Genomic DNA, 72089 nt, shown 5'->3' with positions numbered 1-72089 from the left:
TCCCCTGATTCATAACTTGGGTCTCAAACCCACACAGTTTTACGAAGCTCATAGATACAAAAGAATGGGTTGCACCCATGTCAAATAAAAGAACAACTCTATTTGAAAGCATTAACAAGGTACCTATCACTACATTCCCTACACAGTCCGTATCCACTGAAGTAAGAGAATATACCCTCACCGGAGCTGTGTTCGCCTGGATGATTCCCCGAGGTATCTGATTGCTACCCTAGTTCACACTGGATGCAAGCGTGTCTCTCTTCGATGCACGGAAGTCACGAGCCATGTGGCCTGATTTGCCATAACTGTAACAATTACCCCCAAATGACTGGCACTCACCTTCATGCCATCTATGGCACCTGATACAACGATCGCGCGGCCAATCCCCCTGAGAACCCAGACGCTCGGTATTCTGGTGGTAACCTGAGCCCTTGTTCTTCTTCTTCCATGATCCCTGATGAGAACCTGATGGCACTGGCCTCTTCTTCAGTTCCTAATCCACCTCATCCTCCCAGATGTCGGTCTTGATCACAGTGGCCTTATCCACCAAAACTGAAAACTCACGGACCTGCAGCATGCCTACTAATCTACGGATGTCTTTCCTCAGGCCTTTCTCGAACCTCCGAGTCTTCTCGTACTCATTCAAGATAAAGCATGGCATGAAATGGGATAACTCTATATACTGAGCAATGTACCCCTCCACCGTCATATCTCCTTATGTCAAGACAAGGAACTCATCCGCCTTAGCATCACCTGTGGAGGCCAAGAAGTATCTCTTAAAGAACACTTCCTTGAAACGACTTCATGTAATGACTCAAAGAATAATGGTATTTAAATAATAGAGAGAGAGAGAGAGAGAGAGAGAGGAAAATGGGAATAGAAAGCGTTCGTCGACGATGTGGCAGTATAGGCTCGTCGATGAAGGCATGCTTTGTCGACGAGAAGATATCGAGAGGATGTTTTGGGCGACTCTAAATTTCATCGACAAAGGGGAGAGTTCATCGACGAATTTTCTTTTGACCTCATCGACAAGGTGACATGGTTTGTCAACGAAGCCCATAGTATAAATAGCCCAAACCTCAGATTTTTACACAAAAAATCAGAAAAACAAAAAAAAAAATCCTCACTCTCTCTCCTCTATGGTTTCTCTCTCTTCTCTCTTCGATTTCGACCTTGTTTCTTACCGGATCGACGATCTGAGGCCACCACGACGCTCCTGGGGAAGTTTTCTCCAAGTCTGCCGAAGCGGATCGTTGGTGGGGCAAAGTTGGAATTCATCCCTGGGTTAAGGCAAGGCTTTTTAAGCAAAATTTGGTCTTCCTATAGTTATAGGAAATGTTATTCACGGAAAAATACTGAAGTTTAGTTCTGAGAGTTATCGTTTTCAAGGTGTTGAACGGGGAACCCTGCAGGTGCAGGACGAGTGTATTTTAGGGGGTTTCTTCTTAGGAATCAGGTAAGGGAATAAACTAAGGCAGTTATTTTTCATGCAAATTATTATTATTTATCAGCAAATTAATTTTCAGAAAGCATGTATTATATTTGTATATTATGGAGAAAATGCATATTTGGGAAAATACTACTATTATGTTAAGATGTATATATATGTATGAAATGCCAGAAATTATGATTTTAGAATAGAATGTATGGTTTTATATAGAATTGTGTGGCATGAATATTATTTTACGTGGAAAATACTATGATATGGCAATTTTATGAATATAGCATGTTTTTAGAGATTAGGAAATAATGCACTACATTATGATTTTAAAATACATGATAAATGAATTATTTATTCAGAATGATATGTATGAAATATTCGGCATAAGGCCATGATTGATAGCCGGCGCAAGGCCGTATTTATGAATGTTCGGCGCAAGGCCACAGATATGAAAGAAACAAGCGCAAGGCCATATGTATGTATGTTATTTCATAAAATGCTATCAGTTTATTTATGTTAGACAAGTATATTAACATGTATTATATGTTATCAGAACCCAAATAATAGTTCAGTTCAGTTACAGGAACACGGTACCGTAGCTATATAGATCATATTACTATGTTCAGACTTATGCTAACTGTGCCACAAGGGGGTGGGAGATGGATAGTTGATGTGGCTTTCAGTGTAGAGTTGTAGACGTCCACCTAGCAGTCTAGACCAGGGTGTGGCAGGCCCATTGTACTTACAGACATTTTTGACTCGGCAATGGTCGGCCAGCCATTGTTGGGTCTCGCCTTCGGTCTGCACAACCCGTCATAGGGGGTAATACATGACATCAGCTAGCTATACATCCTAGGTAAATTTCAATATTATCAGATATATCAAATATTTCATGATCAATATGAATTACTAGAAATTATGAAAGTTTATGATTATTCAGTATGTTATGATGAATATTTTTCCAACCTATGAAATGTATTGTATATGTACTATAGCATTATATATTTATGTTGTCACACAGCTATATTTAGTTTATTTTCCTTTACTGAGAAGTGTCTCACCCCTGAACTTAAATAATTTTTAGGAAACCCAGAAAGATCAGCGGATCGAGGCCGTTATTGAGTCTGTTGTGCTACCCCACTAGGAGCATAAGTTTTGATCAAGGGATAGGAAACTTATGTAATGGGTTCCTAGATATATATATATATATATATATATATATATATATATATATATATTTGTGTTTTGGAGATTGTATATAAACTCAGTGTTTTGGGGATGTAGTTGATTCTGGTATTATGTATTTTGTGGTTATGAGTATGTGATTTTTATTTACTGCTGCTTAGGTTTCCGCTATGAATGTCAGATGTGTCCTCGTTACCCACGAGTTCGGGTTGATTATTTTACTAATTATACTTTAATATATGATAAGATAAGCAGGTCATTACACTCCACATCATCTTTATTGCCAGCTCTCTGCTTCTCCAATAAACTCACCGTAGTCCACCATCGCCCAGCCTCCCCAGACAGCTGGAAGGTAGCGTAGAGGACTCTCTGCTTATCTGTGCAGTGTAGGACCTCTAGAATCCTTTCGGTCTTCTTGACCCAGTCCTCTGCTATCATCAGATCGGGTCCTCCTGAAAACGTCGGAGGGTGCATACGTATGAACCTCTTGATCTCACGCATAATCTGCCTCATCAACCCTCGAGGCACATAAGGAGACCCATCGTTCACAATTCCCTCGATGCCAATATCCAAGTTGTTATCCTTGGGCTCCATTCTGAAAATAGAATAGGAATCAGTTAGAATTCCTACGTCATATATAGTTTACACAATCATTGACATCTAATCATGTTAACTACCAGTATCACGGGTCCAGGTCTGTCCTATCGCACCGACACGAAACCATCAATGGTTTGTTGTGGTTTTACTGAAATTGTCATTCCAAGAAAAACACAGAATACCGTCCAAAAATCCTTGTCTGGCTACAAGACAACCCTCGACCTACTCTACCCATTCACAACATCATATGCTCTGGTATGTACACACATTAACGCTTAACTAAGTCTACAAGACCTAGCAACTTGGTTAACTCTAATACCAAACTGTCACACCCCGAACCCAAAAATAGGCTCCAGGGTGTGATGTAGTAACCTAACCTATCCCCGTATTACACAAAACCCACATAATACTATAATGAATGAGGGTCCGACCCCGTGGGGTTCCCGTGCACCCTATACACATTCACATACACAACATATACGCAGCAGAAAAGTTCATTCCATACATATAATGTACCGTTCCAGAGTCTATACAATCAGAGTCTAAGCTCCGTATTACAAAACATAACCCAGGGTGCCAGTAATACCCAGAATGACAATCCTACTACAGTCCTAGTACTTACACAACTACTCCACGTAGTAAACCGACCACCAAGCTTCCAACACTAGGACACTAGTTCCGGTTACTCGAAGGACTTGAAAACATTTACGTACGATAGGGGTGAGACACCTTTTAGTAAGGCAGAATCAGGTTATATCGGTGTGTGGCATATGAGTGTTATCATGACATAAAACATACCCAATTCAGTTCCAGTAGTTTCACAAAATAGCTCCAGTATAGTACTCAACACACACATGATCAATCAACCCAGTGTTGTCACACTGTTTAGCACAAAGTCGGCTCGCATTACACTGCGTCCCCGGCATATGACATAGCCCCAAGCGCCCATGGCATCATACCGATACATCTGGTGGATCCACACCCTTCAGTGATTAACCGGTAAAAGGCGATATTTCATGCCCTCGGACATAGAGTCGGACACTCTTGCCACTTGTAGGTTGTATTTCACACCCTCGGATATAGAGTCGGACACTCTTTCCACTAGTAGGTAGTATTTCACACCCTCGGATATAGAGCTGGACACTCTTTCACAACCTGGAACAATTTGAAACACACATTCCTATATCTCATTTCAGCAAATCACAACTCGATGCATATTCATATAACAATTCATTCAACACTTATTTGGTAATCACAAAATCATGATTTTCAAAATATAATTTATAATAAGTCAAGGCACGGCCATCTCCATAACACAATATACTCAACAATATGTCCACAATTTTCCAACGAAACTAAAATGCAACCCGACGCCCCCTTTTTCCCAAAACTATAACGTGAAAACCCCGCAATTTTTACCCATTACATTTCGCCAAATAAGTAGAAAAAAACATACACAAGATCATGAACCACAGTTCTACCAAATCCAATTTCGAAAATAACCGATATAAACAGAATCCCTTTACCTTTCCTTGAAAATCCAAACACAAACTCTACGGCTCCTAAACAGCGAACCGAGTTCCCAAAACCTATAAATCACAATACGATAATTACTTACAATCTTACTCTCTACAGCTCTACCAAAATGAAAATGAAAACCGAACCTTACCTCGATTTTTGGGTCAAAACCTAAAGATCTCAAAATGAAGATCCGTTTGACAGAACACATAGAGATTCCTTCCCTGATCCTCGCAGTAACATCGGATCATCGATTCTAATGACAAACGGCGAAGAAATCTAGAAAAAGAGAATGGAGCTTCAAGTTCTAGAGAGAGATAGAGAAATTTTGCTATCTTAGCCAAGAAGCAAAGAAATGGATATTTATAAAGCCTTTGACCCAGCCAACTTCATCGACGAGGCAACGAAGGAAATTTGTCGACGTAGTGGTGACTTCATTAACGAGCTTGTGATTTCAGGATTTCCTAAACCTCTAGGCTTCTCCTCATTGACGAACCTCTGCATTTCATCACCGAATAATAAAAGGGCCTTCGTCGATGAAAACATTGGCTTCGTCGACGAAGCCTGCTCAAATTACTATTTTACCCTTTTCTTATTTATTTATTTCATAGCTCATGGATCAGGTTCTTATAAACAATGCTCAATTGTTTATCCATTGTGTCATAGAATGAATTCCATTGTTTTTAACCTTTGAATAGGGACATAGGGTGGTTAACACTTACAACAAGAGACTTAAGGTGGCTAGCCCATACTACAAAGGACATAGGGTGGTCAACCCCTACTAAAAGGGGCCCAAGGTGGTCAACCTCTACAGAAAGCAACCAAGGGTGGTCAGCCCTACTACAAGAGACCTAGGGTGGTCAACCCCTGTTGGCCTTAAAAGGCTTAACATCTTATTTTGATACTAACAAACAAGTGGAACTTAACATATTTGGTTAAGTGATGACATTTCAAGACTTAACTATGAGAAAATAAGGTCAAGTGTTCAAAAAGATTCATGAAAGCTTATATTTCAAAGAAGGATGATCATATGAAACTAAGGGTGATCATATAAAGCTTAAAGCATGGATTCAAGGATGACTTATCAAAACTTGAAGAATATGAGAGCATGGATGTTAAAGAGCTTAAAGTATATCAACGCTTGAAGAAAAGCAAGAGAGCTCAAAGAAAAACAAGCATGAAAACTCAAGCACTTAGAATGTCTAAAGTCATAAGAAGTTTATATGTAAGTATTTCATATTTTAAATATCTTATGGAAATATGTTGAAGCTCATTAGGATGCAACAAAGACTTAGAGATCAGTTTTTAAAAACCCTGGAAATGCTTTTTGGAAAGTCACATTTAAGTTTTTCAAATAAAAAAAGGTTTAAAATCTAAAAAAAAAAAAAATAGAAGTTTTGAAAAAATTGACTAGTCAACCGACTGACCAAAATACTCTAAAATTTCTCAACCGACTAACAAATATAACATGTTGAATAACTACCCAATCAACTAACCATTTTGACCTATGATCAATCAGCCGACTAACAAGGCCAACCGATTGACACTTTTAAACTGTGTTCAGTTAGCCGATTGACAATTTAATGGAATTAATTTTTGGCAGACAGAAAGGTCTCAGCCGCCTGTCCAACCGACTGACCCTGTATAAAATACTTACCCAGTCGCCTGTCCAACCAACTGACCTTACAGGAATTTAAATTTTTAACTTCAACGGGAAAATTCTAAAAATTAGTTTTTCAAATGTGAACATTATAAAAACTTGGTGGACACTCCAAGTAACTTGGGAAACAAGGAAACTCACTCTAAAAACGTCTATAAATACTCCTTTAACCCAAGGAATCAAACCACCAAGCATACAATCAAGCAATCAAGCATCCTACTTTTAATCTCTCACAAACCTCACTCTTACTCACATCCTTGCTGGGAGAATTATACTAAATTGTTGGTTATCAAAAGCCACGGTTGCTATTGAGTTTTTCCAAATCCTAAGAAAGAACCGATGATATCTTATCTTGAGCTTTAATTCTATTTCATCTTGATATTTAAATTCTGAAGTACATAGTGCTGAATTTGTTCTAATCTGCCCTGTTTGAGAGTGTTCTTGTACGCAGCATTTATATCATATTTCTTTTATTTCTTAGATGATTTAAGGTGTTTGGATCATTGACCAAGCATGGGGTATCGCTTGGAGAGGTGATTACTCTAGCATATTGAAGGAGTGCCCAAGCGTAGGGTATCGCTTGGAGAGGTGCAGCTTTAGCCTACTTAAGCAGTGTTTGAGCGTGGGGTATCACTTGTAACGGTTTTGTTCCACCCTAATAAGAGCAGGTATAGTGGAATCATTATGTGGTTTGCCTAAGGCGAGGACGTAGGCTGGGGATAAGTCGAACCTCGTAAAAACCTTGGTCTCATTCTCTTTCCCTTACTCTCTTTAATTTTCAGCAAACATATAAGCTGCATGAATGATTTAATTTCTTAATCATAAATACTGCATAATTTGGAAATTAAATAAACTTAAGTTTAATTTGGTTTTGGGATTGCAAAAACCGAAAGGGAGTACGTTGGTTGATCAATATTTTGCGGAAACTTCAAAGGGAGTATGTTGATTGGTTAACACCCAAAGACAAATTAACTAAGAGTTTATTTAAATTCTGAGTTATTGGAAATTTGAGTTGTGGTTTGCATTGAAGAAACAAATTTTATTACTATAGGGCATAAATCAAATTTATATACACAGGGCTGTTAACAAAAGCTGAGAATTGTTATAAAGCTTTCTTGATTGAATATTTGATTGATTGGATATATTATAGTTGAATGGTTTAAAGTTTGGTTGATCAACTGGTTATTTTGTTGGTGAATGGTTGTGGATTGAATATTGTTTTTGAGAATTGAATAAAGACTTAAGTATTTGTTGTGTATTGGATAAATCAACAAGAAGTCAAGAATTTATTAAAAGAATTAAAAGAGGTTCAGAATTCATAAAAGGTTTAAAAGAAAATTTTAATAATCCAATTAACCCCCCCCCCCCCCCCCCTCCCCTCCCCTTGGGACTACACCTTAGTTTTCAACCCCTACTACAAGAGACCAAGGCAATCAATCCATATTGTGGAAGACCCAATCAAGACGCACATTTGGTAGAAGAAAAAACACAATGCCAGTATGTAAAGGTCAAAACAGGTATCATCGAGTTCATCGCACTGATATACAAATAATATTAGCAATATCATGCACAATAACTCAAACACCACATCATATTAAATAAAAAAGAAAAATATGCATGGGTATGGAAGATAACGTATCTCGAATGAAGTGTATAAAAAATAGTACATTAGAGAAGATATCAATGACGAAACCAGATGATGAAGATTAATTTTGTTGACATCAACTATGAATAAGTATGCAAATAAACCACTCTATGCTACAATGACATCAAATTAAGCATGCGAATAACCTGCATGGTTTCAAAGATTAATTTTTAATTGCAAAAATATTGGAACAAGTTCAAGAGTAGTACAAAGCTTGATACAAGATTAAGGGACCTTGAAAGAATAATCTGCAAAAAAAATTTATTAGGATGACAGTGCGCATGCATATTGAGAATTAAAGATTAATCAAAGTGGAGTACATGTACATATCTATTGGCAAAGATTGGACACATGAGGTATGTATCAAAATTCAAGTCGGTATGCAAAATATAATCAAGGTAGAAGGGCATGCATGTTAGATTAAAGGAATGAAAAAAGTGTTTATGTATATATATATATATGATTAATTTAGTCATAGTGGAATGAAAACAATATTAAAATTGTAAAATGGGGTGATGAATTAGTTTTTGGTTCAAATCTATTATGATCATATATATACGAGTGTAGATCAAGCCAACAAGTGGAACATTGCAACCAGTTACCATAAAGAACATCACAAATATGCAAAAGTGGAAGTAATAAATTAAGGTGAGCGTGCAATCAATTGTCATCAAGAACATTACAAATGATTTACTACAGACATGTTTGATCCTAAAAAGCAGGACGATGATGAAATCTATGCTATTGAAGGAATCAGAGATGAGGAAATCTATGCTATCGAAGGAATCCAAAGGTATGCTTGATACATATGGGTGAGCACTAATTTAACTTAAAAGCTTAAGTCTATTAGGTTTTGAACTACATCATGTATATAAGCAATCATCAAATACTCACTTTTTTTCAATGTGGGACGAACTTCACAAGCGTAATTCTCAACATATGCTTTTATTGAAAATCATTTACAAGAATCAGAAATCTCTTTGAGAAAAAAAATTATGAACACTATGTATCTTTAAATAAAGAAACTAAAAGTGATAAGGTCGGTTCAAGGAGAAATGAGTTCCCAAAAAAAAGGGTCGGTTGACCTTAGACATAATCCCTTTAAAGTCAATTGAAAACAGAAATTAGAAATTTTCATGATGAAGAGAAATATTGCTTTCTTTCACTAAGCATCCAGTAGTAGTTCGATTTTAGAAATTGAAAGCACAAAGGCCCAACTTATTGGACATAGCTTTGTTGTGGATGATCTGGGATTGAACTTGAACCCACAAATCTTGATAAAGGAAATGCTTTAACAGGAGAAACTCTTTTGTATCTTGAATAAAATATCAAGATTTTCGCAAATAAATTAATATTGATTGTGAAGAATTTTTCTAGTATACAAATTGAAATCCGGTAGCCTAAAGGAAATGAAAATTACCATATCTAATTTTCAGAAAGAGCTACAAGAGAGAGATACATATATATACATAAGAAGAAAGATTCAAGAATATAAGGAGAGCATTCAGACGCAGATTGTCTCAATTACCATAGTCCCACATGTGTGAAGCTTTTTGAATTGAAGTGTTGCTAATTGAACCAGCACCGAAAAATTCAACACAAGATGGAATAATTAGTTATTAATTAATGCAAATCTCGAATCAATGCGTGATTGATTTAGGACTACAAATATGAATTCGTGACTATTTACATGGAATATCGATATGAAATGCGATTGAAAAAAAAAAAAAAAAAGTGTTGAGATATGTGATCTTTGTGTTGTTAATCTTCATTTCGATAAAAGCAAAATAATAAATTAGACATACTAGATCAAGTAAAGCATTGTCGAGAAGAAGATAAGAGAAAATCTAAGCAACATACATAGCATACAGGGAGATTAAGCTAAAAGAATACATCAACATCGTGGAGAGATATATGAAAGCCTCACCTGATGCTACGAATTCTCCCTTGATGACATCACAGACTTCATCGACACCCACAACTAATTCATATCTCATTTTCTTAGCAAGAATATTTAACTCAGCTTGCGTGACTAGTGGAGTTGGCAATTCCTTAATGATTCACTGCAGCAGTCGCGACACTAAATATATTAGCAATGATTATGGCATTGGTTGCAAGTGCATCATCTACCATAACATGAATCTCATTGTCGATCATCGCCAATGATAATGTTTGGGAGTTTGTAGATCAGTTCCTAGAGAATATCTATTCATGTTGGATTTGTTCTTCTTACGAATGATTAAGTGTCTTAAAGTAATATGAAAAAAGGTAAAATCAAGATTTTATATAAGCCCTACTTGAGCACTTGTTCAGAGTCTTCGGCATATATATATATAAGGGAATAGTTCATGGTCTAATAATACAAATGGACTATCGGCTTTTTTAGCCTAATCCCTTTTTGATAAATCAAATCACAACATCTCATTGTACATAAAGCATTCAATCACACAACATTTGGTCAATTCCATGGAGTATTTGAAAAACAAGAGTTGGAGATAAGAAAATTTTTATGTATTGTATTTAGGATTGAATGTATGTTCACATTTTTTGAATTTGGAGTGAAGCCTTATCTAACCTTAGATGGACCTTAGGGACTTAATCTTTTCATGAAAAATCATTTTATTAAAATAATAAATTATTTCAAAAGGTCTAAAATGAGTTTGAAACATGAAAAAGCCCAAAACTTAAAAATTGCAAGGCAGTCGAGTGACCAAAGGTCGAGTCCGGGCGACCGAAGTTCATGCATTATGATCCGGGCAACCGAATATTGCTATTCTGGAAATCGCCTGCAGTTCGAGTGACCGAACCTCAATCCGGTCGACCAGAACTCTTAGGAAACGCCAAGAATTAGCTTTAAAACAGTCAAAACTTTTGAAATAAATTATATATTAAACCTCCAACGGTCATAAAACGGTCATATTTCAAGTTAGCCTATAAATACTAGGCTTGGAGTGTTAGAGAACTCTTTTGAACGTCTTTGAATCTTTGAGCAATATTGATAAACAATCTTTCACTTCATTTGCAAGTTCTCTTACCTTTATTTTTTTCAAATCGTGGTCTTGTTTTCTCTATCCCTATACTCTTTAAATTTCTACACTTGTATGTTTATGTTTATGCATTGTTTTTTATTGTTTTACATGTGCTAAACTCAAGTTCAATTTAGGTTGTTAATCGGTTAAATATTTGACTTAAAATTTTAAATATCTAATTCACCCCCTCCCCCCTCCTCTTGGGATATCACCAATTATAACAATTGGTGTCAAAGCACGGTTACAAAAAGCTTAACCATAATTGTATAAAGATCACTTGACTCAATTTGGTGTATCCTCTTTTGGTGAGGGACAATCATCTTCACGGCCTCCAATCTTCTGTGGTGTTAACTATATATTTTGGAAACAAAGAATGAGAATCTTCATTCAAACCATGGATTAGAGAGTGTGGAGAGTTGTTACCCAAGGAGAGACTATATACCTTTGAAAATGATTGAAAATAAACAAGTTCCTAAATCTGAAGAAGAAATGGACGAAGGCGAAATGAAACTAATGCAAGTAAACTCTATCGCTATGAATGCTTTATATTGTGTTTTAGATACAAATGAGTTTAATAGAATCATGGCTTGAAAGAACGCAAAAGAAATTTGGGATAAATTAGAGATTAAATATGAAGGAACTAATGATGTTAAGGATAGCCGTATTGACATGCTCACAAGTGAATACGAGGCTTTTAGAATGACTCATAATGAATCTATTTTATCTATGCACACTAGGTTCCCACACATCACTAATTCTCTTAATGCACATAGAAAAACTTACCCCACTTATAAGATGATTAGGAAGGTGCTCAGAGGATTACCATCCAAATGGGAGTCGAAAGCAACGGCCATTGCAGAAGGAAGAGACCTGAAGGCTATGACCTTGGATAAGCTAATTGGATCTCTCCTCACCTACGAAATGGCTATCAACGAAAGGATGAACGAACAAATTAAAACAAGGAAGGTCACTACTCTCAAGGCTTCTGCAAAGAGCTCTAGTGACGAAGGTGATAAGGATACCAACAAGGACATGGCCCTACTAACTAAAAGGTTCAGTGAGTTCTTTAAAAAGAATAGGAAATTCAAAGGATCTAGGACGGAAAAAGGAGAACCAAGCAAGAGAGAGCAAAAGTCAGACCCTCCTACTTGCTACAATTGCAAAAAGGTTGGCCACATCAAACCGGAGTGTCCATTGCTTACAAAAGACTCTAAGAAGAAAAAGAAGGCAATGAAGGACAAGTCAAGTTCTAGCAATTCATACGGATGACTCAAGTGGTCATGAGGTAGCAAACCTCTATTTAATGGCACTTGACGATCACGAGGTACAATCTTCTTCTTCTTTTACCTAATATTATGATTCTAGTGATGATTCATTTAATGATAGCATGCCCTCATATAAAGAATTGTAAAAGAAACTACTTCATGCGCACAAGGTTCTTGTTAAAATAACTAAAAGAAACACTATGTTGAAAAATTTTAAATAAAGAATTAACAAAGAGTTCACAAAATTAAAAGAGTCTTATTCCACCGAACTAAAATATAAGGATTTGAAAATTACAAACTTGGAAAGAAAACTGGAAGATGATTTCAAAATTATTTACTAGTTCAAAAATGGAAAAAGCAATTTTGAAAAACTCTTAGGTGCACAAAGAAAGTCTTTGGAAAAAAGAAGGAATCGGTTTTAATGGCAAGGAGAACAAGAAAAAGGAAAATTTATATATGGGTTATTTTGTGAAAAAATCAAAATCTTATACTCCTTCAAACAATTCCTATATGTATACTACATGTTATTTGTGCAAAAATAAAGGTCATACTAAATATGATTGCCCAATTTGAAAGTTAAGGAGTTGTCCCAAGAGTGGGGGTGAATTGGATTATTAAAATTTTCTTTTAATTCTTTTTATGAATTCTTTGACTTATTGTTGATTTAACAATCACAGCAAAGAACTTAGTTTCTTATTCAATCCACAATCCAAAACTTAACACAAGTAATTGAAACTTTAAACAATCATCCAAAAATCAATCAACAACTTTAAATTAAACAACCAAAGATACCAACTTAAGATATAACATGCAACTTCTTGGGAATTCTCAGCTTTTACAAGACTTCGAGATATTTGCTTGTTTGCAGCCTTGTGAATTTATGCAAGTCCTATGGTTAATGGATTTGATTTCTTAATTTGCTGCACAATCAACACTCTTTTCAAAAGTTTAGACTTTAAATAAACTTTCAGTTAATGAGTCTTGGGTGCTGAATCAATCAACGTACTCCCTTATAGTTTCTGCAAATTATTGATCAATCAACATACTCCCTTTTGGTTTCCGCAATCCCAAAAACAAATTAAACTTCAGTTTATTTAATTTCCAAACTACGTAGTATATATGATCATGAACTTTAAAACATCTACACAGTTTATAAGTATGCGGGAAAAGTAAAGAGAATAGGGATAGAGAGCGACACCACATTTTTTACGAGGTTCGGCTTATCTCCATCCTACATCCTCGCCCTAGGCAAACCACCTAAGGATTCCACTATGTCGTTCCTTTCTAGGCGGAACAAACCTTACACACTCCTTCAATAGGCTAGAGTTGTGCCTCTCCATGTGATATCCCACACTCGGTCGCTCCTTGAATAAGCTAAAGCGGTGCCTCTCCAAGTGATACCCCACACTCGGTCAACGATCCAATAACCTGGAATCGTCAAGAAACAAGAAACAAGTGCTACGTATAAGAACACTCTCACATAGAGCATATTAGTACAAATTCAAAACATTATGCACTTCAATATTTAAATATCAATATGAAATACAATTGAAGCTCAAGTTAGAATTCACCAATTCCTTATTTAAATGAATATCGGTAGTAGAAACTCAGAGTAGGATTGATCAGAAATTCAGCAAATCGGATTTTGCAATGAGTGAGCAAGAGAAAGCAACAAGATAGCTTTCAATTTAAACATTTAGCTATTTGAACCTATGCTTCAACCATTATTTGAATTTTAAAACATTTAAAAATTTTACCATTAATAGTGTTCAAACGACTGAACTTTCGGGTTCAGTCTTCTAATGTTCCTTAATACTTTGAAAAATTTGAACTAGACACAGGGTCAAACGTCTGAAGCCTAGGTTCAAACTTCTGAAGTTCCTGTTCAGACGACTGAACTGAGTATTCAAACATCTAAAAGTATTCTGCCTGTTCTGTGTTTCAAAAATAAAATTTTCAGTCTTCTGAATTAAATCTTCAAACTTCTGAAGAAATTCTTCAGACGTCTAAAGTAAAACTTCCATCATCTGAGGTGCTTCTTTAGACGTCTGAGGATTCTCCTCAATCATCTAGACAGACAACTTTCAGAAATTTTAGTTCTATTTTCAAAAGTCATTTGCTCTCTTTGCTTTGAGTATTTATAAAACTTTTTCCGAGGTTTTGAAATAAGATCTCTAAGTCCATAATCAACCCTAGAAAAGCTTCAAAAATATTTCACAAAGATATTTAAATACAAAGCACTTACATAAAGACTTCTTAGAACTTTTGACACTCTAAGCACTTAAGTCTTCATGGTTGGCCTTCATGCTTGTCTTTTTTTGACTCTCTTGCTTTGTCTTGCTTTGGTTCCATCTTGTCTTCAAGTTTCAACATACTTTAAGCTTTTAGCAAGTCATCCATGTTCTTATATTCTTCAAGCTTTATTAGATCATCTTTAAATCCATGCTTTGACTTTTTTAAGCTTCATTTGATAATCTTTCTTTGGAACATAAGCTTTGAATGATCTTTGTCAGCATTTGACCTTGTGTTCCCATACTTGAATCCTGAAATATCATCACTTAATAAAAGATGTTAAGTTCCTCTTGTTTGTTATCATCAAAACAAGATTTTAAGTCTTGTAAGGCCAACACATTCAAAAACAAAGATACTTAAACAAAAATGATCTTGGAAAGTGAAAAGTGAACACCTTGCTAACCTGAAAGGACCCAAGAAATTTTGGCTACCAAAAGTAGTCACCTAAATTCCTTTTGTAAGTATGCTTTAGGTCATCCTCCTCAAAAGATAAGTGGTACATGGATAGTGGATGCTTGAGGCACATGACAAGGGACAAATCAAAATTCACATCCATTATGCCAAAGGAAGGAGGATATGTCACCTTTGGAGATAACGCCAAAGTTAAAATTATTGGAGTCGAGAAGGTCAGTAAGGAACTCTCTCTTGTTATTGATAATGTATTATTTGTTAAAGGTTCAAAGCATAATTTATTGAGTATTAGTCAACTCTACGACAAAGGATTTAATGTTACCTTCAAACAAGATAGTTGTATTGTTGAAAAATCAAATGAACATAAAGTACTTTTTGTTGCAAACCGTTTTGAAAATGTATATACCATTAACATAAATTAGCTTCACAAAATGTAAAATGTTTCTCAGCAGTTAGTGAAGCTAGTTGGTTATGGCATAGGAGACAAGGTTACGTTAGCATGGATCTTCTTTCAAAACTAGTAAAGGATGACTTAGTTAAAGGCCTACCGAAAACTAAATTTGTAAAGGACAAAATTTGTGATGCTTGCTAACTTGGTAAACAAATCAAGTCAAAATTTAAAAAGAAATAGTTTATCTCCACAAGTAGGCCACTTTCACCTAGATTTATTTGGTCCAACTCAAACCCAGAGTCTAGGGGGAAACGCTTATGCTTTTGTTATTATAGATGGCTTCTTTAGGTTCACATGGGTTCTATTTCTAGCATCTAAGGATGAAGTGTGTGAAAGTTTTGCCAAATTATGTAGAAAACTCCATTTATTTATTTTTTATTTCCTTTATGCTTTCCTCCTCCGAAACAATAGAGGAGGCAAAGAGCTTAAGGCTCTCTGGCATTGGGATTTCATTCGAAGACCTGCAAAAATAGAAAACCCAAGAGAGGGGTGAGAAAGAGTGAGAGAACAAAATCATAAAGGTAAATAAAGAGGGAAAGAAACAGAAAGGGGGAGGAGAGAGACCCGAGAGAAAATGTGTGTGTGTGTGTGTGTGTGTGTGTGTGTGTGAGAGAGAGAGAGAGAGAGAGAGAGAGAGAGAGAGAGATGAGAGATGAGAAGAAGAGGTTGTAGAGTGCTTCCTCTCCAAAAGCTGCGCACGGCTCCCAATCGCCCACAAAAGAACACTCCACAAACCTACTTTCAAAAAGTAACCCTAAAGAAGAAAGAGGATGCAAAGAGTTTAAGGCTATCTGCCATTGGGATTTCATTCGAAGACCTACAAAAGTAGAAAACCCAAGAAAGGGGTGAGAAAGAGTGAGAGAATAGAATCATAAAGGAGAAGAGAGAGAGGGAAAGAAACGGAAAGGGGGAGGACAGAGACCCAAGAGTGTGTGTGTGTGTGTGTGTGTGTGTGTGTGTGTGAGAGAGAGAGAGAGAGAGAGAGAGAGAGAGAGTGAAGAGATGAGAGATGAGAAGAAGAGGCCATAGAGTGCTTTCTCTCCAAAAGTTGCGTACGGCTCCCAATCCCCCACAAAAGAACACTCCAAAAACCTACTTCCAAAAAGTAACCCTCATGAATCCAAATTTGATGATGTAGACGATTGACTATTGGTTTCTTGAATATTACACTAGGCATCATAGCCCATATTAGTGATGACTCCATTGTTTTCTTAAAGCTCATTTCTTAGTCAAATATATTACACCAGGCATCATATCCCATATTATCGAGTTTGTCACTCAATCGAAGTGATTTGGAGTTTCATTGACATCCGTTTCGTGGGGTTGACCCTTGGGGATGTTGTGACATTGGATGTTAGTTTTTTTGTGTAAAAATATGAATTCTAAATGAATGAAGAAAACTCAAATTAATATTAATTGGTTAACTATTATTGAAACAATTCATCCACTTTTCCTAATTTTATTTGAGTTGTTATGTTATTAAATATGATATTCAACAAAGACTCTAAAAGTAAGTCACAATTCAACAAACCATCCAATTCAAGCTAATTTTTAAAATAATATTTTATTTTTTAAAAATATATTTAGTAATTTAATTTTTATGATATATATATATATATATATATATATATATAAAGCAAAAATATTGTAACAATATAATTATTCAAGTGTTTTTTCTAAAGTATTTTTATTATCTATTATTTTAAAAATAATAATTTAACATGATGTCATGTTTATGCCAAATGATTGATTCAGCTTAATTGTCGGGTGCTTAATTCACTTGTAAGTTTAATTTTTAAAATATACTACAATTGAATGACCAATTTTTCTAACTAAATTTATTAAATTTATACTATTTTCTTAATTTTATCTTATCAAAATTGAGTGAAAGGGTAAGTTTATCATTTTACTATGGATATATTTTAATTTTTTTTCCTAAACTTAACGATTGACTAAACGATCAACTAACGGAAGGTTTCTTTGGTCAATAAAATTAAATTTGAGACGATTTTATGGTAATTTTCAAAAATACAAAGATGGAAATTCATATTTCGAAAAGTGGCAATGTGTTGCTAAATTTTACCAAATTTAAAATCAGAAGAAATGGCAGTATAACTGCTACTAATGTAATCACTAACCTATTGTGGATTGAGCGGAATACTGAGCATACGAACTGAGGATACTTCAGAAGGAGATCATAAAGCTAGATTCTCCAGCCACCCTTAGCATTTGCTCTACTACCAGGAAAACATTAGAATATGTTTTCTATAAGCGTTTTCTATTCTTTTACAGAAGCCGACAAGATAATTAACCTCCTTCAAACTCTCTCTAGATGAACCAGAACAAAAAATCACAGCTGACAAAACTTCAAAGAAATTGATCAATGAAGACAAACATTACCAAGAAAACTGAAAATTTTAAGATTACAACAGTGCAATCCCTTAAGCAGCAGACAAATTATACGCCCATAAGAGTAGCAAAATGTTGGAATGGTTAGAAAGAACAGTTGGATCTTCAAGCGCTTGGTGCTGGCAACTTGCATTCACAACTGAACGAAGATTCCTGAGAATCTAAATCAGGCATTCTATAAAAAATTTTCCTGCAAAATTGATTCTGCACCCCTATCATTCAGGCTTCTTCAGAGCAAGAAAAACCTCCCCAAGTTGAGATTTACAAGCATCATGAGCATCAGGGGGCAATTCTTTGAGGAAGGACTTGTTCAGGTTAAATGTTGACACAATCTGGAATATCCGGCTGCAGAACTTCCGGACGACAACCCGCCTTGCTGGCTTTTTAGGCATTTGCATCACCAACTCCTTTATCAGGTGACACAGTTTTGGCAGGTGGCTTTTCAAGATTTTCCTTGATCCATCCTGGCCACTTTCAGTGGTACCTAAAGAAACTTGTGACTTCAATATTTCAGTAACCAAATCAAGAGCTTCAACTCGCCGAAACTCTGATTTTGCACTGCCACATTTCTCCAAAAGCAAGCCAAAGAAATGGCGCCCAATCCACGGCCGCCTTCTAAATATTTCTTTTAAAAACTCTGACTTTAGTTGAGACTTTTTACTGTCAAAGTAGTCCACCAAAACACCATGGAAAGTATCATAAATCCTCTGCAGCTCAGATTCAGAAAAATTTCCCGTATCAACGATCTTTAAAATCCAATATGTTGAATTCTGAGCAAGGGAGACGATCATTTTGTGTCGGTTCCAGGAGGCTGACTGCTTTTTCTTGGATGGGGTATTGGCAGATTTCTTTTTTTTGAATGGTTTTGATGCCAACTTTAAGTTCTTTTCCAGCAGAGATTCAAGAGTGGGAAGTCGCACAGCTTCACACATTGGATATTCTTTTGCTTTAAATATTTTCTTCTGTAAAATCCCCCAAATACGTTGTTCAAGTTGCTCACTAGCTTCTGTTGTATGGGGGCTAACAAATGCCTGAGTCAAGTTTGAGTACACCGTTAAAACCTGGGGCTTGCCTGTGTTCAAAAACCACACAACAAATCAGGAAGCAGGGAAGAGTTGAAAAAACACTACCACAAGGTAGACTATAACGATAAGCCCTGCCAGAAATAATAATAATAATAATCAAGAAATACATCACAAACCTAAAGCCACTAATCCACACTTTCAGGTGTTTGTAGCAAGGATAGAAAGTCTGAAAGGTTGGTTTTTTTTATCCAATAGCTAAATTACTGCAATCTCCATTATGTCCCCTCGGAAACAACAGTTTGACATGAAACTTTCATATAGGAGATCTTAGGCTATTTAACCTTTGGTATAAGGAGGGATTTGCTAGCCCCTGTTGGGCATCTAAAAACAAATGGCCCTCCCAATGGACCAAGAAAAAAAGCGGGGAGAGGGGGCGGGGGGAGGGTTTTGGAAACTTCTAATCTAAAGTAGCTCAGTCATTCAATAAAACAACTTACCATTGTTCTACTTTTTCATCCTTCCAAACACAGGATCTGGCACATGCTACAATTCATCAAAAAAAGACAACATAACTAGCTCTATAACAGGAAAATTTTGCTTCAACAAACCCAACCCATAATAGTAACAAATTTTCCTCTATTATTTATCCCCAATTATCCCTTATTACTAATACAAATTAGATGTTTAGGGCATATTGCAATTCATACTCTACGGCATTTTAAACAAGACCACTGTCACTAACAAGGGCTGCAACTTCTGATCTAGACCAGCCCACCAACCCTAGCTTGCCCAGATAATGTGTTTGAGAAGGCGTTCTGATGAACAAGAGGCTATTGGTATCCTAATCACAACCAGTTTGCAAAAGGTTTTGCCTTAAGTCTCACTTGGCACCATTCAAACCTAAATTCAAGGCAATTACTATAAATAACCAAATCTTAAGCCTCACTAGGTGGGTCAGTTACATTAATCCTCTTCCAATATTCTACACAATCTAGGGCAATATCCTCCATGTTATCAAATCCTTTTTGTGTCGGCTCAAGTCACCCCCTCTTAATGCCACTAACAACCACTAACACACCCTTCCTCCCTAGTTATTTGGCTTAGGATTGCCCTATCTTCTATAGTTGCTAGGCCTAGCTTACCACACGTGTTTGTTCTTAACTTATCTATCATAGTTATATCACTCATCCATTTTTTCATTCCCATTTCTGCTACATCAATTTTTTGGATGTCATTTTTCTAGTCGTCTACATTTCTTGATTCATGGTCTTATTCATCATATAGAACTTACCTTTCAACTTTAAAAGATTTCTATGATCACACAACATTCCCAAATTACTTCTACATTTTACCAAATTTTCTTTAACTATGTATTACATTTCTTCAATGTCTTCATCTCACATAATAGATCCAAGGTACTAAAATCTACTAGTGCTAAGAATTAGTTCAATATTTTCTGCACAATTTCTCCTAAATGACAAAAAGTAAATTTCATCCATTTTATCTCACTTCTACTTCTCTTAAAACCTATAGACTCCTAAGCTTATCTCCATGATTCCAACTTATATTCTACTCTACCTTTAGTTTCATCGATCAAGATCACAAGAAGCAATATACACAATGAAATCTCATGTTGGATTACTCCAATTAAGCTCATCCATAACTAAATCGAAAATAATTAGGACTCAAAACAAACCCTTGACGTACCCATATTTAGATTTATAGTCCTAACACTGATCATTACCCTATTGCACATACCCTTAAATAACATTGATATATTTACTCCACACTCCTTATTTTTTCTAGAATTCACCATAAATTTCCATTAGTATCTATCTTCTCATGGTCAACAAAAAATATATGCAAATCCTTCTTCTTTTTCTTAAACCTTTCCACTAACCTTTAGAATAGATTTATAGCTTTCATGATTGATCACAGGCAAAAAACGTAATTGGTTTTCTATTAACCATTATTTCTAACCATAAGTTATGCTTGGTTCATAGAATGTCTGCTCTTACAAGTAGAACAATCATAATATAAGGAAATAGTTTATAAAGTAAATGGTAATGCAAAAATTTATTAATCCATGGAATAGGCAAGAAATAACCATGAGATCCCATCCTTCCCATATTTAAGAGAATATACAAGCTTTTACACAAGTGGTTTTTTTCTAAATTATTATTTCCGATATAATTTTTACTACCTTTTCAACTTATACCATCCTATTCTTAGGAATAGACATTCTGCAACCAAGTGTAACCTTAGTTTTTGCACAATCAACCCTTTCCAAAGTTTCATTGTGTGATTCAGAAGTCTAATTGCATAAAAATTACCAAAATTTTGAATATCTCTTTTATTTTAGCATATAAGTATTAAAGTTCTTTTACTTGATGGCATTTTCTTAGTCCTTATGATGTCATTAAACAAACTAGTTGACCATATTACTCTGCTATCTCCGAAGTGTTTCCAAACTTCTATGGAATGTGATCTGGTACTACAGCTTCCCTTTCTTATTTTTTTAATCCTTGCTTAACTTCAATGACACAAATTTATTGTCTGATGGTAAGCTGTATTAATTCTTAAACATTTAAGAAAGTTTAATATTTAGATTTTTAAAATATGTTATCACGACCATTTGCAAAAGGTGTTCCTGAGTCAAGCTTGTATCGACTAGTAAATTATGCCTCGTGTCACCCAAAATGACCCATAGTCAGCTCAAAAATTAACCAGACTACCAAACAAAATTCAGATAAGCAACATAGAGTCATAAACATGCCTGGGTTTTCATGTAGGTATATTTCCAGCAATGACAGGACACGGAGTTTGAAGAGCACGAGCTGGGAATGAGCAGTTTCACCCCCAGCCTGGTTTTTCCGCTCTTTAAAGATTCGAGCGAGATAAGAATCCATCCGAAACATTGCTTCATCATCCATTCCCCCATCAGATTCATCAGAAGCATCAGGAAGTTTGTTGCCAGCAGCCTCAACTCCCAATACAGCCTCAGAGTCATCTGTCTGCTCATCACTCTCACCACCTTCACCTGTCTCAGCTTCATCGCTTTCATCTGCTTCCTCAATATCAAGAAAATCTTCTTCATCGTCACCATCTTCACTCTCTGCATCCTGATGCCTAGCTGGTTTCAAATCCCTCTTAACGACTCGCAACATCCTCAGCAGACCGTCATCAGTGAGATCATCACAAAAATATCTGAAAACCTACACAAACCATTGGACACAAATGAAAAATCATATAAAATAATATCTACAACTAAAATAGAAGGCCATTGTCAAGATGCCAAAGTTGTCCACACGCTATATCAAACGTGCATAACAACTAAACCAAATCAATATATTTGTGTCCCTATCATGTAATAGCTTCTATTTTGATGAGTTATGTCCAACAACGTTTCTCTCTCAAGGAAACTAATGTTATAGAATCCAAAAGGTACCAAACAGAAATGGTTTATCCTACTACTGAGGTTCATAAAGCAGCTGTCACATGCCAAGAACAATTTTCATTCAAACTCACATAGTGATCAGAAAGATTAAGCCTGGTATAAAAGCCACACAAATGCAGCAACATTACCTAACAGATGCTATGAAGTGGGTACTTATAGCATTTACAGATAACACACATGTATTCTCCACTTGTCTTTACCCTCACACTGCGGGCCAGGGACTGGAGAATGTAGAACGGCTGTGTTTGCTGAAAGCAAACTAAAACCTTCAGTCAGCAGAACTTTCCCATGCTTGGAGAATTAAGAAACATGCCCAAACGCTTAGGATGCCAAAACTAATGAAATCAAATATGAATGCGTTCCATGAAAACTAGAAGCAGCACTAACTTCTAAATATCAACAATTCAGGACATTACAAATTTGAATGGGATAGATTCTGATTGTTAACTGAACCAATGAGGTTGGTTATTTAATCCAAGTTGAAGGAACCACAAGATTGAGGGAAAAATCACGGATGACATGGGCTACAGGAGTGAAGCAACCTGATGGGACATGCTTTACCCATAAGTATTGCCTTTGACAAAGCATGATGTGTTTAATTTCTATACAAGTTTTGTCATACTTTTATTTTTATGCTAGCTTGTGTTTAATTTTTTTATTTATTAGAGTTTTGATTTATTTTGTTTATTTTTTGTTTAGGAAAAAATCAATTAAAGGAGTCATAGAAATAAAGGAGGAAACTTTCCATTTGAAATTCAAATTCCCTTCATTAAGGAGGAAACTTTCTTTTTCAAATTTCCTGAAACACCCTTCAGTATTTGGAGCATAATTTTTGCCAAAGAACACCAAAAAGGGTGATCTGGGTATCTACGGAAATCTAAGAAAAAAACCTACTACTTTCGTGTTGAAGATTTCCAAAGATAAGAAGACCTCAACAAAGAGAATAGCACATGAAAGAGAAGGCAGAAAAAGAGCCAATTTGGGGGAAGAATCTTGTTTTGGGGAAGATAAGAGGGAGAACGACCAGAGCCTTGAAAAGGAGGATTTTCTTCACCATTAGATAGGAATTCGAAGCTTGAAAAAAGAAGAAGGCAAAGACCAAATTGGAATTGTTGACGATTGAGATTCTTGATCTACATACAGTTTCCTTCTTAACTCTTTCATCTTCTCTTTGTACAATTTTCATTATGAATTCTAGAATTATTATGGTTTGTTTTGATTCTATTATGAGCTAATTTCTATTGCTACGGCTACGATGTAGCTTCTCCAAGACAATTCCGAATCTTATTTCTATGTGATAATAATTTTATCATTCCTTTCGAGTATACATCATTGAGCTTAATGCTTTCAATTATCTGGCCAAAAGTTGAGTGATTTGCTGTGCATGTTAATTCGAGAGATGATGCATGTAGTTTAACTTCGTATGATGTATGCCATGAATTGAACGAAAGACATGAATGTGCCAATGTAATCTGTGCAGCTTTTATGTAATATATTATTAATCTTAATGTACTCAAATGTTTTTAAATTTGCATAAACATATCGCGGGTTATCATATGTTCGGTAGTTCTAATTCTACTTGAGAGAGGGTCTTAGATAAGTTCGAATATTTTGCCATCAAATAGGAGGATAATTGATTGATTGCATGATTAGGATTTGGGATTGGATTGGTTAGGTGAGTTGGATGACTTAGTGTTTTCTTCTTGCGTGAAATCTTCTTCTTTTTAAGTATTTGGTCAATTCTTCATTTGTTGATTTAATTTTATTTGTTTTTTTTGTTTTCTAGATTCAAAATCCACCACTTTTCTTGATTGTCAAATAATTTATAATTAGAACAATTTCAATAGTTAATAGGTAAATAGTCCTCATGGGTTCGACATCCTTCTTTATCACTATGGTACTTGTTACGATTTCGTGCACTTTCAAATTTTCACAAGAAGTGTTTGGCGCCGTTGTTGGGGACTATTTATTTTCTATTATTTTTTATACCAACTAGTTCCAGGTTAATTTGATTTTTCTTTATCTTAGTCCAAATTTTTTATTTTGTTTTTATTTATTCTTTTTATTTTCAGCCTTCCTGAGTTGTGCATGACGTACTCGAAGCTTGGATTTAGTACCTTTTGACACTGAAATTGAACGCGCCCTTCATCGTCTGAACAAGGAGAAGAAGAAGGATTCCACAACCACGAACGAAGCAATGGAAGATCAACTTGGAAACAAGACTTTGGGAGATTATGTTGTTCCCTTGGTCACTGGAGCTACTTCTAGCATTAGACGGTATGCCATTCAAACCAATAACTTTGAGATAAAGCTAGCTATTCTTCAAATGGTGGCCTCAACGGAGCAATTCAGTGGCATGCCACATGATGATCCAAATGCTCACTTAGCTAATTTTCTGGAGTTACGTGATACTTTTAAACATAACAAAGTTTCTGATGATATTATTAGATTGAGACTCTTTCCATTATCCCTCCGAGACAAGGCAAAGGCATAGTTAAACTCACTTCCACCGTTAAATATAACTACATGGGACGATTTGGCTAAAAAGTTTCTAGCAAAGTTCTTTCCCCCAACCAAAACTATGAATATGCGAAACGATATCACCACTTTTGTCCAATTTGATATGGAGTAGCTTTATGAAGCTTGGGAGAGGTATAAAGAATGTGCCCACATCATGGACTTCCTGTTTGGATTCAAGTGCAAACCTTCTACAATGGTTTGCAGCCTACAACACATAAAATGATTGATGTGGCAGCCGGACGGACTTTGATGAAGAAATCACCGGAAGAAGCATATGAGTTGGTAGAGGAGATGGCAACCAACAATTACCAATGGCCAGCGGAACGAGTGACATCTAAAAGAACCCAGGGAGTTCACGAAATTGATTCTTTTTCTGCTTTAGCTGCTCAAGTTGCAACTTTATCTAAGAAATTAGACAATACCAATGTGAATGTCATTCAATCTACTAATATAATTTGTGAACTTTTTGCAGGGAATCATATAGGGGTAGATTGTCAAGTGGGAAATCCATTCGCCAACAATAGTTCGGAGCAAGCAAGTTTTTTGTCGAATTACCAATGACAAAACAATCCTTATTCCAACACTTAGAATCCAGGATGGCAAAACCACCCAAATTTCTTATGGAGCAACTCCCAAAATGTTTCCAAGTCTCCACTGGATTTTCAAAATCAACAAGAGAAGAAGCCGAATATGGAGGTAATGGCACAATTTATGGCCAAGGTGGATGCTAGATTTCAAGACCATGACATTGCTCTAAAGAACAATGAGAACACTATGCGGAGCATTGAAAGGACGGTTGGTCAATTGCCAAAAATTAATGTCCGAAAGACCTCAAGGATCACTTCCAAGCACCACGGAAAACAACCCGAAAGAGCAAGTGAAGGCCATTACTTTAAGAAGTGGAAGAGAGCTTAATTTACAAGAGAAAGAGCAAAATTCCGGAAAAGAGGAGCAGACTATGAGATCCGCAGCACCCACATCCAAGGCTGCAGCACCCACCCCAATCCCGAGCCAAGCAGTGGAAAACTCGAGAAATCCTCCCGTTTCTTCTTCTCATACTTCTCCTTATGTTCCTCCTATACCTTTTCCTCAAAGACTTCAAAAAATAAGCTAGATAAACAATTTTCTAATTTCCTTGATTTTATAAAAAGTTACATATTAGCATTCCTTTTGCAGATGCCTTGAAACAAATGCCTAGCTATGTGAAGTTCATGAAGGAGATTCTATCAAACAAGAGGAAATTAAAAGAGTGTGAGACCGTGATGTTGACCGAAGAGTGCACCGCCATTTTGCAAAATAAGTTGCCACCAAAGCTTAAAGATCCAGGGAGCTTTACTATTCCTTGCACCATTGGAAACTCTTATTTTGAAAAAGCTTCGTGTGATTTAGGTGCTAGCATAAATTTAATGCCCTTTTCTATTTTCAGGCAATTGGGGCTAGGAGAAGGCTGCTACCGTTCCACGTCAATTGGCAGACCAATCCATTAAACGACCAAGAGGCATAGTAGAGGATGTTCTTGTTAAAGTTGATAAGTTTATTTTTCCTGCAGATTTTATTGTTTTAGATATGGAGGAAGATCGAGAAATCCCACTTCTTCTTGGTCGACCATTCTTTGCCACGGGAAGAACTCTCATAGATTTGCAACAAGGGAAACTAATACTACGGGTGCAAGATGAACAAGTTACATTTAATGTGTTTGAAGCAATGAAATATCCGTCAACAACCAATAAATGCTTCAACATACATGTGATTGATGAACTTGTGGTAGACACTTTTGAAGGGAGTTATCCTAAGGAACCACTTGAGGCATGTCTTGTTCAATCCGGCACTACCGATTCCGAGAATTTCAAGATAAGCAATTGTGCACACTACTTGGAAGCATCTCCACCTTACTTGCCTAAAGGAAAGCCGGAAAACATAACATTGGGCCAAAGCACTACTCCAAGAAAGCCATCCATTATTGAGGCCCCATCTTTAGAACTCAAACATCTTCCTTCTCATCTTAAATATGCATATTTACATGATTCTTCTTTACCCGTAATAATTTCTTCATCTTTGACAGGTCTTGAAGAAGAGAAGTTACAAGTTTTGAGAGCTTACAAGCAAGCTTTGGGTTGGACTATAGCCGAAATTAACGGAATACGCTCTTCACTTTGCATGCACAAGATTTTAATGGAAGAGTATTATAAGCCTACGGTGCAACCACAAAGGAGACTTAATCCGAACTTGCAAGAAGTCGTAAAAAACGAAGTTCTAAAATTGTTGGATGCTAGAATTATTTACCTTATTTCTAATAGCTCATGGGTAAGTCCGGTGCAAGTAGTGCCCAAGAAGAGAGGAGTGACGGTGGTAGAGAATGAAAATAATGAACTCATCCCAACAAGAACGGTCACGAGTTGGAGAGTGTGCATAGACTACCACAAGCTCAATGATGCCACATGAAAAGATTACTTTCCACTTCCTTTCATTGATCAAATGTTGGAACGGCTCGCCGGTCATGCTTATTATTGTTTTCTAGATGGATACTAGGGGTACAATCAAATCCAAATTTCACCAAAAGAAAAAGAAAAAACCACTTTTATTTCCCCATATGGAACATTTGCTTGCCGAAGGATGTCCTTTGGTTTGTGCAATGCTCCGGCCACATTTCAACGATGCATGATGGCCATTTTTTCGGATATGGAAGGAATTGTACTTGAGCATAAAGTTTCTTCCAAGGGCATTGAGGTAGATCGAGCCAAAGTAGAGGTCATCAAAAAATTACCTCCACCTAGCACGGTCAAGGGCGTGAGAACTGACAAGTTTCTTGGGACATGCGGGGTTTTATCGTCGTTTTATTCAAGATTTTTCTAAAATTACTAAACCCCTTTGTTCTCTTTTGGTTAAAGATACTCCATTTAACTTTTCCAATGATTGTTTGCAGACATTTGAACTATTGAAGAAAGAGCTAAGTTCAGCCCCAATAATATGTGCACCAGATTGGGCACTTCCATTTGAATTGATGTGTGATGCAAGTGATTACACACTAGGAGCTGTGCTTGGACAAAGGAAAAACAAGGTTCTCCATGTTGTCTACTATGCGAATCGTACCTTGACGGATGCCCAATTAAATTATGCTGCTACAGAAAAAGATTTGTTAGCGGTGATCTTTGCTTTTGATAAATTTATATCATATTTAATTGGGTCAAAAGTAATTGTTTACACCGATCATTATGCTCTTAAACACTCGTTAGCTAAAAAGAAAGCTAAACCACAGTTACTTAGGTGGATTTTACTCCTACAAGAATCGATTTGGAGATCAAAGACAAAAAAGGAACCAAGAATCAAGTAGCCGATCATCTCTCTAGACTTGAGCACACAACCGGAGAGGCAGCCCCACTTTCTCCAATAAATGAAGTCTTCCCAGATGAACAACTCTTTGTTTTATCTCTAACACAAGTTCCTTGGTATGCAGATTATGTAAACTACTTGGTAAGCAAGGTGATCGATCCGGATTTTACATACCAACAAAGGAAGAAATTCTTTTCAAAGGAGCACTACTATTGGGAGGTACCTTTTCACTACAAGCATTGTAGTGATCAAGTGATTAGGAGATGTGTACCCGAGGAAGAGATAGAGTCGATCCTAAGACATTGCCATTCATTAGAGGTTTGCAGGCACCATGGAGTGAACAAAATGGTAGCTAAAGTGCTACAAATAGGTTTTTCTTGGCCCGCCATTTTTAAGGATACTAATGCTTTTGTTTCTTCTTGTGATAAATGTCAAAGGAGTGGTAATATTTCCTGGAAAAATGAAATTCCATTAAATAATATACTTGTTGTAGAGCTATTTGATATTTGGGGCATAGATTTCATGGGGTCATTTCCCTCCTCCCCAAATGGGTAGAGGTCATGGCCCTCCCTACAAATGATTCTAAAGTTGTGATGATTTTTTTGAGAAAGCAGATATTCACTAGATTTGGAACTCCAAGAGCAACAATTAGCGATGGGAGAAAACATTTTTGCAACCGGCAATTTGAGGCACTCTTGAGCAAATATGGTGTTACACACAAGGTTGCAACTCCATACCATCCTCAAACTAATGGACAAGTAGAAATTTTCAACCAAGAGCTGAAACGAATATAGGAGAAAACTGTGAGCAACTCAAGGAAAGATTGGTCCAAAAAATTAGGCGATGCACTAATGGCATACTAGACAGCCTTCAAAACGCCAATTAGTATGCCCCCCTATCGTCTAGTTTTCGGGAATGCATGTCACTTACCGGTGGAGTTGAAACACAAAGCTTATTGGGACTATCAAGAATCTTAATATTGACATGGAGGCAATAGGTGAGAAGAGGATATTACAACTCAACAAGATGGATGAGTTTTGGCATGAAACCTACGAGAATGCTCACATATATAAGCAGAGAACCAAGAGATGGCATGATAAACACATTCTCAAGAGAAACTTTGAAGTTGGCCAAACAGTTCTACTTTATAATACCGGACTTCGCCTCTTTCTCAAAAAATTAAGTTCCCGATGGTCTGGACCATTCACAGTAATAAGAGTTTTCCTGTATGGTGTCATTGAGGTTTCTAACGACTCAAAAGGCACATTCAAAGTTAATGGTCAACGTCTAAAGCCCTACTTCAAGGGAGATTCTAACAAGAAAAAAGTCTCCATTAATTTGCTTGATCGGTGATTCAAATCATTGCACTCATGCAACATTTTTAGGGAAGTTTACTTTTATCTTTTCATTTTTTTTTTTTATCTCTTTTGATTCTTTACACTGGGGACAATGTGTTCTTTAAGTTTGGAAGTAGGGGTCATTTATTTTGGAGTATCCTTTTATTTTCATATATATATGTGCATATTTAAAAAATTTAAAAATCACAAATATATTTTCTTTTCGTTTTGTTTTGGTTTTGGGTTGATGATCACAAGCCTATAATGTTACCTGATTGAAATTGAGTTGGATTTGTGGAAAATGCTAAACTTGTCTTGTTTTGTGCTTAATTCTTGTGTTAGCTTGATTTATTTGAATTCCTTTGAACACTTTTGCACAATACCATGATCAATAAGTTGTTTTGTTGGCTTAGAGTATATTTATGTGAATTAAATACTTTCTAAGATCTCACTTAACTCTAGAACCTATTTGATAATCTCTCGAGGCGAAATCCTAGGCAGCACACCACTAAAGAAATGATCTAGGCCATCTTTGGAACACTTGAGTTTTTCTAGCCTACCCTAATTATCTATCTCTAGTCACCCCTTTCAGCCTTAAACACATTGGCCATTTTTCTTTCATTAACCCACATTAACCACACCTTTTAAGTTTTAACCCATAAACACACATACTACCTTTTCAAGAAAATATGTTATTTGCTTAGATTGGAGAAGAGAAAAAGTTTGTTAAAGAGTTAACAGAGCAAGAACAAGTTTCGTTATTCTTTTATAAATAAATAAATAATAATAATAATAAAAATACAAATAGTACAACCCGAATTACAAAAAAATAAGTTTAGGGGTTGTGGAATTGAAAAAAAAATAGATGAATAAATTGCTCATAAGTTGCTCTAGGAAGTAAATGTAAATTTTTTTTCTTTTTTCTCTCTCTTCATTGGTGAAGCTTGTGTTGAATTTTGTTGCTTTGAATTTCATACCATTTTTTTCTTTTGCCATTACCCTAAGCCGAACATTACAAGCTTTTATTAAGACCTTTTGATCTTTTGTGGTGTGTTTGTACTACATTAGTGGAGATTTGATTTGAAAAATAGCCATATGAAGTTCGAGAAGCTCATTCTCATAGAGATTAATAATAATTCAATCAAGTTTGCATAAATAGATCCGAGTTAATAGAGTAGCAAGTTGAGATTGGTTACTCACACACACACTGAAAGGTTTCCTTGTAAACCTAAGCATGCTCTTGAATTAATCTAAAAAATTTGTTAAATGTTTAGACTTTTCCTTAAATCAATTTCTTTATGCAATCCATGAGGCAATCATTGTAAGAAATCAACCTATTCTATTTGTTTAATTTTTCTTTTCTCTTTTTCTTTTTGCTCGAGGACTAGCAACTCATAAGTTTGGGGGTATTTTGATGTGTTTAATTTCTATACAAGTTTTGTCATACTTTTACTCTTATTTTTATGCTAGTTTTTGTTTAATTTTCTTATTTATTAGAGTTTTGACTTATTTTGTTTATTTTTTGTTTAGGAATAAATAAATTAAAGGAGTCATGGGAATAAATGAGGAAACTTTCCTTTTCAAATTCCCTTCATTGAGGAGGAAACTTTCCTTTTCAAATTTCCAAAAACACCCTTCGGTATTTGGAGCATAACTTTTGCTAGAGAACTCCAAAAAGGGCGATTTGGATATCTACGAAAAGCTACCCTACAACTTTTGTATTGAAGATTTCTGAAGATAAGAAGATCTCGATAGAGAAAATAGCACATGAAGGCGGAGGCAGAAAAAGAACCAATTTGGGGGGAGAATCTTGTTTTGAGGGAGATAAGAGGGAGGACAACCAAAGCCTTGAAAAGGAGGATTTTCTTCACCATTAGAGAGGAATTCGAAGCTTGGAAAAAGAAGAAGAAAAAGAAGAAGAAGAAGAAGAGGACAAAGGTCGAATTGGAGTCGTTGACGATTGAGATTCTTGATCTATATACAGTTTCCTTCTTAACTCTTTCATCTTTTCTTTGTAAAATTTTCATTATGAATTCTAGAATTATTATGGTTTGTTTTGATTCTATTATGAGCTAATTTCTATTGCTAAGGCTACGATATAGCCTCCATGACAATTCTGAATCTTGTTTCTATGTGATCATAATTTTATCATTCATTTTGAGTATACATCATTGAGTTTAATGCTTTCGATTATCTGGCCAACAGTTGAGTGATTTGTTGTTCATGTTAATTCGAGAAATGATGCATGTAGCTTTTTTTTTTTTTTTTTTGATAAGTAATAAGTTTATTGATAACAAAAATGAACACCAATTACACAAGGAGTGTACATGGGGTTAACAAATCAAAAACAGAAATTACAAGAATCTAGTAAATCACAAACAGAAGCAAATGATTGGTTTCACAAAGCAGCCAACCAATCCATCAAAGTTGTAAAGAAAAATAGCTTCAGGTCCGAAATGGATCTTTACTTATCTTCAAAACACCTACTATTTCTCTCCCTCCAAAGACACCACAATAAACAATGAGGAACCATCAACCAAATAAACCCATTTCGATAACAACCAAAGCTGCCTTGCCAACATGCTAGAAGTCCCACTACAGATTGCGGCATAACCCAGCTCACTCCAAACAAACCAAATACCATAACCCACAAGTCCATTGCAACCGGACAATGAATAAAAAGATGATCAACCGTCCAGTCTAAACGAAAAAAGCTACTCTAGATGCATGCCATGAATTGAACGAAAGACACAAATGTGCTAGCCTGATTTGTGCGGCTTTTATGTGAAATATTATTAATCTTAATGTACTCAAATGCTTTTAAATTCGCATAGACATATCGCGGGTTATCGTATGTTGGGTAATTCTAATTCTACTAGAGAGAGGGTCTTAGATAAGTTAGAATATTTTGCCGTTAAATAGGATGGTAATTGATTAATTGAATGATTAGGATTTGGGCTTGGATTGGTTAGGTGAGTCGGTTGCCTTAGTGTTTTCTTCTTGGGTGAAATCTTCTTCATTTGAAATATTTGGTCAATTATTCATTTGTTGATTTAATTTTATTTTTTATTTTTATTTTTTTTCCAGATTCAAAATCCACCACTTTTCTTGATTCTCAAATAATTTAGAATTAGAACAATTTCAATAGTTAATAGGTAAATAGTCCTCGTGGGTTCGACATCCTTCTTGATCACTATATTACTTGTTACGATTTCGTGCACTTGCGAATTTTCACAACAAAGCATAATGGTGAAACATGAACGGGAAAGTCTACACTAACCAGGATATATCAACACCAGATTGTAAATGAATCTACCAAATTATGGGGGGGAAAATGAAATTGTATTAAGTTCATGTCAAAGTAAGAGCAAAGAAGATTGACAAATTTCACATAATAAAGTTGTTTACTGACTAGAACTTGGAAGGCAAACATGCTGTTATCATACGAACCTGCTCAATAGAAGACCTCATAGGAGCTGATGACTGTGGCAGCAATGAAAGTAAGGTATCTACAAGGACATCCATTAAGGCAGGCATCTCATCACCATCCAACTCATCTTCCCCCGACGAGTCAAGGAGATCAGGAGCTGCAAAAGCTTTCTTACAACATATAATAAGCTCTAAGGCAGCTTCTGAGAATTCCCCTGGTCGAAGGAGTAGTTCCAGCAGCAACTGAATGAGCAAATACCTCAATGCGTGCAATTTATTAGCATCTGAACTGAGTCCGTAACTCCTTTCCTGTTATAGATTATAAAGTAGTTAAAAAAGGATCTAAGATTAAGGGGAAAACAACATATGTGGACCTGAAAGAACAAGTCTCTCATCACCATAAAAAAAAAAAAACGTAAATAAATAATAATAACCTATGGAGGCAATGTCAACATATTTTGAACATACAAATTTGATGACATTCTCTGCCACACTTCAGAAGCATTACAGCTAGCATGGCACAGAAAAAGTAACTAAGAACCAAAATAAACTAGAAAAGGCTCACCTCTCTAGAAAGCCTAGTTTCCATTGCTTGCAATTGTTTAAAAGCTGTTTCATCTTCATTATTCAAGGTCCAAAAGAATGAAACTGAAGGAATGCTGCACAATGTGCTCAGAAATCGCATGAAGTACGAGCCAAGGTCATTTGGTTCAAGGCCATTTGATGCCACAAGTGGCCCTCCTCCTTTTTGAGCATTTGCCAGCAGCAGTTGTAGCTGTTCAATGCACATCCTGCAAAGAGCACTTGAGCTGGCTGTTTTTGGCCACTTGAACTTCTCCTGTAATTCGAAAGATGTCACTTCAGTGCCAAGAGAAGAAGAGAACAAACCCTGAACAGCTAGAAATTTCAAAATTTCTTTCTGAACCCGAAACTTTGCTTCAGGGTCCAGCTTCAAATATTTCAAAATACTGGGGAGGGATTCTATAACCCAACTTCTCAAAAATTCAGAATTTCCCATTGGCCCAATGGAATCCTTGTCCTCGAACGAACCTATCTCTGAGTTGTCATCTGTTGTCTGGCTCTGATCTGAAGGCTCCTCCGAAGCATGACCTTCATCAACAAACAAGCTCATCAAATTCTGAATAAACAACACGCAGCCAGATTCTGTTTTAAACTCAGCCACCAAATCTTTGACTGTTTTTGTCCGTGTAATGCAATCGAATTTCCCATTGCTGTGCTTCTGTAGGGCCACAATAACAGCAACTCTTCTGGCATCATCATGTCCAACCCAATCTAACAGTTCTTTAAGAAAATAATGAGCAACTTTATGCAGCCAAGAGTCCTTCGTCGAAAGTATATCCATAAGGCACTGGACTAGTTTGTAAGACAAAAAAATCGGTACAAATGATGCAGGCACTCTAGGAAGTAGAAGAAGTAGAACATCAAATGCCAAATGTTTACGATCATGAGATGATAGAAGAAGGGATCCTTCAATAATAACTTCACAAAAGCACCGAAATATTTTGGCAATGTCTTCTTCAGAGGAGCTGCACCTGCGACTCTTCTTGTGCTTCTTAATGGAACTTAAACCTGAAGCAACATCTTCATCTTGCAAAACCATATCAGGTAAGAGAGTGTTTATCAAAGCAGGCCACAAACTGTGAACTCTAGGCTGACAGAAGGTGGACTCCTGCAATACCCCAAACAAACTTAATTGTTGAGAAAACCCTTCAATATTTTTCATATTTATTCATAATTACACAACCAGCATAAAGTTAATTTTAAATATCACCTTTAGGCAATTAACAAGAGAGGACAAATGGTCAGGGGCAAAGAACTTGGTAGGACTAAATGGGCATGGCAAAAGCTTTCCAAACTTCACATCAATAGAAATTTTTTCACGCAATTTCAAAGCTAGAAGTAATGCATCGGGATTTCCTGCTTCTGTGGCTCCTTCAAACCATTCTTTAAGATCTGAAGCTTCGAGAACATGATTCAACAACGCTTCCATTGGTAACTGCAAAACCATTAAACACAAGATCAAAAAGATTAATACCTTCGAATGGAAAATTTTAATCCACGGCATTTCATATGTAAATTCTTTTCATGAATTCTTAGAGAACCTTCCCAATTGTAAAGTCCTTTATCACATGTTTAATTGGAATCCTACACGTTTTTCCTTGATAGCAAGAAGAGATACTATCGTAACATCAATGAGAATCCTCCAACGAAGGCCACCCATGAATAATAGGCATACACAAGCTTGAAGAGTGTCGAACAATCTAGCAACGAAATTTAGAGTCATCATGGTCTAAACAGAGCTTTTCGTGCCGTTCAAAAAATTTTACGTGAAGAACCATCAGGATAACCATAGATGCATTATAATAGTCCAATCACCAATTGCACATGGGTTCCAAGTCGCAATCACTAAAGGTTCACCAACTGCACATGGGATCCAAGTCACAATAACTAAAAATCTAAAACCAAAGAAAAGAATTTACGCTTAAGTGATTGCAAGAACAATTCTTTAGAATGCTAGAGAGAGATTCTTCATCGTCATAATTATTATGAGGCATTTAATAGGTGGGATCCTCTTTTGGAAGAAAGCTAACAAAATAAAGGTGTGCAATCATAGCATGGAGATATCTGATATAACAATGCTAAAAGGATGGTTTTACAAACCTCTAGAGACTTGTTGTAACTAGAAAAAGGAAGCACTAAATTATAACTAAAAAAGGAAGATAAGAGTTTTTCAGGTTTTGGGGTGCGGGAAATTATTTTGAGAGACAGAGAGAGAGAGAAGAGTTTAGGGCGAGATTTCAACTAATCATATGATAAGTAAAATCCTAACAACAAAGAACCAACATTAATTGGCAAATAGGGAACCCAAAAAAGTTAATAACCAAAAATTACAAAATAACCTAAGTAATTAAATATACAAAATAATCATACAATAAATAAAATGCATTAAATATCTATATATCCCAACAAATCTCTAATTTTTAAATCCACAAGGGAATCTTATCCCTCAAAATTATCCATAGGGGGTTTCCATCGAACTCCCTAGATCAGAGAAAACTCAACCTTAAATTTTGAAATAGCGCAGTGAGAACTCGACAATGTGGAACAGTACAGACCAAGCAACAAAATAAACAAGTGGCATGAGCTGAATTGCATCCAAAACCCCCATAGATAAGTGGCAAATAGAGTAGCCACCTAAATACTTCCCACTCAAAAGCTTCAAATCATCCATGCCATGGTTCCATGTGACAACACTAAAGGCAACAAAATACGAGCATGAACTAGGGAAGCACTATCTGTTCTACTGAAATAGTCCGCAAACATAGAAAGCTTCAATGCTCTTTGATATATTAACAACTCCTCCAAACAAGAAACTCATTTACCATCCAACTCTATTGATGAATCAAGTAAATATGCATTTAATCCATATTCAACAAGGACGAGAAAATTTTCATTAGATTGGTTTAAAATATGGAGGGAAAATAGGCATGTGATGGAGGAGAAATCATCTCAAAAGGATTCTCAATAATAGGTTCAATAATTGAAACTTCTTCAACAAACTCTAAAGCAAATAATAGTGGCTCATTCTTTAGGTAAATGAGATATCATCTAAAGGGGATCCTCTCATCGTCCTCTCTAAATGATTAGCATTTAGCAACCCCACCCGATTCTTAAACCAGGATAAAAATATGAGGGAATCAAATAAAGATGCATGAATTAAAGTTATTTGGCCTCCCAAAGAAGAAAACCTAACCTTCCACCAATCAAGACATTTAGAAACCTTAGCAATCATTGGTCCCAAAAGCCCTCAGCTCAAGGATTCCCCTCCAAAGGAACTCCTAAATAACCCAACAGCCACTGCAGGACCCACAACCTAGAAAAGCCGCAACCAAGCAGTAACCTCTGAACTCAAATTATTTGCAGCTAGAACATACTTAAGTTTTAATTTTAAGACCAGAAACCAACTCAAAAATTTGTAAATGGTGAGAATATTACAAAAGGGACTTCCCATCATCTGGCAAGGACATCTACTTCAAAATACCTTGTCCCTTTTCAAGTTTCAATCATTTTCCAATATTGCTCCACCAAACCAATAAGATAGATTTATGGATGCACTAGCAATCAAGAACTCTACTAATCAAAATAGCTCTCTATCCCAACTAGCCAATCTATGGAACAGTGAAGGTCCAAACAACCATTAACATCAAAGGAATTATTGAGAATTGGCAACTGCTTGATAACCAAATGTGTCAAATCAATCCTTTTTTCTTAGAATAAGTTAAAGAGTAAAGGAGGGATTTGCAAGGAAAAGAAGGAAGAAACAAAATTAAGATTTGATGCAGGAAGAAGTGCAATGAATTTTTTTTCCTTTTTTTTTTTAATTGAGGAGCATGTAGGAGGAATAAAAAAAGGTATAGGCCTAGTGCAAATTCACAAATTTACAAAAAATCTCAAGGGAGTGGTACAATTACATACCAAGGCCTAAATAGCCTTACCAAAACATTACGTTCTTTAGCTCTTTTCTTACATTTCCAGGTTGTCCTTCTGCAAATCCCATCAATCTTCAACAAAAACTTTGGATATTTTGCAAACAATCTCAATATCTTAATCTCCCTGGTCGCCTCAATGGAAAAGGCATAGACAATGCCTGTTGTTAGTTGAGGGTTCAAATCTCATACCTACTTACCTACAGATTTAAGGGAAGGCCCCTCTGTCCCATGGATTAGGTGGGCCTGGACGGAACCTGAATACTGTTAATTAAGAGGGGAAAAGTTCAATACCTCAGAGCAGGTGGTGCATTTTTCACTTTGCAATTGCCATGAAGCTTGTTTCAAATCTGAATCAGCTTTTCTTGCAATTGCTCAATAATTAAACCAATTTCTTGCAATTGCTCAAAAAAATTTTTCTGGAATAATCCAAAAATATAGTAGCAGAAACTCAAACCTCGTGCTTCCAGGATCAATTTCTCTTCAAATTTCTGAAAACCTCAGAGCAAATCCTCAATTTCAAGCGATCAAATTCAACTTGTCCATTCTTCAAAATCTTACAGCTGACTCCAAATTTCCTTTGATACAGTTTAAATCTAACCAAACAGTTAACCAACCACTGAGGACCAAAATATCATAATTCAAGGTCAAAGATCACAACTTATTAAAATTTCTCGCAGCTGATTTAAATCTCTCCACTCCAATGAGCAGTAGAACCTCTTCCTTGGTTCAACAATCACTCAGGATCAAAATATCATAATTCAAGGTCAAAGACCACAACTTATTACAATTTCTCGCAGCACATTTAAATCTCTCCAATGAGCAGTAGAACCTCATCCCTGGCCAATTACCTCTTCCTAGCTCACTAATGAGAATGGGACATCAGGCCTGTGGGGTATGGGTCGAAGTGTATGTTAGACACTTGAATAGGTTAAAAGGGAATTAAATAGGTGTCTGAATTCCCAATTTAGATACCTGTAATTAAGTCATTAAAAGGGAATTAAAAGGCAACTGAGTTGTTAAAAGAGTTAAGACTGCAATAACTGTACAACTAGAATTCTAATTTGGCAAGGACCTGCAATGATGAAGTCGCAATGCGACTACAATACACCAAGAATTTTCACAAACCAAACAAAATAGACAATTAAAAAGAATCATGGTATAATTGCATTCATCTGCACATTCCAGTAAACAAGCAACATACACTATCAACTAAAGATATAGGAGATCTGTAATAAATCATTAGAATGGGGGTAATCAAGACAAGTAGGAAAAGCTTAAATCTACAAATTCATTTTTTAAGGGAGAAGGCCAGGAAATAGTTGACCAGCTATTCCCAAGACACCTAGTGCAGCAACCTCCTACCACGGGTGTCAACTTAAATCCATAAATACTTTTGAAGCTCAAGTATTTCTTTCTTTTTCAATAAAAATTAAATAAAACACCCACTAAACATGACATAGAATATGATATTAATAAGACTTACATAGAAGTTTAATAAACTTGCACATTCTTACAACCTTACTCTCAATAAATTTAAGAAATAGCAATGCTAAACGCCACCCCACCCCCCCCCCCCCCCTAAAAACAAAGAGGAAAATGGCCCTACAGTGAACATAATCTTTATAGCCACAACTTCCAGCGCTCTATAAAATCCAATCTAAGCATATAGCACCACTCCTGTGTAAACAAACAAACGTCGAAAAACATTTTGATCATAATAAAAACCCAGTAAATCCTTCTACAACATTATGGCAACAAAGAGATACAAGGTATGTAATCATACATAACAGATTTTAAGTGACAAATCATTTTAAATTTTAAAAACTAAAATAAAGTACCTGTTCAACCAATTCCAAAATAACCATTACAGCTGGCTCTTGCAAGTATCGCTTCTTCGAAGCGATGGAGAGAAGATGATTGGTAAATTCCTTGATGTAGGGATTGTCTTTATTCATAGTCCACTCTTCAGTTAGTCTTCCTGAACGGGCAAGAGCACCATAAGCAAATAAGCGACCCAGGAGACAATCCCTTGCTTCCTGCAATGGCATCAAGATATATTTCCAGAATTTAAAAAGGATATGATAGCAACCCAATCAATATACATTCTGAAACAGAAAAGAGCTTCTTGCCTACCTGGCCCTTCATTGAAGAAGAAACCTCCAACAAATGAGCTATAAGTTTCAGCAATGAGTCAGTTTTAATGGCATGGATTCTCTCAACTAGCATAGTCAAGCCCAATGCAAACCCTTGCCTTGCACACTGTAAAACAATGACCAACAGGACAGATAATAAAATAACTGCACACAAAAACATGCATCATTGCAAGCACTGGATATTCTACCATCTCCACTGACCAACAAGTAACTTGTTTGGTTCCATAGGTTCCAATAAAATATGTAAGCATACAACAGTAGATATCCATAAATGCCCAAACAACGCAGTTTCTTATGGTTATGGGTTCAGTAACTTCAAAAATGAGATTCACAGAATGATATAAACCATAGAAAGTGTAAAACAACGACAAAGAAGAATGAGACAGATCCATTAACAGGAAAAGTAAAATGGCCTGATGCAGGGGCAGCATCCAGGATCTGCAGCCATGGGAGAGATTAGAATAAATTGAAAAGAGAAAAGAATGGGAAGAGAGGAGATACAAGGTGTACCATAAAATCACGTTTACTTCAATTCAAATTCAACAACTGCCTACAACATGGCTTTCACACACTACTTAAAATAAAGCCTCTCCACATGAAATTGCCCATATACCCGTAAAACTACATTACATTGCAAACATACCCCTAGAATACACAAATATTACAAACAAGCCCCCAAATACACATAATACTACACTAATTAAACTAAACACATAGTAAACTACTAACAAAACCCAACAACCCCTTTAAACCAATGCTTCGTAATTATTTTCCAACATGGATCTTCCAAAGGCCTTACTTCTTGTCCTACATCATGGCCACTAAGCAGAACGTCTGAATACAAAAGCATATGAACCTGTAAAATGACTTAATGGTGCAGCACACAAACCACGCACTGGAATGAAGATTACATTACATAAGAGGTGTTCTAACATGCTAAATGTACAAATAAAAATGAGAAGACATCAACAACTGGCCTTTTGAAATTCATAAACCAAGGATTTACAGTGACACAACTTGTCCAGATTAATCCATGCAACAACAGAAGCCAAGAGGTAGCTCAAATTTTTTTTCTGGACATTTCAACTCCTAAAAAATTATCTCCATTGGTACTGTGCAGATCAGATCAAAAATGATATATCCCTAAAAGTTATAAGGTTCCTCAATAGTTTGAACTTCAAACCATCTTAGAAAAAACTTCAAAGATGAAGTATAAAACTACCTTCTGCTTTCTGGGAACTTGCCTGTCTTATAAAACTGTAAGAAACCTCTCAATGTGTGTGCATATGCTATGTAAAACGCACACTAAAGTCACTGCATGACTAGAATTCTCATCAATTACATCACTGCACAATTACAATATCAAATTGAGAAAATGCAAGGAATCCTAAGTAGCTCTGCAAGAACAGAAAATTGTGCGGTTGATGCAGTACAGCTTAGAAGAACTACGCTGACAGTAAAGGGAAAGAATGCAGGAAACTCAGGATCAAGAAGGGCAACACTATGTTTGGTTACCGGAATTAGAACTAGAATGAAAATGAAATTTAGACCCCAATTTCCATTCCCATGTTTTTTTACATAAATGAGGATTAAATTGCATTCAAGGGAGGAATGTTAATTCCCCCCATGCGTATGAATTACAATTCAATTCCTGGCTTCCCTTTTTTTGGAAAACAAATTTATAACCCTTAATATATAACAACAATAATATTAACTATAATAATTACAACAAGGTGGGGCTGCTAACATCAAAGATTTTTCTGATGAATATGGTGGGCGGTGTTTACAAGCTTTTATACAAGGTCCACGCCTTAAGACTGGAAAAAGCAATCCCAGAGAGCAGCACCCACATGCCTTTGTTGAAGGAAGGTGTATCAAGTCCAGAAAATGGGGAATTGTTTGCCAACTCAATATGGAAAAGCCTTAGACCATGCTTGTTGGGATTTCCTTCTCTACATACTCAAGAAAAAGGATTTGGGAGCTTATCGTGCAAATGGATTGGGCAGTGCATTGCCACACTGTCCTCAATTCTCATTAATGGCTGCCCTTCAGGGTTCTTTCACTCTTCCAGGGGATTACATCAAGGAGATCCCCTTTCTTCTTTGCTTTTCATCATTGGGATGGATATTCTCAGAATCTTATTGCAAAATTCTACGAAAAAAGGACTCTTAAAAGGGCTGATGGTGGCAGGAAATGGTAGGGAGCTGGAAGTTTCTCACCTCCTCTTCATGAATGACACCATGATCTTCTGTAAGGTGCAAGTGCATCAAATTCTTAATCTCATATGCTTACTTCTTTGCTTTGAAGCAATTTCAGGTTTGAAAGACAATTTGGGAAAGAATGAGCTTATCTCCATTGGAAATGCGAACGATTGCAATTTCTTGGCTGGTACATGGGTTGCAGGCTAGGGATTTTTCCATTGAACTACCTTGGCCTTAATCTTGGTGTAATGTTCAATTGTTGAAAGAGTTGGTAAAAAATGGCAAGTTGGAAATGAAACCAACTCTCTAAAGGAGGTGGACTCACTCTCATCAAAAGAATGCACCCAAAAGGAAGCAGAAAAAGTAACTCTCTCTCAAATCAAGTTCCAAGAAGTCTTCTGGTCTTAAAAAATACTAGCATTCCTTACAAGACAAGAGTGTCCACAAATTAGCAAAAACTGCACAAATCCAGAAATTTCTCCTTCTGTCCCTTCCAAAACCCCAAAATTTCACCACTAAGAACTCATGAACATACTGTGGAGCCAACCGATCCTCGCCAAAACAGGGGAACAGATAGTTCCACAAAGACCTTGCTACCCCATAATGCAGAAGTGAAAGAAATAAATTTAGAGTATAGAAAAGTGAACATAAATAAAGTGCAAATATGTTAGTGCATTATTTCTAATATTCATGTACAACAGTGGGCAATGTGGCTTTTTTGTTTGCTATAAACATAGTTACCAAGATCACTCCCCACCCCCACCCTGGGAATGCGGAACCATGGTCCAGACCACATGTCCTGATTCATAGGACATTTGCATCCCGAGTCACTTGGAATTGAAATCTAGATCATCAAAGTTGGAAACCAAAATGTATCAACCATTGATCAAAAATCAGATGAAAATATCATTTGAAACAGGGAAAAATCAAACAAAAAATCATTCAAAGTTTAGCATGTTCACAAATATTTACCTGAATCTGTATAATAAATCCAAATACGACCAAAGCCTTGCTTTTTGAAGTATTTCCTCGAATAATATAAGCAACTCCAGCCCGCAGTAGTAGAGCAGAGAAAAGGCATGCAACTGCTGCTCTAAATCTTAGAGTTGTGTTGCCTTCATTTGTGTCGCCAGATCCCCTTGCCTGTGGATGACCTGCCAGTTTTTGTTGCTGCTCCTTAGTCTCCAACTGAGAAAGAAAAGGAGGATGTTTTCTGGGATAACCCAAGGAATCCTGAACCTCAAAAGAAGCTCAAGATTTTTGCAATGGTAAAGCAGAGAGAAGGTAGGCATCAGCTGTTCTATATATTAGAATTGTGCTGTCTTCTTTTGTGTGGCCAGATTCCCTTGCCTGTGGGAGACTACTTGCCAGTTTTTGTTGCTGCCCCTTAGTCTCCAGCTGAGAAAGAAAAGGAGGAGGTTTTGTGGCATAACCCAAAGAATCCTGAACAATTTACCAAAAGAAGCACATGATTTTCCTAGGAAACTTGCAGTGTAATGGAATTTGCCTTGGGCTGTCCCCCCTGTGCATTGCACAAGTAGCATCTGTCAACAAACACCATCTCCCACATTCTCAACCTATTAGGATAGCACCCAAGATGCCTTTCAAGCAAGGAAAAGAAGAAGGCACTTTTTCTTGATGTTTTTGGCTTCTGGATTGCTTTCTATGGAAATTCACAAATGCCCTTGCAGTGTATTAATCAATAGTATAATAACTGAGAATTTGAGCTTCCTCCACCCATCCACTTTACTGCATCCTCCACCTCCATGCTAATTCTGATATTGTACAACCTGGTCAAGAAATCTTCAACCTCAGCCAAATCCGAACCATGCAGCTGCCTTCTAAAAAGCAAAATATCCTAAATCACATCATTTCCCCCTTCAGATATGACACTGGCTACTGTTGCAATTGTACAGCGATGAGAGACTCAGGACAGTTTGCAAATCACACCATCTGTAAAAGTGACAGGCTCTACCTAGCCCTGTTTCTATTGCCAAGCACAAAGCTAATCAATTAAAAGAAAGCCTCATGACTCTTCAAAATGTCTTTCAACAGCCCAGCTCCACAAGTTTAAGCAGATATTCTTGGTTCTCCACCATACAGTCTCCAAACTACAGTTGTGCTCAATAAATTCTTCCAGAAACCGTCTTTCTGCAACAGATCTCCCAAGACATTTCTCAAAGTGGGCCTGGTTGAAATCTTTCAAGTATATGAGCCTAATCAGATGGGAAAGCAAACTCTATCCCATTTTATCAGGTGGAATATCTCCTTTCTTCCTTGCAGCCATAATCTCTGCAGCCTTTCAATTTGCCTGCCTTCATAGCTAGAATTAGAAATAAGGATGTGAAATACCATGAGGAGGCTGGCATGGGTACATTTTAGTAGTGTGACATATCCATTCTTTGACAAGTAGTGCTTCTTCCAACCAGTCATCCTTTTTCCAAATCTCTCAATTATATAATCACAGACTATCTTATTTTTGAAAGAAGCACCAAAAGGCATTCCTATTTGCTTGGAAGCCTTCCCACACTGCCCATCCTGGATTTAGCTGCTTGCAAGCTACATGCACTACATCTTCCACACGTATGATCTCATTTTTTCCATATTACCTCTCAGTCCAGCTATGGCTTCAAATGACAAAAAGACACACCATAAGTACCTCAGTTTAAAGTAGTGTGAAAGGCTGTTGCTCCTTCTAAGATTTGAGCCTTCATATGGACTTTGGCTCTCAACAGGGTTAATACAAATGACTTGCTTCAGAGTAGGAGGCCTAATCAGGCTCAATCCTGACATCTATTTGATGTGAGGCAAGGAAGTGAGAAGGACTTGCGTCAGACAGCCTTGGACTAACATCTGTTTGACGCAAGTCCTTACCACACTCACCTGTCCTTAATGCTCTCACAAGGGAAGTAGGGTAGTGAGCACATCGGCCACTCATTTATTGAGATTCCTAAAACGGTTGAAATTCATGACAAGGAATCCCCATCAGAAGAAAAGAAAAGCTTACAGAAGCATTATGTAATAAAATAAAATAAAAAAAGTTTAAATAGTTGAGGCACCTTCAGCTCCAACAAATACACACCCACCCCACACATCCTCCCAGAAACTAATCTTTTTACCATTACCCAACTTGAATCGGATAAGAGGGAAGAACTGACTTGCCACCTAGGACATGAATTTCATGGGATGTGCATGATAGATGATAGCACTACCTCTCCATTCCCACCCATTCCAACTCATATTTGTTTTTTATCACCTTATGCCATAGGGAGTCAAATTCCAAAGGGAACCTCAAAGCCACTTACCTATTAAGGAGATGCTTTTGGATAACACATTTCCAATTCCCAGAACCCCCCCCCCCCCCCCCACCTCTTAAATTTAGGTCTACTAACCACCTCCCAGCTAACTAGATGCTCTGTCTTACCCTCGCCTAAACCTCACCAAATGAAATCATGCATCAACCTCTCTAAAGATCTAGCTATTTTCGAAGGAATTTTAAACAAGGAAATAAAATTGATTGGAATGTTGGATAGAAGCATTAATTAATGTGGCACGACCTCCAACAGAAAAGTATGCCCTCTTCCAACCCTCCAATCTCCTACCCACCTTTTCTAACACAAGGTCTCAAAAGGCTTCAAAATTTGGCTACCTCAAACAGAAGGCCAAGATGGGAGAGGGGTCATTCAAGGAAAGCACACCCCACTAATATTTTGAAGCTCCATAGGACCCCATCCCCCATACTAATGCCACCAATCCACTCTTAGACAAGTTGATTTTAAACACGAAATCTGCTCAAAATTTTGAGCAACAAAATGCCTTTTTAGAATTTTGTGGTGTTGTCCTCAAAAAGGAGTAGGGTATCATCTATAAACTAAAGGAGTGAGACCTCCACTTCTACATCACCACATAAAAACATGTAATCACCCCCAGCCCCTGAGCACATAGAAGCATCCTAATCAAGGTGTCTACTATGAGAGTGAACAAGATAGAAGGAAGTGGATCCCCTTGTCTAAGTCCTCTAGAGGCCATAAAACATTCTCTAGGTTGACCACAATGAATGAACTTAGGCACCCTTTGATCCACTTTCTCCACAAGTCCCCAAAGCCTTTCTTACACATCACTTGCCTAAGAAGCCCCAAGTGACCAAATCATAGGCTTTCTCAAAGTCTAATTTAAAGAGGATCCCCTTCCTTCCCCCCCCCCCCCTCCTCCTCCTCTTAATGACCTCAACCACCTTGTTAACCACTAGAAAAGCATCTAAAATCTAGGAAAAGAAATAGGATTGAACAAACGAATTAAATAGGAGTAAACATCTACATGAATAAACACCAAAAGTGCCCAAAGTCCACAACCTACAATCCCACCTAGATCATAACTAAAATGAATCCCATAAGGTGAGCTAGAAAATCATATCCTCCACTTCTCTTCATTAGGATTCCTAAGAAATGAAAATTCTTCGATAAGTTACCACAAACCATAAATAAGAAATAGGTGCATTAGGAAGACTATAGAGGCAAAATAGATGAGGCAAAACAAAGAGAAATATGAGAAATAAGCATCCAAGAGCTCTTTTTTGCAGCATTAGCAGTTCCCACCAATCCTCCTAAAAGTGTAACACCGACTTACTCTTTGTCATTTATTCCACAAGCTAGTTTATATGGGAAAAAGCAATGATCTTGGACACCAAATTACCATGTCTCAAACCTCCTCAAACTCAAGTTTGCAAATCATCTCCCAACTAACCAACTGATCCCTTTTACCACAGCAAACCAAAGAAAATCCCTCGACAATTTTTCCAACTTATTGACCACTCCTATATAATCCAAAATGTTAATGGTTATTTAGTCATTTAGCATCCTCTACATCAATTAGATGTGAAGAACGCTTTCCAACATGGTGATCTTCAGAAGGAGTTCTAAATAGAGCAACCACCTAAGTTTGTTGTTCAAGGGAATTCAAGCTTAGTGTATCGGCTTAAGAAATCATTATATGGATTAAAACAATCTCCCAGAACACAGTTTGGCTGATTTAGTGTTGTAGTACTTGAGTTTGGCCTTCAACAGTGTGCAATACATCACTTTGTATTTTGTCGCCATACTCCATCCAGTAGGATTTGGCTTATATGTGGATAGCATTGTGATCATTGGTGACAATGATCAAGGCATGCAGGAACTAAAGCTTTTCCTACAGAGTAAGTTTCAAACCAAGGACTTGGGGCCATTGAAGTACTTCTTGGGTATAGAAGTATCAAGATCTCATACAAGAACCATCTAGTCACAGAGGAAGTATTTTCTTGATCTTTTAGATGAGGCTAGGTTCTTAGGATCCAAACTTGTTGATATGCCCAACGATCACAATAGTGAGTTAGTGCCAAATATAGGTGATTTGTTGCCTAACCTAGGACAGTACGAGAAACTTGTTGGAAAGTTGAATTATCTCACAATCACTCGACCAGATATATCCTTCGCAACAAATGGTGTATGTCAGTTTCTCGATTCCCCAAGAACAAGTCACTAGGATGCAGTAATTTGCATTTTTAGATATCTCAAAGGTGCACCAGGGAGAGGTCTCTTATATTGGAACCAGGGTCACATTCATATTCAAGGATATACAAGCAGAATGGGCCGAGTTGCCTTCCAACCATAGATCCACAACTGGGTACTATATCTTTGTTGGAGGTAATTTGGTGTTTTGGAAGAGGAAGAAACAAACTGTGGTGGCAAGGTCAAGTGTTGAGCCAAAGTATAGGGCTATGGCGCACACTACATGTGAACTTATTTGGTTGAAGAAAATGTTGAAATAACTAGGTTTTCCACATTCTCAACTTACAGAGTTGACGTGTGATGATTGAGTTGCTATTCATATTGCCTCCAACTCAGTCTTCCATGAGCAGACAAAGCACATTGAAGTTGATTGCCACTTTAATCGTGAGAAATTTGTATAGAGCTCATTACAACCACTCATGTGAAGTCTAAGATTCAGCTTGCTAATTTGTTCACTAAAGCCTTGGGAGGTGCTCGTGTGAAATTCATTAATACCAAACTAGGAACATATGATACATATACTCCAACTTGAAAGGAGTGTTAATGGTTATTTAGTCATTTAGCATTATTATTATGTGTTAGAGTTATGTTAGTAAGTATGAGTTAGTAAAGCTATTATGGTCATTAGAATTGTACTTGACATATATTATAAATAGAGGGAGAGTCCTATCATTGAGGTTAGGTCTTCAATTTTACCCAATTATTCAACACCAAACAATGACAAAAAAAAGGGGGGGCCTAAATCCAGGTCATGTGACCACTCTTAAGAGAAAAAAGAGTCTTTTCAAGCATGACACGACCAAAAGGAACTCCAAGGTAAGCTAACAGTCAGTAAAGAATCAAACACACAGCTAAAGAAGTTAAATCAAACAAAAATTGAAGATTCAAGCCTTTTAGATAGAAAAAGGAAGTACAAGAAGAAGAGAATAAGATGCCCTCGTATTGCAAACCAAAAAAAATACAAAAAAACTAAACCACAGTTACACATGTCCATCCTCAAATCAAAAACCCTCTCAAGAACTTGAGATAAAGTAAACATATTCAAAAACAAAAACCTATCATTGAGAAGAAATACATGGTGCTCTTCACAAAATGCAAAATGACACTACAATCTCCTTCGTATGGCCTATCCGAGTGGAATGTATATAAAGCTCCAAATCCAATGAGTTTACTTGGCATTTTTCCCAAGATTGTGGGAAGTTGCATGATTTTACTAAAGATTTTTCAAACATAGTGAATTCCACTTTTGATATGCTAGTTCCTACTAAACTCGATCTTGTTGGGTGAAGGACTTCAAGCCAATTAGTTTGGTTTTTAGTAATGGGAAAGATTTCTTGTTGACAAGTCAAGTACGATTTGGGCCAATACTATGCTGATAAAGTGCTTTTGTTGGAGGTCACTAGATAGCAAATGCTACGCAAATAACAAATGGGGTATGTAGGATGCTAGGAAGAGGAATAAGGATAGTGTTTCAACTAGATTTTCAAAAGGCTTGTGATAGGTGAGCTAAGACTTTCTTCATAAGATGTTAGAGAGGAGGTTGTGTTAATAGGAGGAAGAAAGAGAGTTGTGTCTAGCTTGGAATTCAAAGAAGCTTTATGAATGAGCTAAGGCTTTCTTGATAAGGTGTTAGAAAGGGATTGATAGGGATGAGGTTCTTGGAAAGGAGATTACTACAATAGAATGAAGAAGAAGAAATTAATGTTGACAATTTATCATCCCAAAAACACAAAAGAGAACAAAACAAATAAAAAAACAAAAATATAAATAGTTAAAACAATAATTACAAAACAGCACTACTAGAATAACGCAACACAATAAATCCGCCATAGGTAAATTTCAAAATAAACTATTCATCGAAACCCACAATGACACGATAAAAACCACTCAAACCCAAAACAAATTAAGATAAGTAGTTCAACTTTTAAAAGTTCGGCCATTTCTATAGAACCATATAAACCAAAAGATAGCCATGGTAGAGTATCGGCCCAAGGCTTTTGAGCTTTTCTCTCCTTCCCCTTCCCAAATCCCCTAAACATCAAAGCACAACATACCTCCAAAGAGGAAAGACAGACCCAATTCTCTCCAAGAATGCCAAACAATTTACTCCTAAGTGTCCAAGAGAAATAACAATCTAAGAACAAGACATGTACAAACACTACTCGCATCATCGCCGTCATAGAATTATAATGGTTCTACCATATAAGTCAACTATACACTCATTAATGTTGCTGTCCAAAATATATACACACACACATCAAAACACAAAATGCCTCCAAAGAGGAGGGACAAACCCAATTATCTCCAAAAAATACCAAACAATTTACTCTGAAGTGTCCAAGAGAAATAACAATCTAAAAACAAGACATGTACAAACACTCATTTACTAGTGTCTCCACCATATAAATTAAATATACACCCATAACTGTTTTTGTCCAAAATATACACACGCATATATATAGTACTAATAACTCCGCTTATCATGCACTCAATGTCCTAAATATTTTCACACTCATCCAGTCACAAGTTTGTGTAGAGGAGGGTTGCATAGCTGACAGTCAACATAAAACTTGATCAAAACTCTATATGGATCCTTACAGATTACATGTTGAGGCATCCCCTAAAAGCAACGCATTGTACTTATACCACTCAAATATAGTGAAAAATGGGCAAGGGTGGACTAGGTCATTGCCATAAAGAAATGCACCGTGGAGAAATTGAAAATTCAAGATTTAAATTTGGGTACACTAGAAAAAAAAAACATAAGAATGGGTAAGAATCATTGTAGACAAAGACCTAAAGATAGTGTTGTTATATATGTTAAAATAGTAGAGATAGAATCAAAAATAATCAAGGTGGTCTTGGGTCAAGAGATAATCAATGTTATTAGTACTCATGCTCCTCAACTAGGCTTGACAAAAACTTAAAAGATAATTTTGGGGAAGATATGGATAGTATAATACAACGGATTTAGGACTGAGAATATATTCGTAGAAGCTAATCTGAATGGACAAATTGGAAAGGACTATAAAGATTATAAGAGGATAAATGGAGGACATGGATATGGATATAATGGTTCCGAAGATATGATCTTAGACTTCACCAAATCATATGATCGCATTACAGTGAATACATGTTTTAAGAAAAGAGACGAACACTTAATAACCTTCAAGAGTGGAATAAATAAAAGTCAAATAATTTTTTTTCTGAACTAGGAGGATAGATTGTTTATCATGTAAGGATTGCAAAGATATCCTATGTGAAAGTTTAACTCGGCAACATAGAGTTCTAGGGTTAGATATATGTATTAGAAAATGGAAAGAAAAGGTAACATAAATGAATATAAGAGAACTAGGTGGTGGAACCTAAAGGAGGAGAATATAACAAAATTTAAAGATAAACTGATCAAAGAGGGTGATTGGACAATCGGGAATAGTGTAGACACAAAAGCTCTTTGGAGTAGGATTACTAACTCTATTAAAAAGACAAAAGACGTTTTAAATTGTATAGAATATGGAAAAAAATGCATAAACATAGAAAAATTTGAAAAGTATAAAAGGGCAAAAAAAAGGCTAAAAAGACATTTTAGGTAACTCCAAAGGAAGATTCTTGACTAGTAAATAAATTTGGCGGTGGGATCAAGATGTCCAAAAAGCCATAAAGACAAAAAAAAAAAAAAAATGTATAAAATATGGCAAAAATGCATAAACATAGAAAAGTTTGAAAAGTATAAAAGGGCAAGAAAAGATGGAAAAAAAAAAAAAACCGTTAGTGAAGCTAAACATAGAGCATATATTAACTTATATACTCGTTAGACACAAAAGAAGGGGAAAGAGACATTTAAACTTGCTAGAGCTAGAAAAGAAAGAGCAAGACTTAGTAATGTAAAATGTATAAAAAATGAAGATGTAGTGTCTCTTGGTTAAAGAAGAAAACAAAAAAGAAATATGGCAAAGTTACTTTAATAAACTTTTTGAAGAAAACCAAATAAAAGCCTAGAAGGCTTAACCTTGGAATTGACAAATGAGGAAATAGCTAAAATTTGACATTTATTCACAAAATTAGCGTTCATGAAATTAAGCTTGCATTAAAAAAAGATTTTAAAAAATGGAAAATATACAAGCCCGGATGACATCCCAATTGAAGTTTGGAAATGCCTAGATGATAATGGAATTACATGATTAACTAATTTATTTAACTCAATTATAAAAACTAAGTAAACACCAAGTGAATGGGGCAAAAGCACTTTAATATCTATATACAAAAAAAATGAAATATTCAAAATTGTAATAACTATCGTGGAATTAAACTTATGAGTCATACAATGAAATTGCGGGAATGGGTAATTGAACAAAGACTAAGATTAGAAAAGAGGGTCTTAAAAAATTAATTTGGGTTAATGCCTAGAAGATTGACTACAATAGCTACATATCTTTTAAGAAGACTAATGGAAAACTTTACAGAAAAGAAGAGGAAATTGCATATGGTTTTTATTGACTTAGGGAAGCCTATGATAGGATACCTAGGAAAGTTCTATATTGGGTTTTAGAGAGAGAGAGAGAAAGCATGTAGTAGGTATATTGATGCCATTAAGGATGTGTATGATAAAATAGTGACTAGCGTTAGAACAGGCGGAGAGTCTAGGGATTTTCCAATCACATCAGGTATAGATTAAGGATCTGCTTGAGCCTTTATCTTTTTGCACTAGTGATAAATGAACTCACTAGGAGGATTCAAAATGAGGTCTTCATAGATGATATTGTCCAACATTGATGAAATAGGGGTGGAGTAGAACCTAAGTTAAAATTAAGGAGCAGAGCTTTAGAATCTTGAGGTTTTATGATAACTAGAAATAAGAAGAATATAAGAAATGTGATTCCAAGGGGGGGAGGAATATTACAGAAAAAATGGTCAAGAAATTAATAGCACTATTAGATTTTGATACCTTGGATCTATTATGCAAATTGAAGGAGAAATCGAAGAAGATGTTATACATAGAGATACTGTAGGGTGGGTAAAATGGAGAAGTGCTTTAGGCATATTGTGTAATCATAGAATACCCTTAAAATTTAAAATATATATATATATTATAGAACAGCTATAAGCCCAACTATGCTACATAGATTAGAATGTCGGACAACTAATAAACAACATATCAGAAAAGTAAACTTCAACAAAATTAGAATACTAAAGGGAATGAGTGGTATAACATTAAAAGATAATTAAAAAATGAACAAATTCGCAGAAAGTTAGACATAGAACCTATAGGAGATGGGGCAAGGGAGAAGAGGCTCAAATGATTTGGGCATCATTACAAGCCAAATGGTGCACCAGTGAGGAGGGGTGAATTAGTTATTGTTAGCGACAGTAAATTGCACTCACTTGTGTAAATTGGTGAGAAAGGATTCATGTAGCCAACCCCACCTAATGGGACTTAAAGGCCTGGATCATTGTTGTTGTTTTATGTATATAGTACTGGTACATAAGTATAACTGATATTATCACACTTTTTAAAATATATACACATAATGAGAGAGAACTTGAATGCATCTTAATTGATACACACACACACACACACTATCAGTTATTAACGCGCGCGCGCACATATCAAATACATATTCATGGATTCATTCATCTATTTTCTTTAGAACTCAACAAGTGACTTTCAAATAGTTCTTATCTTCAAATTTATTTGAATTAAGTTTAATATCAGGCATTACATGTAAATTTCCAACATAAGTAGCTTCATCTGCTCAGGAGTCTGTGCCTTTCCATCATTCATATAGGTAATTTAACAAAATTTACACCCAGTTCATATGCTTTTGAATAACCAATGTTCATGTGTAGCTTGAAAAATGAGCATACCTCCCTTGAAGTAAACAAAAACAAGTAAACTATATGCTTTTGAAAAACAAGTTCATCTGTGACTTGAGAAATAAGCAAACCTCTCTAGAAGAAGAAACACCACGAATAAGTCTTCGAATGGCATATCGCAGAGAGGGTGCGCAATTATTCAAACCGTCATCCTTTTCAGCTTCCAACTGCAAACCACCCTCAACCAAGTCCTTATTTTCCAGCTTCTCATATGCTTTCTGAACTTCCCACAACTCTGTTACCAATGCTTGCGCAGCCGCTTCTCTTAAAAAACCATCAGCCGACGCCAAGTCTTTAAATACCCCAACATGAAACTCAGGCAAAATGCTTTTAGGTGAAGTCCCCGCAGGCGCCATTGATTCATCTGATTTCCCAATCAGACCATCCTGTCGAGGTATTGATTCCAAGTTTTCAAGCGCAACCCGGCGTCTCTCTTTGTCAAATGCTTTCCTCTTCTTCCTTCTCTCCATGGGCTTCATGGATTTGGAAATAGAAGGGGAAGCAACCCCATCTTCTTCATTCTCTTTCTTCATTCTTTTCTTAGTATGTTCGGTAATACCTTGATCATTGGCGGCATCGAATTGATCCTCCGCTTCCTGAGCAGCATTAGAACCTCTTTTCTTACTACCCATTGACGCAAAGAACGCCTATTCTGTATTGAAACCCTAAGTTGGTACGGACGTTGGTATGGAGAGAGAGAGAGAGAGGCAGCGCCGGTGAGTGAACAGCGGAAGGGAGGGAGCTGGAACCTCGAACCCTACGTCCTGAAACCCGGATGCTGAATGCCTGAATGGGAAAAAAACCAACCATAATTTAAATAATGCGGTTCAATCTGGATCGGCCCGGTTCCTCCGGGTTGTCAGATTTGCCGGTTCTTCCTATTTCTTTGGGTGGTTTACTATCTCTAATCTCTAACCAGCCGCTATCACTGCAGTACTCTGCAACTTCGGAATAATGACGGGAAACTGTATTATTATTAGATATTTTTATGTGAGATTATAAATGTATGAAATCCAATTATTTAAATAAAAATTGAAATTATGAGGTCATTAAGATATAATTATTAATAATTTTCAAATTTCAATTAAATTTAATTATGAGCCTTGTGAATTTTCAAAATTAAACAATTGGAATTTTTATTGAATTAAAAAAAATTATATATCAATTTAATTGTTAAATTTTAATTCAATTTAAAATTCTATACATGGTTGTTTCAAATTCAATTTATTTGAACAAAAATGGTTTGAAAAGAAAAGAGAAGAAAATGGAACTAATTTTAAGGAGAAAAATCATTTTTCATTTTATTTCTCCCTAAATCAAGTAGTACTAAAAATGAAATTTTATTTTATTATAACCAAAAATTAAGAAAAAAATAATATTAATAATATATTAAATCAAGTTTTTAATCAATGATTTGGTATTTTATTTATTTCCTTTTTATTTTTTATCTTTTTATATGCTTCCTTATTATTTTCTTTCCTTCCTCTAATGCTTTTCAAGCTCCATATAGTACTTAAAGTATAATTTGGGAAGTACGTACATTTCTCAAAATATAAGATTTCTTTTTTGGAATTAAATAATTTTGTAAGTAATATTATAAAGTAAAAAATGAAAAAAAAAAAAAAACAACAACAACAACAACTAATTGCCTTAAATTGTATTCTTTTTTTTTTTTATTGGGTAAAGGTCATAGTTCATGATTTTCCAATTTAATCATTTAAAATTAAGTAATCAATGAATAAAATTAAAATATAAAAATTAGGCTTAATTTAACTCCTATATGTTAGGGATCTAGGAACTATAATCACACACACAAGCAAAATAAGCATACAAAATAAGAACGCTAGATTTACATAGTTCGGTCTAATCTGACCTATGTCCACGGATCACACTGAATATATTATAATATGGCAGAAAAACAAGAAAAAGAAACACACACTCAACTCAACTCTTCTCACACTTTTCTCTCTCTCACCTTCAGCACTCTCACACTCCTCGCTCACTCGCTTCACTTGCACACTTCACTTGCACACAAATGTTCTTATTTATAGATACATATGATAGGTATAGAAGGAAATGAGTTATTGCATTCTAATGGGATAATGAGCACGTGATAATTGTGTTTTTTATGAAATGAATTTGGCACATGGCTGCAACTCATCCTCTTTAAGGCGTTTCTATTTTCTTCATTTCCATATTTTCTCCGTTTCCATTTCAACTTAACAATCTCTCACTTGGAGACGGAGATACTATCTCAACCAATATATAGATTGTTAGCTTTACCGTGATCCCAAGAGTGGGGTGAATTGGTATTTTAAAATTGATATCATAGGCCAAATATCCTAATAGTAGTATTTTCACAACCCTAAAATCAATCTAGTGCAAGTAAAATAAATCAATTGCAATATGTAGCATAAATTAAATAGCACAATTTAATCAACCAAACATACACCAGAAAGTAGTTAAAAGTAAGTGACACCCAGAAGTGTTATCGATGTTCGGCAAATTGCCTACGTCCCTGCATTAGCTAACAAGTACAAAGATTACCACTATAATACTCACTTAAGTGGGTGGAGTGGCACCTAAACAACTAGGTCAATTAACACAGGGCTGACCTCAACCTTTACATACAATCCTTACCGAGTTGAATTACAGCCCCCTCACACAACACCTGGAATACAACAGTATTTTTCTCAATAAGACTGGTACAGTGATTATGCTTTCATGTAAAGCAGATATGTACCCAATACGCGCAATCACATACACATCAACAATATGGATATAGTGTAAGTTCAGTAATGCAAATTGTTAGCTTTGGTGAATTCCCAAGAGGGGGTGAATTGGGTATTTAAAAATTATCGCCTAGGTTAAATCAGATCAACAGTATTACTCAACCTAGGGTTTGTCTGTACAAAAATAAACTCAATCATTCACAACAGTAAAATACAAACATTCATGTGCTGAAATTTAAAATGCAGAAATCAAAAGCACACACAAGAAATGTTATCTAGGTTCAGCAAATACTGCCTACGTCCCCGCTTCTATCTCTCAAGCCCAAGGATTCCACTAATGCTTACTTAATGGGTGAAGCGGCACCGGTTACAACCAGGTCAATTCAATGGGCTGACGTTAACCAACACGTCTTACTAGGATGGCGCACCTAACTTTCCTAACCAGGTCTAAGCCAGCCTGAGACTATTCAATAGGGCTAGTCTCCCTCTTCAGGCCCGTGCCTGGAATACAACAAATGTGTATAAATTTTTGCATACACAGAAATGTTTCTTATACTAAGCAGATTATGTACCACTAAGCACGGTATAATCAATCAATCAATCAATGCACATCAGTAATATAAGAACTATAAGCTCAGTGCGGATAATACTACAACTCTCAAGATAATGTCACTAGTCAATCCAAGTATGAGAGTGTGTTTGCAATCTATCTTTGAAACTATATATAGATATATATCAACCACAAATAGTGTTTCAAAGATTTTCAGAGAATGTAATCAAAATATCTCTAAGATGATTTTCTCAAGATTCTAACACAAGAGATATTCAAAATCAAGCTTGTTTGAAAAAAATTTCACAAAGCACAAGAACCAGCCTTTGAATACTTGTAACAATAATGCAAGATTCACAAGCTCAAACGAGTTATCCCAAAATAATATTTATCAATGAAATAATCTGGGATCAACTCAAGCTAACTCTCTAAAAATAATTTCAACAGTAATAAATGGGAGAGTATATTGGCTTTAAAATAATGTATGAAAACACACAAATATATTCACTCTTCAAGTTGCAACAATAATGCAAATGAAGAGGATACAACAAACGCTCTCTTTATCAAAGATGGTTTTGCAAAGAAGAATAAAGAAGAGTGCATAAAAATTTGCTTGGAATGTTGAGTGTATAGCAAAAAGGGTATAAAATATTTAAGAGAAACTTTCCTAATCACTTACTAATCTTTTCAAATGAGGGGGTATATATAGACTACCTCATGATTATAATCGTCCAGGACACATAGGGGATTATTAGTATTGTTTTAAACCATTTTAACCTTATTAACCCCGTTTAAAAATTTTAACTGTGGTAAAAATAATATGGCAACCCGAGAGCATTAGTCGACCGGATGTGAGGTTTGGGTGACCAAGTGAGGAAGTTCAGTCGACCAGGCGAAATTTGAACTGAGAGTTCGGTCGACTAGACTAAGGGTTCCAAGGTAATTTTTCCATTTTCGCACAGTTCGGTCGACCGTGTGGTTTTGAACTATGAAGTTTGATCGATTAGGACATTGGATTCTCCCACGTAGGGGTTTGGTTGACCAAGGCGTTGCCCATTTAAATTTGGTCAGTCGACTAAAGAGTCAAAAGTTGGCTCGGTGGGAGTTCGGTCGACCAAGTTATATGAACTTGGTACAGTACGGTCGACCGAGTTATGGTCAAAATGTTGACCACTTGACTGATTCGGTTGACCAAATGATTTACACTGTGAAAGTTCAGTCGACCAAAAATGCATTTTCAATGCATTTCGGTCCCAACTCCCTTATACATTCACCCTATTCATATAATGATTAATGTTTAAGACTATAGGATATATTTTTATAAATTATAAGGAGTCCTAAGGTTAGTCTAGGTCTTCTTTAGGACATCGAAAAATCTGGCATCGGTCGACTGAAGGGTGATCCCTAAGGTCTTTCTAAGGTCATGATTTTGTGTAGGGACCTAGAGTCATTTTAAGGTCTTTAAGCTCATAATTCCTACTTGCATGATATGCATTAAATATTACAGACCTTTTCTACTTAAATATTACAGACCCTAATTAAATAATAATGAAATACAATAAAAATGATCTTCGGGTCTTCAAGCTTTACTTCATGTGTCATTAGTATATCTACTAATATAAACCTGCATATAAACTAGATAGTCATTAAATGCTTGAGTATTTGTCATTATCAAAATCGAGATATGACCCATAGGGTCAACAATCTCCCCCTTTTTTATGATAACAAATACTTGCCTACTTCTCCTCCTTTTGGCAACAGCAAAAAGGGTCTAAATAAACATTTAAGTATATAGGCAAATAATCATCTAAATACAATATATGTTTGGAAAAAGGTTTTTAGAAAATTTGCCAGCATGCTGTTTGAAAACAAAACATTTTTACCAAAAATACCTGTATACAAGTGACATGATTGATTACAATTGAAACATATCATAAGACCCATGGAAAATTTGAGTTAAAGGCACACGACATATGATACCAAAAAGAGGATTTGAGCATAAAAACAGTCTAATCAGTTTGCATGCATTTTCATATGAAGATACTGAACCAGTTATGCAATTTTGAAAAACATATATGTATATAATAATAATGAGGCAAGAGGAAAAAGTGTTTATTTTGAAATTTGATCTTGCCAAAAATACATGTAAATAAATATATATATACGTATATAATTATAATAGACATCCCTTTGTTAATGTTTGCAAAATAGTGTCGGGGGTTGCTTGCTGAAAAGGAAGCTTTAATTTAAAACAAGCAAGCACAGATTTTCTGGTTTGTCAATTAAGAGCATACTAAAATATAACTAGAAAACAACAACCATAATGATCCTAAAAATTTAACAATCACATGCGAGATCATATGGCAAATCAAATAACATGTGGCAAAGAAATATATATCAACTTAAGATTTTCACAAAGGTCATTTCGGTTAAGCACATGCCACTGTAAGTTTATAATAGATCTAAGTTAAAAGGTGTTGGTGAGCATAACATGATAGACATTTTAATTTAAGATGCTCCCCCTATCGATTTTAATTATAGCTTAGATGCAACAATCTGCTTATACTGGATAGAGAATTGTTTCATTGTGCTAAGTAGTATAAGCCATCAATCCAAATCTTTAAAATCAACTATACTGAGTATTTGTCAATTGCATTTGTCACTTGATTAGTATAGTTGTCCCTATAGATCATAGATGCATCAAAGAGTATATATTGAGGCGTGCAATAATGTTCATTACCCAAGAACATTCCATATCAAATCATAAGCCTTTAAGCACTGGATATAATATTTAGGGTATTCTCAAGAGCCTCGATATTCAGTAAACGAAAGTGATGCATATGAATCATTTATGTGCTTCCTATAGGGATGGATCTGAGCCTTTCTAAACGGTTGATGATTATGCTAGGATGAAGTTTAATTATCTATTTGGTTTCACTCATCCTTTCAAAAATGTTTTAACATTAATTTTATCATAATCATATTTAGCACAAGGTTTTATTTTGGGAAAATTCCTGTCGAAATTTCGGCAGCATGCCGTCTGTAAATCAGACATTTTCCCATAAAATCTATACTTGATAGGTTCAATTAAGCAATTTATAATTAAGTTCAAGGCACACGAGAACCTATATTTGCTACTAGCATGTAATACATAACATACTGAACTTCAACAGCCTACACGCATATCCACACCTTCATGTATTGTGTTATCACAAGATGCACCGAACTTCAACATTAAGCATGACATGTTATCTGTGATACCCCAATTTCACGGGATGGATTTTGAGAGTCCATACCAACACTTGATAGATTTTGAGTTGGTTTGCACCACTTTCATTAATAGGGCCGGAACCAATGAGTATATCAAACTTCGCTTGTTTCCCTTTGCTTTGAAAGATAAGGCAAAAATCTAGTTTAATTCTCTGCGACCTAACTCTATTACTAGTTGGGCTGAAATTCGGCGTGAGTTCTTACATAAGTTCTTTTTTTTTTAGAGAACTCAGTACGTGCAGAAGCATATCAGTCAATTCATGCAAAGAGGTGACGAGACGTTCCAAGCTTGCTGGGAGAGATTCAATGAACTAATGAATATATATATCCACACCACGGATTCGAATCTTGGAGGTTAGTGAATTATTTTTATACTATTTTAACCCCTGTATGTAAACAGTTTATCCAAACCATGCGCAAAGGGGAGTTCTTCAGCAAGGAACCGGATGAAGCTTTATCATTATTCGATTACTTAGTTGAGAGTGCTCAACAATGGAACACATGAAATGAACGGGCACCAATAGCAGCACAACCTCTCAGAGTGATCAATGGTGGAGGCGGATACGAGATCAAAAAGAAAACTAGTCTAGAGGCTCTTGTTGCTGTGCTGTCTAAGAAACTAAAGGTTATGAAATCAGAAAAAGTGAAAGCTGGGGATTGCTCTATCTGTGAGACCTCATACCACAGGATTCAGGATTGTTGTTTACTACCAGTTTGGCAGAAGAGTAGATATGATCGGGTACAATCAGCGAATTGGGTCAACAAATCTTTGAATTAGCTATCCTCGAACACTTATAATCTTGGATGGATGAATCACTTGAACCTCTCATGGAGGAATGATCAGTCTGGTCCATCATCCTCACAATATTAGCAAGTTCCTCAATCTTATGCACCACCTCCACAGTCGCTATATCATCCAGTTGCAGCTCCTCAATCACAGTATCAACCGCAATAGATTTCTTAGAGCTATGCACCTCCGGGATTTCAACCAAATTTAGCTCCTATCCCATCAAAGAAATCTCTTGATGATAGCATGACACAGATAGCGAACATGTTTTAGCAATTCATGCAGATTCACACCACGGCCAACAATCAGAGTAATCAAACCTTTAGTGAACTGAGAGATACCATGAATAAGAAAAGTATTCAGCTAAATACCTTAGAAAAAGGGAAATTTCATGCAAAGCTACAGCCTAATCCCCAGGTCTATCAACAACAACAGCAACCAGTGCATACTATTTCTAGGGATTCCATTGAAACGGCAAAGGCGGTTATTACCTTGAGAAGCAGAAAAGAAGTTGCCCATCTTGAAATGCCCACTAATAAACAAGCAATTACTCCAACTCCTGAAGTGACGACCGAGACAGATAAAGCAAAAAAAAAAAAAAATGAAGCAAGCTCAAGTTCAAAGAAGTCAGATAATAAGGAGGATGAAACTGTTAAGGAGTATCAACCTATGGTACCCTATCCTCAGCTGTTGACATCTGGTCAAAAAAATAAGTATCATACATAAATTCAAGAAATATTCAAACAGGTGAAGATCAACGTTCCACTTTTGGATGCCATACAAAAAGCCCTTGCATATGCAAAATTTTTGAAAGACCTATGCACAGTAAAAAAGAAACTGAACGTGAAGAAAAAGACTTTCTTGACTGAGCAAGTTAGCGCGTTGATATTAAGTCAAACTCCGCAGAAACTCAGAGATTCTGGTTCTCCCACTATTTCTATCATGATTGGTGAATCTCGTCTTGGGAGAGCTTTACTTGATTTGGGGAGTAGTGTGAACTTGCTCCCATATTCGATATGTGAGCAGTTAGGTTTAGGTGATTTGAAGAAAACACCTATAATGCTACAATTGGCAGATAGATCACTAAAAGTTCCATGAGGTGTTATTGAAGATGTGTTAGTACAGGTTAAAAAATTTTATTACTCAGTGGACTTTGTGGTTTTGGATATGTAGCAGCCTGAAGCTCCCGAGTAAATTGAGATATTTGATGAAAAAGTTCTCTTGATTAGAGAGTACTTGAATTAGAGGGGCAGTTCATAGAGATAGATGCAATACCAGTCCGTGATGCGTGATGGAGACTGTCGGAGTTGACGATGTTAGACATCATCGATCCTATCACCGACACATTATGCGGCCCTGGGTTTGATGATATAGTGAAATACCTTGCCACCGATCGAATGCCAGAACATGGGATAACGCAGGATAAGCGTAAGTTCTTTGCAGAGATCAAGATCATACTTGAGAAGACGGGTTGTCCTAATTGAAAAGCCTAGTTTAAGAAATTAGTTGATGCGCTCTGGGCCTACCGAACTGCATTCAAGAAAATTTCAGGGATGACTCCCTACAGGTTGATTTACGGTAAGGCATGTTATGTACTTGTTAAGATTCAGCATTATGCATTATGGGTTATAAAACAGATTAACTTTTGACTTGATAATGTCATAGGTTTGAGAAAGTTGCGGGTGTGTGAGCTTAAAGAACCCAAGAGGAAATTTTATGACAAGACTCACTTATTGAAGAAGTGGATGAAGCTACTGCATACAATCAAAGATAAACAATTTTTCCTAAATCAGCAAGATCTTCTCTGCAACTTTAGACTATATTTATTCCCTTGGAAATTGCGGTCCTGATGGGGTCGCTCGTACATCGTTGAACCCATCCATTCCCACGATGCAGTAGAACTTATGGATCCAACGAACGATAACAGTTCCATGGTCGATGAACAACAACCCAAGCTTCTTACAACCCCCTTCGATCCAAATAAAGAGGTCTTGCTTCTAGAAGACCCTAAGGGAGTCCTCTAACCTTTCTATCTTACTGTTTTTCTTTTTCATTTTTTTTCTTTTTGTTTTATTTATTTTTATTTGCATTTCTCCTTTCTTTTTCTGTTGCATTAGTGGTAGTGATTTTTTATTAGTTTGTTCACTCGTGCACAGTTTTTCTATTTCCTTTATGCTTTCACATTGAGGATAATGTTCCACTTTAGTTAGGAGGGGTGACAATTTGCATGTGACACTGTACACGTCTACTTGCTGGGTTTTATATTAATTAATAAAAAAAAAAGTAAGAAAGAAAGATGACGTATGCCATGATTAACACTGACTTATACCCTTCACATACTTGCATATAACCTAAGAATTACACACTTAAGTCATTTATGTGAAGTTTCTCTTTATATGATTTTGTAACTCCATGAAGAATTGATTAGTAGTACACTCGTGTTAATTTGGCTATATAAACTATTGTAGTTACATGGTATCTCATGAGGTTGAAAATACACGTTCACGTGACTTGTCGCACTTAAGGTTCCTTGTGAGCATTGAGAGAGCGCCGATGGTGACTATGACACTTTGTGAGGTACTATTGAGCCATTTATCGTTCTTTTGAATTTTTGACATCAACTCAGAGTTCATGAAACTCAACTTTCCTTTTTTCTGGATATTCTTTGCACACTAGTCTATGTTTTTGACTTGTTAGCCTAGAGGTAACATCTAGTAGGGAGATAGAAATTTAGGTCTTGTTGCCTACTCAAGATGTGAAAGCTAAGTCACCCCTAGAAATAGACTTAGTTCATGGACTATTGTTCGAGCTTAATTCTCATGAGTAGTATGAAGACAACAAAAGAAGTGTAATGACAAGGCCAAATAAATCTAAGTGGATGAGTTCTAAGGGCCTACTAGTGGAAATATGTTTCTTTCTTTCGAAGCTAGTTTTAATTTGCTTTCCAAGTTGGCATGCATCGCAGATTTTGTCTTTTACAAACTTAGTACTAGGTAGTCCTTTGACTAAGTTCTTTTTAGTTAATTTAGAAAGTAATTTCATACTTGCATGTCCTAGTCTTCTGTGCCACAACCAGCTTGCTTCTATCATAGCTATTAAGAATGTGATTTCTTGAGATATTAGGTTTTCAAGGTTTATACAATACATGTTATTAACTCTATTTGCCATGAATAAGATATCATGATTTTCTCAATTTTTAGCTATGCATTTGTCTTGTTTAAAGATTACATCAAAGCCTTTGTCACTTAATTGACTAAAGCTAAGTAAATTGTGCTTTAACCCAACTACTAGTAAAACATCATCAATGGTGAAGTGTGGTTCTTTACCTACTTTACCGATACCAATTATTTTTCCTTTGGCATTGTCTCCGAAGGTGACATATCCACCATCCTTAAGCATTATTGTGGTGAACTTGAACTTATTTCTTGTAATGTGTCTTGAACACCCACTATCCAAGCACCATTTGTCTTTTAATGGAGTGGTCCTAAAGCATACCTACAAGAAGGATTCAAGGTGTTACTTTTTAGTACCCAAACCTATAAGAACCCGAACCGTGATATATGGATTTATTATGTAAAAGAGGGGTAAAAATGGAACTCTGTAGACTTCGTCGATGAGGCCATAATTCGTCGACGAAGGTAGAAGGCTTCTCGTCGACGAAATTCAGAGGTTCGTCGATGAGGAAAAGCCGAGAGGCGAAAGTTGGAAATATCAGGATTCGTCGACGAAATTTTCGTTTCGTCGACGAAATCCCTAAAGACCTCGTCGACGAGAAACACCAATTCGTCAACGAAATCTCCCGAGTCAAAGGTCTTTATAAGGATATTTTGGGGTTGCTTTGGGGCTAAGTTTCCTAAACGCTCTCTCTCTCTCTCTCTAGAACTCTCCCTACACACTCTCTCTCTCTCTAGTTTTGTTTGCCAATTGTTGCCCGGTTCGTAAATCCAACGATACTGCGAGGATCAAGAAAGGATTCTCTACGTTTCTAGCGAATCGAAATCTCGTTTTGGAGCTTTTCGGGTTTTAGGTTAAAATCGAGGTAAGGCTCAATTTTCATTTCTGATTCAGTATATGTGTAGTAGTACGGATTGTAAGCATGTACTGTACCGTGGTTTGTAGGTTTTGGAGTCTTGGTTCATAGTTTTGGGGACCGTAGAGTTCGTAGTTGGAATTCGAGTTAAGGTAAGGGGATTCTCTTTATATCAGTTTATTTTCGAAATCAAGATCGGTAAGCTTATAGGCTACAATCGTATCTATGATTTGACTACTTATTTTGGGAAATCTATCGGGTAAAAATGCAGGATTTTCGGGTTACAGTTTTCAGAAAAAGTTGGGGATTTCGGGTATCATCTCTACTTTGTTTGGAAAACTTTTTGTTTTGTTTAAACTGTATTATTAAGATGACTGTTATCCATATTTGCATAAACTGTATACTTGAAATTGTAAATGATATGATTTGCCGTAAACCAAATAAGTGTGGTATGTATGGTTGTATGTATTTGTTCCAGGTATTTGTAAAACAACTATGTGGCGGCTTATTACCGTACACTAAAATGTATAGGAATGTGAGTTCCAAAATGATTCCAGGGATTTGTAAAACAACCATGTATCGGTTAACTATCATGGGCGAGAGTGGCCGGCTCTATATCCGGGGTGTGAAATATCACCAGTATGCTCCGGCTGGTCACCGAAGGGTGTGTTCTACACCGTATGTAGCAATGTAATCACCGTGGGTCTGAGTCATCGTAGCGTAGTTGTGCATGTGGCAATGTAATCCCGGTGAGACTGGGTGACCTTGTGTAGTTGCGTATGTGGCAATGTAATCACTATGGGCCTGAGTCGTCACTTCGTAGTTGCATGTGTAGTAATGTAATCGCTGTGAGACTAGGTGACCTTGTGTAGTTGCATATGTAGCAATGTAATCACTATTGGGCCTGAGTCGTCGCATTGTAGTTGCATATGTAGCAATGTAATCGATGTGAGACTAGGTGACCTTGTGTAGTTGTGTATGGAGCAATGTAATCACTATTGGGCCTAGGTCGCCACAACGTAGTTGCGTATGTAGCAATGTAATCGCTGTGAGACGAGGTGACCTTGTGTAGTTGCGAACTAGTGAGACGACACTGACCGTATGTTTTGGGTATCGTATGTACTGGAATGATTTTTTTGAAAATACTGGAACTGCATGGAAATGTATGGAACTATATGGAATTGTAAGTATATGTATAAAAATATATGGAAATGTTTCGAACTGTATCGTATTTTAATAGTGTTATGAAGTATGTAAAATAACACTGGTATGCCACACACTGATATAACATGTTTTCTCCCTTACTGAGAGGTGTCTTACCCTGAATATATACAAATGTTTTTCATGTCTTTTGGGTAGTCGAAACTAGCATCCTAGCATCCGGAAGCGAGGGGTGTCGTTTAGCTACTACTAGTGCCTGATAGGTATGAGTTTTGTAACCGGGTTGTCATGATGGATTTTGTAGACGCCCGTAGTATATATGGTATTCATAGGGATGTATATGCTTGTATGACATAGACTCTGGTATGGTACCGTTTCTGTATAGAAAGACCGTATTCCGCTTCGTATCTTGATGAGTATGGATGTTTATGTGTATGTAAATGGGACATCTGTTCACCCCACGGGGTCGGACCCTCTTTGTATATTGTATCATGTATGTTTTAATTGATACAGAGACAGGTTGGGTTACTAAATTCACACCTGGGACCCACTCGCGGGTTCGGGGCGTGACAAAACCTTCTTAGGTCCTTTTATTTCAGATTTATTTTTTGTTTTGACTCTTGATACTTTCTTGATTTTAACATTTTTCCTTTGAATGGACATTCAAACTTTATGTGTCCCTTTTTCTTGCACAAGAAGCAAGTAGTGTGTTTATAAGCATTAGTGGATGATGAGCAAGCATAGTATTTTGATTCCTTTACAAAGTACCCTATGTAAAGTTTCTTTTTCCTTTTGTTTTTAACTCTATTGTATCAAATTCCTTTTTTGTCTAGTGACATTCTTTGAGTACCAACCAGCTTTTTAAAGTTTTCCTTTCCTTTTGTAAAATTGTAGATGGTTTTGTCTTTATCCTCAATTTTACTTTTAAGGTTGCTTATTTCTAAGTCCTTCTTGCTTTCACCATTCACTTGTAACTTTACCAAGTCTTGAGACATTTCATTTATTTTCTTTATAAGATCATCAATGTGTGAGTCTTTTTTTTAAGCAGATTTTGAGGTTTCTATTTGGTTTCTTAACTTTTCATTTTGTTCTTTTAAGACTATTTTTCTTTTAGATACTCTTATGAACCTTTTATGTTGAGAAAATAGTTTAGCTTGCATTTCTCCATATGAAGGCATACTATCACACGAATCACTGCATGACTCATCACTAGATTCTTTTAATGAGCTAGTATAGGAGTTTACATCATCATCTTCTGCCATGAAGCAAATGTTCGCCATGTCTTGATCACTTGATTCCTCCTTCGATTCACTTGAACTTGAGTCATCCCATGTAGCTTTCATAGCCTTTTTCTTCTTCTTCTTAGCATCCTTCCTAAGTTGTGGACAATCAGGTTTAATATGCCCAACCTTCTTACAATTATAATAAGTAGGGGATTTATTCTTTGTTTCCTTTTTACTTGTCTCCCCTTTGTCAAATTTTGAACCTTTAAACTTTCGATTGAACTTCTTATTCTTTTTGAAAAACTTTCCAAGTCTTCTAGCGATGAAGGCTATATTATCATCGTCTAATTCATTTTCTTCTTCTTCACTATAGCTATCTTTAGCAGCCTTGAGAGCTATTGATTTCTTGTTTTTATTATTATTCTCAGAATTTCTTTCATTTATCGCCATCTCATAAGTGAGGAGTGATCCTATCATTTCATCTAGGGAAGTATTTTTCAAGTTTCTTCCTTCTGTTATTGCAGTTGTCTTAGGTTCCCAAATTGGTGGAAGGTGAACCTAGTATACATACTAGTAATGGTCTCATCAGGATTCATCCTAAAAGCTTCATACTCACTAGTGAGCATATCGATTCTATTATCTCTTACATCAATAGTACCTTTATAGGTTACTTCAAGTTTATCCTAGATTTCTTTACCTGATTTACATGCCATGACCCTATTGAATTCATTTACATCAAGAGCACAATATAATGCATTCATAGCACTTGAATTTACTTGCAACATCTTATGGTCATTGCCGATCATCTCTTTTTCTTCTTTAGGTATTTCTTTACCATCCATGATTTTAGTGGGGATAAGGTCACCATGTGTGACAACTTTCCATACTTTCCAATCCATAGTTTGTAAATAAATTCTCATTCTTTGTTTCCAAAAGGTGTAGTTTACACCGCAAAAAATAAGTGGTCTAGATGAGAATTAACCCTTAGCAAAGGGAGATACTCCTAGTTGTGTCATAGGGATTTTTATGTAACTTCTAATTTAAGATTTACTACAACCTAAGACTCTGATACCAATTGAGAACTAAGGTGGTCTCCAAGAGAAAAAAGGGGGGGGGGGGGGGAGTGAATTGGGTTTTAAAATTTTCTTTATAAATATTTTTATTAAGTCTTTCCCAATTATTTTAGATTCAACAATCACACAAGTATAATTAAGTTGCAATCACAAGTACAACTAAGAATCAATTTGAGATTAAATCTTTATGAATGAAAAGATCAACTTGAATAAAATTTTAGAGATTTTATTTTACAACGCTTTGCAACTTTATCAATATTCCTTTTAGTAATTTAATTCAAAATCAGAACTCAATTTAGCTTTTGAATATGTCAATCCAATCAACAAGGTAAAGTTTATTTCACAATATGAAACAAAATAGAAATTTCAGCAAACTTCCAAAATTCAGACTTTGATATCAAGTAAGTTACATGTATTTAAGTATATAACTAATCAATAAGTTAATGAGCTTTGATATTTATCAATCAACGTGCTCACTTTAATTAAGGTTTCTGAAATTCCCAATAAAAAATTACTTTTTAGCAATTAAGTAAGCATCCACGCAATTTATATATACAAAAAATTAAAGAGAGTAGGGAAGAGAGAGACACCGGATTTTACAAGGTTCGGTCCAAGGCCTATGTCCTTGCCCCAAGCAACCACTGTGAGGATTCCTACTTTCTTTATTAGGCCAAAGTTACAACCTCTCTCCTTCTCAGGTGGGGTTCCCTCTTTAACAAGAATCCCCTCTCACTAGGCAACGATTCAATCCCTTGAACAGTTAAAAACAACAAGAGATACAAGAACAATTTTGTGTACAAGAAATACTCTCAAAAGAGCTTATTAGTACAATTAAAATCAAAATATACTTCAGCAGTTTATCAATATAAAGACTTTGAAGCTGAGACATATATCACCGTGGATTTATTCTTAGATTGAAATCTTCGTAGAAAACTCAGAGTACGGTGAGAATTGATCAACAAGAACTCGGCAATGAACTTTTAGTAAAGTGTATTCAGTAAGAGAGCATTGATAGTACGAGTGTAAGCTTGGATGTTGATTGCTATTGATTGTTGGGTGTGTAATTCTTGAAATCAAATTGTATTTATAGAGTTTAAAAACTAATTTTTCGTATTCCTTAAGTTACTTGGTGTGTTTCCTAAGTTTTCTCATTGTTTGGGGTCCAAGCAATTAATTTTGGAAACATTCTCTCGTTGTTTTAAATTTAAATAATTGAAAGTCAGTCGACTGAACTATCGGGGTCAGTCGCCTATGCCTTTATAAATTAGTAAAATTTCAAACACAGAATGGGGTCAATCGCTTGATCCTAAGAGCTCAGTCACCTGATGCTATTCTGTCTGTTTAATTTTCATCAGCATAAAATGTCAATCGCCTGATCAAACATGGTCAATCGCCTGACGTTATCACTTTCCAAAAACTTTGATTTTCAAAAGTGTCGGTCAACTGATTAGACATGGTCAGTCGCCTGATCTTGCAATTTTTATGAATTTAAGAAATGTGTTTCCAAAAACTTGTTAGCTTTTAAACTTGGAATATTGAATTGAGATTTTGAAAATATATTTTCTAGGGTTTTCAAAATCAGGTCTCTAAGTTGATATTAAATCCTAAGAGCTTCAATCACTTATATTGAAACGTATGCAAAGTACTGACATGAGACTTTTAAACAACTATAATACTTCTATTCACTAAGTCTTCATGTATAGCTTCTTTTCTTCAAGTACACCTTGATTTCCAGCTTCAATAGTTTATAGCTTTATAAGATTTTCTTTCTTGAAGTATAAGCTTTCAATAACACTTGTAAGCACTTGATCTTGTATTCGCATATTTGAATCTTGAAACATCATCACTTAACCAAATACGTTGCGTTTTCCTGATTTGTTATCATCAAAATAAGATTCATAAGCCTTGTTAGGCCAACATAGACTATTGGGATGCATTGAAAAGACTATTAAAATATTTGAGAGTTACCATGAACTATGGTATCATGTATAGTGGTTTTTTGCTATATTATAGGGTTACAATAATGCTAACTAAATATTTGATTAAGATGAGATAAAGTCCACTATTGGTTTTCTTTACCCTAGGAAGTGTTCTATGTCTTGAAAATCATCCAAACAAACTGTTATAATTCAGTCAACCATGGAATTCGAGTTTATTGTCTTAAAGATGGAAAAACACCTTAGTCGAGTGGCTAAGAAATTTTCTAGCTGATATCCCCTTTATGGATGGAACCAATTCCATTAGTGTCTATCCATTGTTATTGCCAAGCTATAATAGCTCGTGCAAAGAATGAAATATATAATGGGAAAAATAGTTATATACGCCTAAGACATGATATTATTAAACATATGCTTTTGAGGGAGTAACATCCCTAGATTATATAAGATTAGAGATGAATTTAGAAAATCCTCTGATTAAACCATTAAGTCAAAAAGCTAGCATGTGACTCATGGAGAGAAATGAGGCTTATGCTTATAATTGAAGGTCAAAAAGGTGATGATTACCCAACCTATATGGTTGGAGATCCTAAATTTCATATGGGTAACAAAATAAGTCATCCATTGATATAGTATACACTATCGTTGAATCTATGAATGCTTATTCATATGGTGATTGAGGATAATGTAAGACTACAATATGTGAGGTTGAGCATTTGCTCTTAATAAATTCCATAGCTCTTTATGGGTGGTGTGCTTAATTGTGGTGTACACTTGATGGTTTCACTTATATAAGTGTGGAGTGGGGATTGTGACGACCCCAAAACTAATGTACATGTAAGTGTAAAAAAAAAATAATTAACATTAATTAATTAAGTAATAATTATTATTAATTAAATAATATATATATATGTAAAGGAAGTGGACTTCCTGAACATTCAGGAAACCCCCCCCCTCTGCAATCTCTCTCTCTCTCTCTCTCTCTCTCTCTCTCTCTCTCTCTCTCTCAATTTCTCTTCCATTTCTCGGTCAAATTAAAGAACGAACATCATTCCCGGGTCCCAGCTCCATTCTTCAAAGATTTAACCGGGGAAATTTCGCCTTTTGCACATCGTAGGCACCGCTCCAGAGTTAGGATAAGTGTGCTAGATTATGTCAGGTTTTATTTTAAATATATTCCTAATTTAAATTGATTATTTTTATTTTAATTATATCCATATGCCTTAATTAAATTATACTGCAGAGATTTGATCATATTTGCGTTTTTCAAAATATATTAGAAATTAAATTTAAATATGGGGAGATGGTCATACCCGCGTTTTTATTTAAATCTACCGAATATAAATATATATAAGAATTTCACAGACAAGTTATGGAATTATAATTATTATATAAATTGTGTGTCATGAGTTTATTTTATTTTATTTTATTACATAATTGAGCAAGTTTGAATTTTATGGTATTATATTTATTTCGTGGTTGATTGGGAATAATGATAAGGATTATTACAAATTTTATATTGGGAAAATGATGGGATTTTTAAGGTGATATATCTATTACATGTTTGATTGTGAATATTGATGAGATTTATTTACCAATTGTTGACTGGGAAAAATGATGATATTATGATAATATTTTTAGTGTATAAATTATATTTATATTTTTTAAGAACCCTGATGGTTCAAATGTGGTGAATGCTCGGTACCGTAGTTACAAAAGAATATGAGTGCAGTCACACTATTTGTAACTCCCCAACCTAGGTTTGTCAGGAAGTACTGCGTCTCTCCTCTTCGACCTAGACCAGAAAATAGGGGGCGCGCTTTTATCGGACTAATGACTGGTCCCATAGACCAATACGTGTCCTTTTCAGTGTATTTTGTCCTCACTCACACACTTCCTAAGAAAACTTCCTAGAAGGTCATCCATCCTAAGATTACTCCAAACTAAGCACGTTTAACCATGGAGTTCTTATGGGAAGACTCCTGAAAAGAAAGGTACACATTGTTGATATAAGTAGTAACATCTAATTATTTTCAAACCTTT

At 35.9% G+C, this 72089-nt stretch overlaps 1 protein-coding gene across 1 annotated transcript; it reads right to left on the bottom strand.

Moving 5' to 3' along the window:
* Window positions 1-17732: 17732 nt before the first annotated feature.
* On the bottom strand, window positions 17733-54072 carry LOC131164608 (rDNA transcriptional regulator pol5). Its single transcript, XM_058121913.1, has 8 exons — window positions 53355-54072; window positions 39646-39771; window positions 39351-39548; window positions 34794-35018; window positions 33567-34691; window positions 33023-33310; window positions 21705-22143; window positions 17733-18975 (listed from the first exon to the last, which is right to left on the bottom strand). The coding sequence occupies exons 1-8, from the start codon at window positions 53913-53915 to the stop codon at window positions 18119-18121; spliced, it is 3819 nt and encodes a 1272-aa protein (XP_057977896.1). The 5' UTR covers window positions 53916-54072; the 3' UTR covers window positions 17733-18118.
* Between the last annotated feature and the right edge of the window lie 18017 nt (window positions 54073-72089).

The sequence above is a fragment of the Malania oleifera genome, chromosome 9, assembly GCF_029873635.1.
Source record: "Malania oleifera isolate guangnan ecotype guangnan chromosome 9, ASM2987363v1, whole genome shotgun sequence".
In the NCBI taxonomy this organism is placed as follows: domain Eukaryota; kingdom Viridiplantae; phylum Streptophyta; class Magnoliopsida; order Santalales; family Ximeniaceae; genus Malania; species Malania oleifera.
Note: the sequence above shows the minus strand (reverse complement) of the source record. Positions and strands in the feature narration are given on the sequence as shown.

Bases quoted from the DNA above. Each gene is read 5' to 3' on its own strand.
- LOC131164608 (XM_058121913.1), bottom strand. From the start codon at position 53,915: ATGGGTAGTAAGAAAAGAGGTTCTAATGCTGCTCAGGAAGCGGAGGAT. The intron at 39,549-39,645 runs GTAGGCAAGAAG...ATGCCATTGCAG, and splicing joins CTTCTTCAATGAAGGGCCAG to GAAGCAAGGGATTGTCTCCT. The intron at 33,311-33,566 runs GTGAGCCTTTTC...AATCTATAACAG, and splicing joins AAACTAGGCTTTCTAGAGAG to GAAAGGAGTTACGGACTCAG.